General features: G+C 50.7%; 2 protein-coding genes across 2 annotated transcripts; one reads left to right on the top strand and one right to left on the bottom strand.

Moving 5' to 3' along the window:
• The first annotated feature begins 44,413 nt into the window (after window positions 1-44,413).
• On the top strand, window positions 44,414-45,625 carry LOC137817534 (uncharacterized). The gene has a single exon (XM_068620819.1). The coding sequence runs from the start codon at window positions 44,414-44,416 to the stop codon at window positions 45,623-45,625; it is 1,212 nt and encodes a 403-aa protein (XP_068476920.1).
• A 1,703-nt stretch (window positions 45,626-47,328) lies between these two features.
• Window positions 47,329-47,763, bottom strand: LOC137817533 (uncharacterized). Its single transcript, XM_068620818.1, has one exon. The coding sequence runs from the start codon at window positions 47,761-47,763 to the stop codon at window positions 47,329-47,331; it is 435 nt and encodes a 144-aa protein (XP_068476919.1).
• Window positions 47,764-71,354: the final 23,591 nt, after the last annotated feature.

Raw genomic sequence — 71,354 nt, 5'->3', positions numbered from 1 at the left:
CCAACTGAACTCTCAACTAGTGGGGGAGCTCGAGTCCACCAAAGAAGCGGCCCGCTGTTGGAGAGAAGAGCTTGAGGAGGTGGTGGGCAAACTGTCTGAAGCCAAGGGCCAACTGGAAGAAGCTGCCCTCCTCCCTTGCTGCCCTTACCACTGAGAGAAATGCTGCGGAGGCCTCAAAGCAAAAACTGGAGGCGGAGAAAGCTGATCTGATGAACGTGGGTGCTGATGCCCTTACTGACGGATTCGAGCTGGCACTCGAGCAATCCGATACGTTCTCCCAGACTTGGACCTCTCGCAATTCAGCATTTATCACGAAGTGGTAGATGGAAAGCTCACCCCTCCTGCCCCTTGATCTCTTTCTTTCTTGTAAATTTTTACATCTGCACAACTTTTCTTGTACTCAGAATTTGTATAAGACTTGGTTGTGAATATATACTCTCAATTTGTATAATCTTCTTCTCTTGTATTTTCTTGAGCTTCACCTTTCTTTATGCACACGACTAACTGTTAGCTAGCTTAGGTTCAGCGCGATCTTAAGCTTAGTCTTTCCCTTTGCACACGACTAAGTGTTAACCAGCTTAGGCCTAGCGCGATCTGCCTCCTTTGATCTTGGCCTTACTTGATCACGACTAGCTACTCCCTTAGCTTTGTGTTTAACAGTTCTTGTGCGCTGCTTTGCACCACTAACCAATCACTGACGATCATCAGTGATCGTTCTTTGGTCTTCACTTAGTGATCCTGCCTGTTGACCAAAACGTTGGAGCTTGCCTCGTCAAACTTGGATCGACGTGTGCACCATTTCAACCTCCGTCCTCCGCCAAGATCCACCTCAAGAACCTGCAAAAGAACAGAGCGGCGCCGCTGCGGCCGATCGCACTCCAACGCCCAAGTCAGTGGCCGAACCACCAAATACTAGGAACAACACTCAAGAACTCTCAAGGAGCCGTGCATGTTCTCTCTCACAGTATACTCTAGAAACTCGCAAGCGTAAAGAAGATAATCTGAACGCGCGTACCTCAAAGTTCGTTGGGAAACCCTTATATACCTGGCCACATTCTCTCTCCTGGCAGTTACAGACTGGACACGTGGCTCGCATCCAACCGTACACGTGCCATCATCCAGAGCCTCCTTGACTTGGGCGCTGCTTCTAACTCTCATTTGGCTAAGTTACTTATGCATGGTACTGCCCAGTGCTAGTTGTCCTGGAGTGCGATCTCTACTGGGATTGGCGAGTTAGGGTGCCTTCGTATACACCTTCCCTGTGGTCTCGCCGGCCGCCTTCTAATCTGTACCACCTTCATCTTCGGCGATGTGCTTGCTCCGGCGATCTCTAATCACTTGGTCGCCTAAGTTCATATCTGGCGACTTCGTCTTCAACTTGGTGATCGCCGGTATTGGTGTGATGGAGATCGGAGCACGCCAACTTGATAACTGGCGACTACACGAACCCCCGACCTCCTTCCCTTCTGCAGCCTGGCGTCCTCTCAACACGCCTATACAATAACTTGATGCCACGTCATCACTTCCGACTACCAGGGCGGTACACAAGCCCCCCAGTCTTAAGCGAAGACTTGTCCAGCGAAAGACTAAAGGAGTCACGTCAATACCGATCTACGTGGCGCTGGCGCAGAATTTCAAGCGGTTGTACTTTCTGCTTTTCTGACGCTCAACCAAACATTCCTCCCATCGCTCGACACGTGGCTTCATCAACGGTTACCTTCAATTGTCGTTTGCGCTTCCAAACCCATTTCGAAAAAACCTTTAAACCCATTTTCTTTCACTGTTCCATCACTTTCTTCGTATTCTCAGACGCTCCAACTCTCTTCTGCAAAAGCTCTCAACGTTCTTCAACCTCCTGAATCACCAACTTCCCTCATCACTTTCCCGATCATAAAAAGGTACTTCCTTTACTTCTTCTGCTGGTTTTTCCTGCATTTTAACCGATTCGCATCATCCTTTAACTACCTGGTGCATACGTTGTGGGTTGTTTTTTCTATTTGCCCTTCTTCGTAACTTAGGGCTTTGTCTTCGTTGCAACGAACCTTCGTTCGTTCATTTTCCACCCTTCTCTTGTGATCGAGTCAGCCTCTGCAAACCCTGATCACCTTTTCTTTTCTTCTTCCTTTGCAGCTTCCGTGATGACTCGCTCAAAGATCACCCCCAATCCTCCTCCTTCGTCACGAAACCCCTCTTCTCAAGCACACAACCCACCGCGAGCACGCGGTGCTTCATCTTCTCAGGCTGAGAGGCCTGCACCTTCCCGCCCCAACCTGGCCCAGGCTACTCCGCCTGTCACCGGAGGAGCCTCCGTCCCCTCGCCAGATTTCAAAAAACTATACCCATGGGCCAACTCAACCTTGCTGAAGGAAACCTCCTTGGTGAACTCTGCTGGGGCGGTTCTTCGACTGACGAAAGGGGATGAGCCTCACCAGTCGTTCCATAAGGAGCACGACGAAAAAATGACGGTGTTGCCTTGCCCCCCGACCTGCCAGTTTGCGCCGACGACAAGGGGAACAATGGTGTGCCGTTCTGCTTCGTCTACACCACCCTGTTCAAGAAGGTGAAACTTAGGTTTCCCTTTACCCGCTTTGAAAGGGAGCTTCTTACCGAGCTCAACATCGCCGCCGCCCAGCTTCATCCCAATGGCTGGGCGTTCGTATGGGCGTTCCAGATAATGTGCGACCACTTGGGGCTGCCAGCGTCAGTGGACGTCTTCCTCTTTCTTTTTGAAGCCAAGCACCAGGAGATCGCCTGTGGGTGAGCTTGAACGGGATTGCTGGGAGGTCGATCCTTTCTATCTTCCAGCAATCCTACAAAGACTGGAAGGGCAAATTCGTCCAGGTGCGCCCCAATGACAAGGACGCTTCTCTGCTTGACGGTTTCCCTTTGTATTGGGTAAACAAGGGGACAAAGAGTCCAAAGGCAGCTTCAGGAGGCCAAGGAGTCCTGATAGCATGGGTGCCTTGGACAGGGACCTATGCTTCTTCTGGAAGAGTGTGGCAGACGCCAACATCACCTTCCTCACCACCACACTCATCTGCTTCGAGTTCTTCGAGGACCAACTCGAAATTCGCATAGGTTAGAACTCACCTCAACGTCTAAGTCTCTATCTTGACATTTCCTTCGTTAACTGTTTCTGGGCGTCTTGTGCGTTGCGCGCAAGACTTTGGTTTTATTTTCTGCACCATTTATCTGCTTCTGCTGCATAATGCCTTATGTTTTTACCTTTTTCTCTGAATTAATCCATGCACCTTTGCATTATGCAGATCGCATGTTGGGCCAGGGCAAACTTGCTGAACTGAGGGCACTCGCCCGAGCCCATGGGTTGGCATCGGGTTCCCAAACCGTGCCAAACTCGGTGGTGGAGATCGCCGCCGCACAGGGCAGATCGCCACCAAAAGGCCCAACTCCCCCCGAGGTCCAACCCGCCAACCAACGCAAGAAGCTTATCCTCAGGAAGCCAAAGAGGAAAGCACCCCAAGTAGTCCAAGAAGAAGAAGAAGAAGATGACGAGGCGACGGAAGATGGCCTTGTTACCAAGAGGAAGAGGGTGGCGCCTTCTTCACCACCAGCTCCACCTCCACTCCCTACATCAACACCGCCATCCACACCAGCTCCGCCTCCCACATTGCCTCCTCCACCAGCTCCTGCCTCGCCAGTCCAAGCAATTCCATTGGCGTCTGCGCCCCTGTGGTTGAGGCCCCCGAGCCAAACTTCATAGAGAACCCCCGAGCGCCTCCACGCCTTATGTATCCGCTGGAGGGGGTCCTCCTTCAAACGCCTCAACCGCAAACGCTGCACCGGTCGGGGATGAAGGTGCTCATCACTCTCCAATTCTCATTACTGAATCCCCGACATCGCCGCCACGCCAAGAAGCACCCGCTGAGTAACCAACTTAAGAAGGTGGCGGCGAAAACCAGCAACAAGTCCACCCGGTGCCTCCACAAGCAAACCTCTCTCTTGAGGTCAAGAGGATGTGGGAGCCTTTCTCGGCCAAACTGAAGATGATGGCAGAGGACTTCCCCACAATCATCTCTAAAGTTGTGGAGAGCTCTACAAGGAAGCTCCAGGATGACCTCTTCGCACTCCGAACTGAAAACAGCACTGATCCGATCGGTCATCGGTAGTCGATGACGTCAGCATCAGAGAACCACGTGGACCACTCGAAGGGTGACACGTGGACCAGGTGGCAGAGAGGTCGGGGGGACGATCGCCAAGAGAGGTGATCGGTGGTCAGTAACCAAGTTACCACCGAAAGATCAGGCGGCAGAGAGTTCGGGGGATAGATCACCCAGAATGGTGATCGGTGGTCAGTAGCCAAGTGGCCACCAGCAGACCAGTTCCCAGACTCGCGCCTGGAGGCAGAGCGCGATAAGCGAATAAACACTGATCAGTCATCGGGTGTATTGTCATCGGGGTCTCGTGTTACACGCAGTTAAACTGGGACTGAGATTCCCAGCGAGAGCGTTACGCATGGACCTCGCATGAGCACACCTCAGGGAATCATGCACGAGAGTGGCCTGAGGGAACTAGCAAGCCAGTCGGTGATTGGTGATTCCCTCAACCCATTACGTGCGTGGCATCGTGAAGGGTAAGTCGCCTACGCAGAGAGCAACGTTTGGTGAGTATGCCTAGACCAGCCACACCCGACGTTCTCCTAAGAGTATGCGATTTACCCAGATAAGAGAAACATCCTGAGTTACTCCGCAAGGGCGTAACTTAGGCACACAAAGAGAGGCGCTAGAGCCCTTCCAGTAAGTGACACGTGTGTGGTTAGATGTGAGTTGCAGGCCTCCACGTGTCGTCATCTGAGAGGGGTGCGGTCCAGACAAAAGAGCACTCCGTACCACTGAAGGTACAGACAGGCGCAGCCAAGCGCAGAGACGCGCAGACATGCACAGACTCTCACGCTCCCCACTACTGATTCTGAAGGTACGCTTTCTCTGAAAAGCATAACAGGGTTCTGACACATGCCAGAATAGCATAACAGAATCCTGTTATGCCTAGAAGCAGGGAAAGAGAGATAAAAGGGAGAATCAGGGTGAGAGTGAAGGGAGGAGAGACGAAAAAACAGAGAGCAAGAGTTTTTCACACACATTACTAGTTTCCTAGTCTTTGGTGGTTCTGTGGACTAACTTGATCGTCGGAGTGCAAACGGCCGCTAGAGGCGCCGTCTGTGTGTTTTGCAGGTCACGTTCGGAGAAGCAAGAGAAGGTTCTGAGGGTGATTCTGCAGAAGACGCAGCCGCGTAGACAGGGCAGAGAGTGCTACGGAGCAATTCCTCCACGTTCGAGTTGCCGGCAGGATCATTTGGCGCCCACCGTGGGGCACGAGTGAATCGTTGTCCCATATATACCACAGTTTTAAAGCTTACCAGAGTTTTATCAGTTTCCTTGATAGAGAAAGATGCCTAGACACAAACAGGCATCGCCTGCGCCATCCGCTGACGAAGGAGCTGTGACAATGGCGCAGGTCCTGGAAATGGTGCGCACGTTGCAGGATAACGCCGCAGCGTCAAAGGTTGAACAAGAGAGGATGCAGACGGAGTTAGCTGCGTCGCAAAGCAGGAACGACGAGCTGAATCGCGTCAATGAGGAGTTGAGAAGGACGCTGCAAGCGCAAAGGGAACACGTGGTTGACGAAAGGGTGTCTAGGATGCCCTCACCTCCAAGAGCGTTCCCCATGCCATTCTCCCCTGAGATCATGGGAACCATGGTGCCTCCCAACCTGGTGGGGGTCAAGGCATCGTTCAAGGGGGTAGAAGACCCGGATGCGCATCTGACGGCGTTCCACACCCAGATGATGTTGTCTGGGGGTTCAGACGCTGTCTACTGCAAAATGTTTATGAGTACGCTCAGCGGAATCGCCATGGAGTGGTTCGTAAGCCTACCAGAAGGACACATCACGTCTTTCTCTCAGTTCTCAAAGCTCTTCACTGAGCAGTACATCGTCAACAAGGCACCTGCAGTGATGTCCTACGATCTGTTCGACGTGCGCCAGTACCAGGGGGAGTCGCTGAAGGACTACCTCAATCGCTTTGGAGCACAAGTGGTTAGACTGCCCAGCAAAGATGAAGATATGTTGGTGCACGCGTTTAAGAAGGGAGTGCTGCCTGGCCCTTTCAGCGAGTCTCTCATCAGGAGCCATCCCAGCACCTTTGCAGAGATTCGACGACGTGCGGTGGCGCACATAGTGGCGGAAACAGAGGTTTCTGAGAAAAGGGGAAGTGCTGCACCACCCAGACCGCGTGGAGGGCAAGGAAAGCCACAGCAAGCAAGGGTGCATGAGGCCAAGGAGGGGAAGAAGGTGCGGGAAAAACCTCGTCCCTATGCACCAGGCAAAGACCAGAGCAGGGGGTGTGCAAGGGAGAATAACGCACCCCCGAGATACAACTTCATGGTGGGATTGGCAGATCTCATCGCCCTTCCTGCCGTAGCAGAAAGACTACGAGTACCAGAGAAGATAGATAAGGTACTTGGAAGGAAGAAGAATGAATGGTGTGAGTTTCATCAGGCCTTTGGCCATACGCTTCATTCCTGTTTGGCGCTGGGACACCAACTGGCAGAGTTGGTGAAGTCTGGTTTTCTAGCAGATTATCTGCGTGAGCCGCAGGGTAATCGCGCGTCAGGATCCCAGACTGGAGAACAACAGCATGAAGTCCCTGTGCATGGGGAAGTGCAGACGATCGCGGGAGGCTTCTCTGGTGGGGGATGCACAGTGTTCCGTCCGGTTGACCTGGACGTCTTCGTGCGTGGCCTCAATCGTCAGCTAAGATCTCCTTCCCACTAGTTGCCTGCAAATTCCTGCAAAAAAGAGGACAAAGAGGCGCCCTAGCGGCCGTTTGCACTCCGACGCTCAAGTCAGCCAGCAAGAAACACCAAAAAACTGTCCACCCACGTATCTGAGCACCGCGTGTGGCACTCTGAAGGGTGGTAAAAGAACTGTGTATATGTGTGTGTGTTGTCTCCTTCAGGCGAAAATATTCTCCAGTCACTTGTACGTAATCCTAAAGCACGGGCAAGCAACCAGAGAGTCTCTCGTAAATTTGCCAAAGGTTCCAACCCTTTTTCCGACATTCTCCGCGCTATTTAAACTGCCCCCAGCATTTAAAGCGCCTTAAAGCGCTTTTAAACTCAAACGTAACGCGCTCATTAAAGCGCTTAATTATGAAACGTAGCGCATTTAAGACGTTGAAACGCTTGGGAGCCATAATAGTACCTGAATGCCAAAAAGGGAAACTGTATTGAATATCTTTAATTACCTGGCACCTGACTAGAGAGCGTTTCTATTCCGGCATTGCTGTCATATACGTGGAGGGCCTCACGACGCCTTGACCCCATCTGGGGGCGTTTCTGCCCATCTGGGGACGTTTCTACGTGTGCGTCCTCCTGCTTGGGAGTGCTACTGCGCTAGGGGTGGCTTTTTGGGTGCCAACTCATGCCCCCAAGTATCTAGCCACTTACTCTGAGAGCGTATCTGCCTTCCTCTCACACCCTGCACCCGGTTATCCTGGGCGTGACCTTCCTCTTGGGTCGTATCTGTCCCGAAGGCGTCTCTGGGGCGGCAGGGGTACTTCGCGAGTCAGGCTGCCCTTCACTGGTACTATTACTATGGCCTTGGAGCCACCTTTTCCTTCTCTTTATCACTTTCCTGAGATATCGGGACCTGAGGCTTTCCCACGACGTCGCTCCCTCCATGGTCTTTCCTACCCATGGGTATCGGGGAACCACACCGTGATTGCCTTGCTTTTACACTGTTTAATCTGGCGACGCCCTCACCCGGGCGACGCCTTCACCTAGGCGACGCCTTCACCTAGGCGACGCCTTCCTCTAGGCGACGCCTTCGCTTAGGCGACGCCTTGCCTTAGCGACGTCTTGTCCTGCCTTGGCGACGCTTCCTCTTGGCGTCTCTACATCTGGGCGACACCTCGAGCTGACTTTGACTTTCCAGTTGTTGACTTTGACCTTGACTTAGTCAACGCCCTGATACGGGACGGTACACACAACTTCACAAAGAAGGAGATACACTCGATCGGTGATGGCGGTAGATGCAGTGAATGAGAGTCATTACCCTGAAGTGGACATTATCTTCAGGAAAGCTGACCTACGGGACGTTGTCCCGCACGACAACGACCCTGTGGTCATTTCTCTCATCACGGCAGGAAGACGAGTGCATAGAGTACTCGTAGATCAAGGAAGCTCGGCGGATGTCATGTTCTGGCCAACATTCAACAAGCTACAGTTGTCCCCTGATCAGTTAAGACCGTACACCGGTTGTCTCTACGGTTTTGCAGGAGATCAGGTAGAGGTGCGGGGATACATTGAGCTGAGGACAACGTTCACTAACGGAACGACAGCCCGCACTGAAAAGATAAAGTACCTGGTGGTGAACGCCCCTTCTGCGTACAATGTCTTGTTGGGGAGGTCAACACTCAATAGACTGGGCGCGATACTGTCGACAAGGCATATGAAGTTGAAGCTGCCGTCGATGGAGGGGACCGTGATAACCATCAAGTCGGATCAGGCTGAGGCAAGACGCTGTTATGAGAACAGTTTGAAGCAGAAGAGAAGTGTGTGCCACGTCACCACAAAACCACCACCAGGCGTGCGCGAAGAGCGATCGATGGTCAGGGAGACACAGAACGCTCAGAGGATGGAGGATGCTGCGGTGGGGGACTCCCAGGTAGCCCAAGTCGAAGAAGAAGAGGAAGGCGCGATCACTCCTCGCGAGTCAGGGATCGCGAGGGCGGTCATCGCCAGTGAGAGAAGGCCCCACCCAGCTGAAGGTTGGGTCGAAGTGGACGTCGGGGGAAGAAAGTTCAAGTTAGGAGGATCCCTCGCTGAAGAAGAGCGAAGGCTGATCATGGGTGTGATTGAGAAGCACATGAATACCTTCGCATGGTCAGCATCCGACATGCCAGGAATCGACCCCGATTTCCTCTGCCATCGTCTGTCGATGGACCCCATGGTTCGACCTGTGCGACAGAGGCGAAGGAAATTCAACGAGGAAAAGAGAAAGGTGATCCACGACGAAGCGCAGAAGCTCCTTGCCGCAGGGCACATCAGAGAAATCCAGTACCCCGAGTGGCTAGCGAATGTGGTGCTGGTTCAAAAGGCAAGCGGCAAGTGGAGAATGTGCGTGGACTTCACTGACCTCAACAAGGCGTGCCCCAAGGATTCTTACCCCTTACCCAGTATAGATGCTCTAGTTGATAGCGCCTCGGGGGGAAAGCTACTCAGCTTCTTGGACACTTTCTCGGGGTATAACCAGATCCGGATGCACCCAGTGGATGAATGCAAGACTGCGTTTATGACGGAACGGTCTTGCTATTGCTACAAGGTCATGCCATTTGGGTTAAAGAATGCGGGGGCTACCTACCAGCGGCTCATGGATAGGGTGCTCTCGCCCATGCTGGGAAGGAACGTGCACGCCTATGTAGATGACATGGTGGTTACGTCCCAAGAGAAGAAGCATCATGCAGCTGATCTGGAAGAGCTATTCACCACCATTGCCAAGTACAGGCTGAAGCTCAACCCTGAGAAATGCATTTTTGGTGTAGAGGCTGGGAAGTTCTTGGGCTTCCTCTTGACAGAGTGGGGAATCGAAGCTAATCCGGAGAAGTGTGCGGCGATCGTGGCAATGAGGAGCCCAACGACGGTGAAGGAGGTGCAGCAGCTCACCGGTCGCTTGGCAGCTCTGTCTCGGTTTATGTCCGCTGGAGGGGAGAAAGGTCACCCATACTTCTAGTGTCTCAAACGCAATAGCAGATTTCTCTGGACACAGGAGTGCGAGGAGGCCTTCATCAAGTTAAAGGGGTACCTGGCGAGCCCACCAGTCTTGCGAAAACCCCAGGTAGGCATCCCTCTTCGTCTATATTTTGCTGTGACGGAGAGAGCAGTCAGCTCGGTCCTGGTGCAAGAGCAGAACCAGGCCCAGAGGCCTGTTTACTTCGTGAGTAAAGTGCTGCAAGGCCCTGAAACGAGGTACCAAGCCCTCGAGAAGGCTGCTCTGGCGGTGGTGTTTTCAGCCAGAAGACTCAGGCATTACTTCCACAGCTTCACAGTGGTGGTAATGACTGATCTGCCTATCCAGAACGTATTGAAGAAACCTGATGTAGCAGGCAGGATGGTCAAATGGGCAGTAGAATTGTCAGAATTTGATATTCAGTACGAGCCCCGAGGACCGATCAAGGGGCAGGTGTTCGCGGACTTTGTAGTCGAGCTATCATCAATCGCGACACCTGCAGAAGGGCTAGATTTCCGATGGGTGTTATCGGTGGATGGCTCCTCTAATCAGCAGGGAAGCGGCGCTGGAGTCATCCTGGAAGGACCAAATGGGGTACTGATCGAGAAGTCCCTCCCCTTTGCCTTCAAAGCTAGCAACAATCAGGCGGAGTATGAGGCCCTGATCGCAGGAATGTTGCTAGCAAGAGAAATGGGAGCAAGAAATCTGCTGGCCAAGAGCGATTCGTTACTGGTCACCGGGCAGGTTACGGGGGAGTTCCAAGCAAAGGATCCCCAGATGGCAGCCTACCTGGAGTATGTGCAGCTCCTGAAGACGTCCTTCGCCGAGTTTGAGTTAGTGCACGTGCCAAGAGAGCAAAATGCCCGAGCAGACCTGCTTGCTAAGCTGGCCAGCTCAGGCAAGGGGGGGAAGCAGAGGACCGTCATTCAGGAGACCCTGAAGGTGCCGCGCCCGTTCGTATCAGACAACCAGGTGCTCCATGTATGCAAGTCAATGGAGCGTCTAACGATCGGTCATCGGTCGTTGACCCAAGAAACGCTAAGAGCACCGAGGGTGAGATCGCGACCCTCAAAGACCGAGGAGTTGATGGAGGTCCATGCGGAGAAGGAACCCGACACCTGGATGACGCCATACCAGCTATACTTAGAAGATGGTGTACTCCCGCTCGATCTGGCAGAGGCAAAAAGAATAAAGAAGGGTTCAAGTAAGTTTACTCTTATAGATGGAAGCCTATTTAGATTTGGATTCTCTCACCCTGTGCAGATCTGTGTACACGGCGAGCAATGCACCAGGCTCATGTCAGAGCTGCACGAGGGGGTGTGCGGAAGCCACGTAGGTGGTCGCGCTTTGGCAAGTAGAGTACTCCGCGCAGGGTACTACTGGCCAAAGCTGAAGGAAGATTGCATAAAGTTTGCTCAGCGATGCAAACAGTGTCAACTGCATGCAGACTGGCACAAGGCACCCCCTGAGGAGTTGAGGTCCATCCATAGCCCGTGGCCATTCCATACATGGGGGATTGACATCTTAGGACCCTTTCCCCTGGCGACAAGGTAGATGAAGTTCCTCATCGTGGCCATCGAGTATTTCACCAAGTGGGTGGAGGCAGAGCCAGTCGCACACATCACCGCACAGAAAGTTGAACACTTCGTCTGGAAGAACATTGTCTGCCGCTTCGGAATACCCAAGAGGCTGGTTTCCGACAATGGCACCCAGTTCACAAGTCATCAGCCGAGGAAGATGTGTGAAGAGTTAAAGATACAACAGGTCTTCGCATCAGTGGAGCACCCACAACCCAATGGGCAGGTGGAGTCAGCAAACCGAGTGCTGCTCAGGGGGCTGAAGCGAAGACTAGACAAGGCCAAAGGAGGCTGGGCAGAGGAGGTCCCCAGAATTGTATGGTCTTATCACACCACCCCACAGTCCAGCACCCATGGGACACCCTTCAGCCTTGTCTATGGGACAGACGCCATGATTCCTGTGGAGATACAGGAGAGCTCCCCCAGATTCTTGAACTTCGTTGCTGAAGAGTCCAATGAAGAGCGTAAGGTGAATCTGGATCTGCTAGACGAAGTGCGAGAAGAGGCCAGAGTCAGTGCTGAAGCTGTGAAGAGAAGAGTAGAGCGGAGGCACAACTCTAAAGTGAGGCCCAGGCGCTTCCAGGAAGGTGATTTGGTGATGAGAAAGGCGCATCAGAATGACATGCAGAACAAGTTATCCCCAAAGTGGACAGGCCCGTACAGAGTGGTGGAGACATTGGAGAACGGAGCCTATCGCCTAGAGACTTTGGAAGGAGGAGCAATCCCTAGAACGTGGAACGCCACCCATTTAAAATTTTATTTCAGTTAAAGTTGTACAGTAATGGCGTTCTCGCGCTAAAAGACACATGCTTTGTATGTGGTGGAAACAGTTGAACAGACAAGGGGGCACTCTTTTCCCTAAGGAGGGTTTTTAAAGAGGCCACCCAGTTAAAGAAAAATTTCCAGCATATCAAGTGTGCTCAAGTATTAAAGTTAAAATCCTCCTTGCCCCAGGTGCAAGTGCAGGTGATTGGTTAGGTCCTACTTGCCCTAGGCGCAAGTACTGGCACCGATCTAAGTCTTCCTCACCCCAGGTGTGAGCGCAAGCAGTTAGAGGTTTGAAAAGCCAGGGGTGCTAGTAAGACCAAGGGAGGGAAAGGAAAGGTTTTGACAAAACGTCCTTACCCACTTGGCATACACCAATATTGGCCCAGTAAGACTCTTAGTCCGAAACCCTTCTCACCCCAGGAGTGAGGCAAGGAATGAACGACTCAACCCGCCAAAGGGTGATGACCTTGGGGAAAGTAAGAGGGGTTAGCGAGAAACACTTTTCTTTCCCCAAGACGAGGCATCACCTTGAGCGATCGATGTCAAAGTCCTTTATGCACTTAGCGCTAGAGCGACAGGGAAAGCTAAGTAAAGACTAAAGAACGATCACTGATGAGTCGTCAGTAATTGGCTAGGGGTGCGAAGCAGCGCACGAGGACTGTTAAACACCAAGCTGAGGGAATAGCTAGTTGTGATCAAGTAGAAGCAAAAGAATAAGAGAAGCAGATCGCGCTAAGCCTAAGCTGGTTAACACTTAGTCGTGCGCAAAGTGAAAGACGAAGCTCAAGATCGCGCTAAGCCTAAGTTGGTTAACACTTAGTCGTGTGCGAAAGGAAAGGTAAAGCCCAAGATCGCGCTGAACCTAAGCTAGCTAGTCGCGCACATAAAGATAAGTGAAGTTCAAAGAGAATGCAAAAGAAGAAACTTACGCAAGAAAGAAGCATTGGGATATTACATTCATAGCCAAGTCTTATACAGTTCAAAAGTGCAAAGAAAAACTGTGCAGAAGCTAAATTTACAGAGAAAAAAAGGGCTTAAGGGGCAGGGGGGATGAGCTTTCCATCCACCACTTCATGGTAGATGCTGAACTGAGAGAGGTCCAGGTCGGGGAGAACGCATTTGATTTGCTCGAGTGCTAGCTCGAATCCGTCTGTAAGGGCATCAACACCCACGTTCATCAAATCAGCCTTCTCCACCTCCAGTTCTTGCTTTGAAGCCTCCGCAGCATCTCTCTCAGTAGTGACGGCAGCAAGGGAGGAGGCAGCTTCAGACAGTTTGCCCGCCACCTCCTCAAGTCTTTTCTCCCCAGCAGCAGCTGCTTCTTTGGCGGACTCGAGCTCCCCCAATAGCTGAGTGTTCTGTTGGCGCAGGGAGGAAGTCTCGGCCTTAAGCTCCACCACCTCGCAGTCCAAAGAGCTCACCATCTGCCCCATCAAGATCTCCGTCTTGATGGTCTCTTGGACCTGCGCTAGGTATTCCCTTCTAGCCTTCTCCACCATGCCTCGCATCAGTTCAACGGACCCTTGAGCGGCTTCGAAGTCACTTCGGTGACTCCTTGTCGTGCTCAAGCTCCTTCACCCTCTTATCCAGGGCTATTTGTTTGCGATGTTGGGTGGAGAATTCCAGAGAGAGCACCACCTGCCTTGCCAGGTGCATGTCAACCTCGTCACCATTCCACTCGACGAGCTCCCGGTTACTTATGAGCTGTCGAACTAGGGTGATGAACCTGCTGAAATTCTCGTGGGTGGCCCCAGAAGCGCTTGGGCGCGAGCTAGACCCACCACGTTCAGCAGTGGCGGTAGGAATTGGCAGCAGTGGTGGTGGTGCACCCCCAGTTTGGGCAGAAGCACCCCCAGCAGGATGAGCGGATGGACCAGGTGATTGGCCTGCTGGGGGGGAAGATGGCAGCTTGGAAGCTGGAGGCAACTGCTGGCCTGGAGAAGGAGGGTTGATGGGCTCTGTGGCAGTTTGAGCGCAGGGAGGAGGGGACCCTTCCTCTACTTCCACCACCTCAATCTCTCCAGGCTGGAGAGATGAGGCCCCTCAACTGCTGATCTTTTCCTCTGGCGGTGTACAAGAGGAGAGCCTGAGCTCTCCTCTTCAGTCGAAGCGGCAGCAGCAGCAGCAGTTGAAGTGGAAGCCTTCACCAGCCTTTTCCTTTTCTTCCCTTGCTCGGGGCCTCCAGCTGGCGCGACCGAGAGTGGGGGGGCTGCAATGGGCTCAGTTGTAGAGGAAGAGGAGCCAGTGCCCTTGGCTCCCCTACGTTTGGCAAGCTCTAGTAAAGCTAGCTTCCTGTCCTTCCCCGACATTGAGTCTGCATACATGGAAAAAGGAAGAGTTAGATGACCAAGATATGCAAGCAAGTTAAAAAACACCTAAAAGCATGCATGGATAGGTGTAGGTATCCTAAGAGGGAAATGAAGAGCTACCTATATACTTCTTTAAGGCCACCACATCGAACTCGTCTTTGATGAGACGAGCAGAATTGTACTTGGCCCCCAAGAGCAGCCCGCACAGCTCGCGCTCATAAGGGGCCATGGCTTCGAGGTCCCTGGATTTCTTGAACTCAACTCCAGGAACCCAGTAGAGGGGGTACCCCTCAAGCAGACTTGGACTTTGAGGGGTAGCAGATATCACGTAGAATCTGCCCTTCCAATCTTTGAAGGATTGCTGGTACAGGCCCAGGAGCACCCGCCCAGCAACCCCGTTCAGGCTGACCCAGGACCTGTCCCCAGGGTTCTTCGCTTCGAAGAAATAGAGGAACACGTCCACGGAGGCGTTGTGCCCGAAATAGTTGCAGAGGATTTGAAACGCCCGGATGAAGGCCCAGGCATTTGGATGGAGTTGGCAGGGCGCGACGTTTAACTCCATCATTACCTTTTTTTCGAAGAAAGTGAAAGGGAGGCGCAGCTTTAGTCTTTTGAAAATGGCGGAGTAGATGAAGACGAAGGGCACCCCATTGGTGGCCCTGTCATCCGCGCAGATAGGCATTCCTCGAGGAGGAATGCGGATCTGGATGTTGAAGTCATTCTCCCTGTCGATGGAGCAGGAAGGCGCGTCGGGGTTGCGACTTAGCAGGGACGTGAGATGACCCTTAGGCAGCAGGGTGGAGGTTTCAGCGAGCAATGCCAGGGGAGCCCATTCGTAGACCCTGGCATTGTCGTGGTAGGAGGTAGCCACAGGCGGTGGTGGGGCTGGCGCACTCGCGGAAGGTTGTGCACCAGAGGAAGAGGCGATGATGCGCGTAGTTTGTTTCAAGCGAGCCATCGTGAGATAGCTGCAAATGGAGGAAAAACGAAAAAGTCAGAATGAATGGGAGAAGAAGGAATGATGAATGTTTCGGTGAAAACAGAAAGGGGAAAGGAGAAGGAGATGCCCAGATGAAAAGAAGAAGAAGAAGAAGCAGAAGCCAGGGTAAGAGCACGAAAAACCCTAGCGCGGGTTCGAGAGAGGGAAATAGAGAAGATGAATGCATGATAACCAGAATGATAAATGCAATCGGTAAAGATGACCAAAAAGGGGTCAGGGAGAAGAAAAACCATACCTTTGGATGATCGCAAGAGTTTGGGAAGCAGAGAATTTGAAGAAAGATGGGTGCGCAGAGGAGAAGTTCGCAGAGAGTCTGGGAGTCGAATGAAGAAGATGGAGGAACAGTGAAAGAGCGCGCCAATTTGAATAAGAGAAGCACTAGCGACGCACAGCGCTGGCCGTTGATGGGGCCACGTGTCGCGAGATTAAGAAAAGAAGTCCAAACGTTAAAGAAGCAGCACGTGAGGTGGCACGTGAGGCGGCCCCACTTGCCACGTGGACTGAGGGCACGATCACTTAGTCTCTTCGCTGAGAACGAGTTCTCGACTCGAGACTGGGGGGCTTGTGATCCGATCGGTCATCGGTAGTCGATGACGTCAGCATCAGAGAACCACGTGGACCACTCGAAGGGTGACACGTGGACCAGGTGGCAGAGAGGTCGGGGGGACGATCGCCAAGAGAGGTGATCGGTGGTCAGTAACCAAGTTACCACCGAAAGATCAGGCGGCAGAGAGGTCGGGGGATAGATCACCCAGAATGGTGATCGGTGGTCAGTAGCCAAGTGGCCACCAGCAGACCAGTTCCCAGACTCGCGCCTGGAGGCAGAACGCGATAAGCGAATAAACACTGATCAGTCATCGGGTGTATTGTCATCGGGGTCTCGTGTTACACGCAGTTAAACTGGGACTGAGATTCCCAGCGAGAGCGTTACGCATGGACCTCGCATGAGCACACCTCAGGGAATCATGCACGAGAGTGGCCTGAGGGAACTAGTAAGCCAGTCGGTGATTGGTGATTCCCTCAACCCATTACGTGCGTGGCATCGTGAAGGGTAAGTCGCCTACACAGAGAGCAACGTTTGGTGAGTATGCCTAGACCATCCACACCCGACGTTCTCCTAAGAGTATGCGATTTACCCAGATAAGAGAAACATCCTGAGTTACTCCGCAAGGGCGTAACTTAGGCACACAAAGAGAGGCGCTAGAGCCCTTCCAGTAAGTGACACGTGTGTGGTTAGATGTGAGTTGCAGGCCTCCACGTGTCGTCATCTGAGAGGGGTGCGGTCCAGACAAAAGAGCACTCCGTACCACTGAAGGTACAGACAGGCGCAGCCAAGCGCAGAGACGCGCAGACATGCACAGACTCTCACGCTCCCCACTGCTGATTCTGAAGGTACGCTTTCTCTGAAAAGCATAACAGGGTTCTGACACATGCCAGAAAAGCATAACAGAATCCTGTTATGCCCAGAAGCAGGGAAAGAGAGATAAAAGGGAGAATCAGGGTGAGAGTGAAGGGAGGAGAGACGAAAAAAACAGAGAGCAAGAGTTTTTCACACACATTACTAGTTTCCTAGTCTTTGGTGGTTCTGTGGACTAACTTGATCGTCGGAGTGCAAATGGCCGCTAGAGGCGCCGTCTGTGTGTTTTGCAGGTCACGTTCGGAGAAGCAAGAGAAGGTTCTGAGGGTGATTCTGCAGAAGACGCAGCCGCGTAGACAGGGCAGAGAGTGCTACGGAGCGATTCCTCCACTTTAACTTTAACTGATGCCTCCGATCGCCGAAAGACAATGAGGACTTTAACTTTAACTGATGCCTCCGATCGCCGAAAGACGATGAGGACTTAGAAACTTTTTTAGCATGCAATATATCTTTATCTTGCCTTAAATCACATATAAGTGACAAGGTCTTTCTTCAAAACTTTTGGAAAACAACAAGCATGCAATCTAAACACCTTAAACTTCGAAAACTCTTCTTTATTGGGTGGCCTCATTAAAAACCCTCCTTAGGGAAAAAAGAGTGCCCCCTTCAAACTGTTTTAACAGAGACATTGTAGTATAACTTCGCGTTTGTCTTACTTACAACGTTCTTAACTGTAATATAACTTGAGGTGTGTGGCGTTCCAGGTGCGAGGAATCGCCCCTCCTTCCAATGTCTCTAAGCGGTAGGCGCCGTTCCCGAGCGCCTCGGTTATTCTGAACGGTCCCGTCCACTTAGGCGACAGCTTATTCTCCATCTCGTACTGGTGGGCTTTCCTCATCACCAGGTCGCCTTCTCTGAATTGTCTTGGCATCACCTTCGAGTTATATCTTCGTTCAATCCTTCTCTTCACCGCCTCAGCTTTCAATCTCGCCTCTTCCCTGACCTCATCCAGTAGATCCAGGTTCAACCTTCTCTCTTCATTCGAGTCTTCCTCCACGAAGTTCTGGAATCTCGGCGAGCTCTCCTGGATCTCCACTGGAATCATTGCGTCGCACCCATAGACCAAGCTGAATGGGGTCTCATGGGTTCCTGACTGCTCGGTGGTGTGGTATGCCCAAACTATACGGGGTACCTCCTCAGCCCAGCTTCCCTTGGCTTTCTCTAGCCTTCTCTTCAACCCTCTCAGCAACACCCGATTGGCTGACTCTACTTGGCCATTCGTCTGAGGGTGCTCGACGGATGCAAACACTTGCTGAATTCCCACCTCTTCGCACAGCTTCTTCAACAGGTGACTTGCAAACTGAGTCCCATTGTCCGACACCAGGCGCTTGGGCACACCAAACCGGCACACAATGTTCTTCCACACAAAACCCTCAACCTTGTGTGCGGTGATCTGGGCCACTGGTTCTGCTTCGATCCACTTGGTGAAATACTCAATCGCCACCACCAAGTACTTCATCTGCCTGATCGCCAGCGGGAATGGTCCCAGGATGTCGATTCCCCATGTGTGAAACGGCCAAGGGCTGTAAATCGACTTCAACTCCTCAGGAGGCGCCTTGTGCCAATCGGCGTGCTGTTGGCATTGTCTGCAACAGTGCGCATACCTCTTGCAATCTTCTCTCATCGTTGGCCAGTAGTAGCCTGCACGGAGAGTCCTTGCGGCCAGAGCTCGACCCCCGACGTGGCTTCCGCATATCCCTTCATGGAGCTCTGCCATAATTCTCGTGCATTTCTCGCCATGATCACATTCCAGGAGTGGGTGAGTGAACCCAAACCTGTACAGATCGCCATCAATCATTGTGTACTTGCTAGAATTCTTCTTTTTCTTCCTAGCCTCTGTCGGATCCAGCGGGAGAAGGCCATCTGCTAGGCACCGCTTATACTGTGTTACCCAGGTGTCTGGCTCATGCGTAGCGCAGACCTGCGTCATGTTTACCCTCTCCCCCCGACATGCTCTTATTCTCGGCGATCTCAAGGTCTCTTGAGTCAGGGACCTATGACTTCTCGCCGCTCTCTCCGTCGACTTGCTTATCTGAAGAACCAGGTGGTCTGCTACAAATGCTCTCGGCGTCTTCAGAGTTTCTTGAATCACCGTCCTCTGCCTACCCCCCTTGCCTGAACTGGCGAGCTTAGCTAGCAAGTCAGCTCGGGCATTCTGCTCCCTGGGCACATGCACCACTTCAAAGGAGGCAAAGGAACTCTTCAATTCCTGTACATACTCCAGGTAAGCCGCCATTTGTGGATCCTTAGCCTGGAACTCGCCTGTTACTTGCCCCGTGACCAGCAGCGAGTCACTCTTAGCCATCAGCACCCTAGCTCCCATCTCCTTAGCCAGCAAGATACCGGCAATCAGCGCCTCGTATTCTGCTTGATTATTGCTGGCCTTGAAGGCAAACCTCAAGGACTGTTCGATCAGCACACCGTTGGGTCCCTCCAAGATGACTCCAGCACCGCTACCCTGCTGGTTCGACGATCCATCCACTGAGAGTACCCATCGGAAGTCATCCCCTTCAACTCGTGTCGCTTCAGACGAGAGCTCGACCACGAAGTCTGCGAAGATCTGTCCTTGATCGGGCCTCGGGGCTCATACTTAATATCAAACTCTGACAGCTCCACTGCCCACTTCACCATCCTTCCCGCAACATCGGGCTTCTTCAAGACCTTCTGGATGGGCAAGTCGGTCATCACCAGTATCGTGAAGCTATGGAAATAGTGGCGCAACCTCCTCGCCGAAAATACCACAGCCAGCGCAGCCTTCTCCAGGGCCTGATATCTTACCTCCGGGCCCTGCAACACCTTACTAACAAAATAAATAGGCTTTTGAGCCTGATCTTGGTCCTGGGCGAGCACCGCACTTACCGCCCTCTCAGTTACAGCAAAATACAACCTGAGAGGGGTTCCCATCAGCGGTTTGCACAAAACCGGCGGGCTCGCCAGATACTCCTTCAGCTTTACGAAGGCTTCCTCACACTCCTTCGTCCAGGCAAACTTGTTATTCCGCCTTAAGCACTGAAAGTATGGATGACCCTTCTCTCCGCTACCCGACACGAAGCGAGATAGGGCGGCCATCCGACCTGTAAGCTGCCGTACTTCCTTCACAGTGGCTGGGCTCCTCATCGCCAAGATGGCGGCACATTTATCAGGGTTGGCTTCTATTCCTCTCTCAGTTAAGAGGAAACCCAAGAACTTCCCAGCCTCCACGCCAAAGATGCATTTCTCTGGATTCAGCTTCAACCTGAACTTGGCGATCGTCGTGAACAATTCCTCCAAGTCTGCAACATGCTTGCTTTTCTCTGGCGAGGTCACGACCATGTCCTCTACGTAAGCTTGCACATTCCTTCCCAACATCGGTGCAAGTACTCGATCCATCAACCTCTGGTATCACCTTGTAGTAGTAGCACGATCTCTCGGTCATGAAGGCAGTCTTCTCTTCATCCATGGGATGCATCTTGATCTGGTTATACCCCGAGAAGGCATCCAGAAAGCTCAGCAACTTACACCCTGCAGCACTGTCCACCAGGGCGTCTATGCTTGGTAAAGGATACGAGTCCTTTGGGCAAGCCTTATTCAAATCGGTGAAATCGACGCACATGCGCCATTTCCCGTTGCTCTTCTTTACCAGTACGACATTGGCCAGCCAGTCAGGGTACTGCACCTCCCTGATATGGCCTGCAGCAAGGAGTTTCTGCGTTTCGTCCCTGATCGCCTGCCTCCTCTCTTCATTGAACTTCCTTCTCTTCTTTCGCACTGGCCTCACCAAGTTGTCCATCGCCAAATGATGACACAAGAAGTCGGGATCGATCCCGGGCATGTCCGAGGCGGACCATGCAAATGCATCCAGATGCCGTTCTATCACCTTGGCGATCTGGTCCTGGAGCTCAACCTCCAGGGATCTTCCCAGCTTGAAGATCTTTCCCCCGATCTCTCTCTCGAGCCACTGCTCGACGGGTTTTGGCCTGGTTTCTCTGGCGATCACCGCCCTGGCGATTCCCAGCTCCCTCGCTTCCTCAGGGCGATTCCTTGCCTCCTCTTCTTCCAGACCAGCGTTCCCCTCCTTCAGCTCAGCATCCACCATCTCCACGTCTCTTCCGGCGGTCTCTTCTATCACCGTCGATCTGGGCTTCACGCCAGGAGGCGGGGTGGTTGTCACATAACTCACAGAGCTTTTGTTTTTCAGGCTATTCTCATAGCACTTCTTTGCTTCTTTCTGGTCGGATTTGATGGTGATCACCACCCCCTCCATAGACGGCAACTTCACCTTCATGTGCCGGGTTGATGGTATGGCGCCTATTCTGTTGAGCGTGGGCCTTCCCAACAGAATGTTGTATGCTGAAGGAGCGTTTACAACGAGGTATTTGATTTTCTCCGTTCTCGAACCCGCCTCGTCTGTAAACGTAGTCCTCAACTCTATGTACCCCCTGACCTCTACCTGGTCACCAGCAAAACCATACAAACACCCTCCATAGGGCCTCAACTGGTCAAGGGGCAACTCCAGCTGCGTGAAAGTCAGCCAGAACATCACGTCTGCCGAGCTTCCTTGGTCCACCAGAACCCTGTGAACCTTTCTTCCTGCTGTGATCAACGAGATGACTATGGGATCGTTGTCATGAGGCACAACGTCCCGAAGATCCTGCTTGGTGAACGTAATGTCCACATCCGGCGAGTGGTCTTCAAACATATCCACCATCATCACAGACCTGGCATACCTCTTCCTTTGTGATGCGGTGCATCCACCACTTGAGAAACCTCCTGCAATGGTGTGGATTTCCCCGTGTGTAGGCATCTCGTGCTGCTGAGCCTCAGCACCTGCAGGCTGGGAGCTCGACGCGCCCCCGTCCTCCTATCCAACAAATAGTCATTTAGGAACCCGCTCTTAACCAGATCGTCGAGCTGGTATCCTAAAGCCAAACACGAATCCACGGTGTGGCCAAAGCCCTGGTGAAACTCACACCAGGCGTCTGGCTTTGGTCCCAGCACCTTGTCGCCCACCTTCTCAGGCGCCTTCAGCCTAGCGGATATATTGGGAATGGCGATCAGGTCCGCCAATCTCATGACAAACTTGTGCTTAGGCGGGCGATTGTATTCCCGGCATGCTAGTTGCGAGCGTCCTTGGCCCCTGCCCTTCAGCATACAAAGGCACCCATGTGCTTTTCGATCACACCAACGATCAGCTTTCGCTCTTCTTCAACGAGGGATCCCCCCAATTTGAACTTTTTCCCCCTGATGTCCACTTCGACCCATCCTTCAGCTGGGTGGGGCCTTCTCTCGCTGGCGATGACCGCCCTCGCGATCCCTGACTCGCGAGGAGCGATCGCGCCTTCCTCTTCTTCTTCAACTTGGGCTACCTGGGAGCCCCCCACCGCAGCGTTCTCCATCCTCTGAGCGCCCTGTGTCTCCCTAACCACCGATCGCTCTTCGCGCACACCTGGTGGTGGTGTCGTGGTGACGTGACATACACTTCTCTTCTGCTTCAGGCTGTTCTCATAACAGCGTCTAGCCTCAGCCTGATCCGACTTAATGGTTATTACGGTCCCCTCCATCGACGGCAGCTTCAACTTCATGTGCCTCGTCGATGGTATTGCGCCCAACCTATTGAGTGTTGGCCTCCCCAACAAGATGTTGTACGCAGAAGGGGCATTCACCACCAAGTACTTTATCCTTTCGGTGCGGGCTGTCGTCCCATCAGTGAACGTTGTCCTCAGCTCAATGTATCCCCGCACTTCTACCTGATCTCCTGCAAAGCCGTAAAGACACCCGGTATACGGCTTCAGTTGATCAGGGGACAACTGCAACTTGTTAAACGTCGGCCAGAACATGACGTCTGCCGAGCTTCCTTGATCTACGAGCACTCGGTGCACTCGTCTTCCAGCCGTGATGAGGGAGATGACCACAGGGTCGTTGTCGTGCGGGACAACGTCCCGTAGATCAGCTTTCCTGAAGACAATATCTACTTCAGGGTAATGGCTCTCATTTACTGCGTCTACCGCCATAACCGACCGGGTGTACCTCCTTCTCTGTGACGCTGTGCATCCCCCACCAGAGAAGCCTCCCGCGATTGTTTGCACTTCCCCGTGCACAGGGACTTCATCCTGCTGTTCTCCAGCTTGAGATCCCGATGCGCGATCACCCTGCGGCTCACGCAGGTAATCTGCTAGGAACCCAGACTTCACCAACTCTGCCAGTTGGTGTCCCAACGCCAAACAGGAGTGAAGTGTGTGGCCAAAGGCCTGGTGAAACTCACACCACTCATTCTTCTTTCTACCAAGTACCTTATCAGTCTTCTCCGGTACGCGTAGTCTTGCTGCTACAGCAGGAAGGGCGATGAGATCCGCCAATCCCACCATGAAATTGTATCTTGGGGGTGCGTTATTCTCCCTTGCACGCCCCCTGCTCTGATCTTTGCCTGGTGCATAGGGACGAGGTTTTTCCCGCACCTTTTTCCCCTCCTTGGCCTCATGCACCCTTGCTTGCTGCGGTTTCCCTTGCCCTCCACGCGGTCTTGGTGGTGCAGCACTTCCTCTTTTCTCAGAAACCTCTGTTTCTGCCACTATGTGCGCCACCGCGCGTCGTCGGATCTCTGCAAAGGTGCTGGGATGGCTCCTGATGAGAGACTCGCTGAAGGGGCCAGGCAACACTCCCTTCTTAAACGCGTGCACCAGCATATCTTCATCTTTGTTGGGCAGTCTAACCACTTGTGCTCCAAAGCGGTTGAGGTAGTCCTTCAGCGACTCGCCTTGGTACTGACGCACGTCGAACAAATCGTATGACACCACTGCAGGTGCTTTGTTGACAATGTATTGCTCAGTGAAGAGCTTTGAAAACTGAGAGAAAGACGTGATATGCCCTTCTGGTAAGCTCACGAACCACTCCATGGCGATTCCGCTTAGCGTGCTCATGAACATTTTGCAGTACACAGCGTCTGAGCCCCCAGACAACATCATCTGGGTGTGGAACGCCGTCAGATGCGCCTCCGGGTCTTCTACCCCCTTGAACGACGCCTTCACCCCCACCAGGTTGGGAGGCACCATGGTTCCCATGATTTCAGGGGAGAATGGCATGGGGAACGCTCTTGGAGGTGACGGCTGCCTAGACATCCTTTCGTCAACCACGTGTTCCCTCTGCGCCTGCAACGTCCTCCTCAACTCTTCATTGACGCGATTCAGCTCGTCGTTCCTGCTTTGTGACGCGGCCAACTCCGTCTGCATCCTTTCTTGTTCAGCTTTTGACGCTGCGGCGTTATCCTGCAGCGTGCGCACCAGCTCTAGGACCTACGCCATTGTCACAACTCCTTCGTCAGCAGATGGCGCAGGTGATGGTTGTCTGTTTCTTGGCATCTTTCCCTAGCAAAGAACTTGGTAAAACCTTGGTAAGCTTCAAAAACTGTGGTGTATATGGGACCACGATTCACTCGGGCCCCACGGTGGGTGCCAAATGATCCTGCCGGCAACTCGAACGTGGAGGAATCGCTTCGTAGCTCTCTCTGTCCCGTCTACGCGACTGCGTTCTCTGCAAAATCACCCTCAGAACCTTCTCTTGAATCTCCAAACGTGACCTGCAAAACACACAGACGGCGCCTCTAGCGGCCGTTTGCACTCCAACGATCAAGTTAGACCACAGAACCACCAAATGAGAAAAACTAGTAGTGTGTGTGAAAAACTCTTGCTCTCTATTTTTCGTATCCCCTCCCCTCAATCTCTCCCTGATTCTATTTTATGTCCCCCTCTGTATCTGGGCCTAACAGAATTCTGTTATGCTTTCTGGCATGTGTCAGAACCCTGTTATGCTTTTCTGCGACATCGTACCTCTAGAATCAGTAGAGTGAGAGCGTGAGAGTCTGTGCGTGTCTGCGCGTCTCTGCGCTTGGCTGCGCCTGTCTGTACCCTTAGTGGTACGGAGTGCACTTTTATCTGGTCTGCACCCCTCTCAGATGATGACACGTGGAGGCCTGCAACTCACACCTAACCACACACGTGTCACTTACTGGAAGGGCTCTAGCGCTTCTCTTTATGTGCCTAAGTTACGCCCTTGCGGAGTAACTTAGGATATTTCTCCCATCTGGGTAAATCGCATACTCTTAGGAGGACGCCAGGTGTGGCTGGTCTAGGCACACTCACCAAACGTTGCTCTCTGCGTAAACGGCTTACCCTTCACGGTGTCACGCACGTAATGGGTTGAGCGAATCACCAATCACTGACTGGTTTACTAGTTCCCTCAGGCCACTCTCGTGCATGATTCCCTGAGATGTGCTCATGCGAGGTCCATGTGTAACGCTCTCGCTGGGAACCTCAGTCCCAGTTTAACTGCGTGTAACATGAGACCCCGATGACTGATCAGTGCTCTATTGCTTCTCTCGTATGGGAACTGGTTTGTTGGTGGCCACTCGGTTACTGACCACAGATCACCGTTCTGGGTGATCTGTCCCCTGACCTCTCTGCCGCCTGATCTGTCGGTAGTCACTTGGTTACGGACCCCCCGATCACCACTCTTGGCGATCGTCTCCCTGATCTCTCTGTCACCACGTGTCACCCTGCGAGTGGTCCACGTGGTCCTCTGCTGCTGACATCATCGACTACCGATGACCGATCAGATCAAAAAGAAATAGAAGAAAGGCAGGTATAAAAGGGTTGAGATAGTCTATGATAACTCAAAGCAGTATAATGTGGAGAGGGATTACGAGTAGAACGTATACCTTTACGGATAGCAATAGGAAGATCAGGTTCAATAGTCGTAGGTTCAACTAGGAGCCGGAGGGGGATGAGGTGTTGGCACCGGAATAGAGTCTGCTGATGGACGATGAGATGTTTGACGACGAATATACACCTGAAGAGTTGGTGGCGGTGGTGAATTGTTAGGTGCACTAGGCACAACAAGAGGAATATTAACTTGATTAGATGAAGAAATTGAAGGAGAAAGACAAGACTTAAAGTAAAGGGAAGATTCACTGAAGGTGACATCTGCTGAAATAAAATAACAGTTTAAAGACGGTGAGAAACATTTATATCCTTTTTGTGATCTAGTGAATCCTAAAAAGACACATTTGTGTGACTTAGGAGATAATTTATCAAGACCAGGACTAAAATTATGAACAAAACATGTGGACCCAAAAACTTTGGAAGGTAAAGAGTGGAGAGGGTCATGTGGAAATAAAAGAGAATGAGGAATTTTGTTATCTAAAACTGAAGATGGCATGCGATTAATGAGATAACATGCACTAAGAACAACATCACCCCAAAAACGCTGAGGAACATCACCATGGAGTAAAATAGTACGAGTTGTTTCAACAACATGTGTATTCTTGCGCTCAGCTACCCCATTTTGTTGAGATGTATAAGCACATGACGTTTGATGAAGAATACCATGAGAAGCCATAAAATTTTTAAAAGAATGAGAAAGATACTCACGTCCATTATCACTGCGCAATATTTGGATGGAAATTCCAAATTGATTTTTAATTTCATTGTAAAATATTTGAAATATAGAAAACAACTCAGAACGATTTTTCATTAAAAAAACCCAAGTACATCTTGAATAATCATCAACAAAAGTAACAAAATACTGAAATCCTAAATTAGACTTAATACGACTTGGTCCCCAAATGTCAGAGTGAACTAAGGCAAAAGGAGATGAAGAACGTTGTGCGACACTACTAGGAAAAGAACTACGGATGTGCTTCCCTAACTGACACGACTCACACGATAAAGTAGACACATTAGACAAACTTGGAACAAGCTGCTGCATCTTGGCAAGACTAGGATGACCCAACCGAGCATGAATGAGAGATGGAGAATCCATAATTGCCCCAACATGTGCAAAGATCTGTAGTTGATCAAGTCCATGAGACTCACATCCGGTGCCAATCATCCGTCCCGAGCTCCGGTCCTGTAAAGTAACAAAATCTTTGGTAAAAGAAATAACACAATCAAGGGAACAAGTGAGACGACTAATGGATAATAAGTTAAATGGAGACCCAGGGACATAAAGAACATTATCAATAGATAAAGAAGAAAAATGATTAATAGTACCAACACCATGTGATGGTACCCTATATCCATTGGCCATGGTAACCGAAGGTAAATATCCCGTAGTAGATAGGGAAGAGAAAAAAGATTTATTACCAATAATGTGATCAGTGGCACCTGAATCTAGAACCCAAGGGCCATGGAAAGTGGAGTGAGTGAGGCCAACAAAAGATGTACCTGAATGTGCAACAGAAGCCGTGGAACTAAGGTTTTGACGATCCTCATACCCTTTAAGAAATTCATTGAAAATAGCAGGGTGGCCTGGGGTATCAATTGAAGTATGGTCCATGGTAGAAGGTTGCACAGGGGCAATTTGAGCAACCGCAACAGATCTAGGAGGACGACCATGTAAGGCATAACATCTGTCAATTTTGTGGCCAAGTTTGCCACAATGGTCACACTCGTGACGCCCTTTGCCCGGCTTGTGAGGGCGAGTACGATCATTATGCTGAGAGACTAAAGCAGAAGAGTCATCAACATGAGACGTTATATCAGTGGTGTGTTTACCTGGCACGCGCAAAAGGGTAGAACAAGTGGAAGTAAAATTGGGCACAATAGGAGATCCCAAAATTTGATTACGAACGTGAGAATAATCATCAGGAAGGCCATGTAAACCCTATAACATGAAGAACTTGGATCTTTGTTCTAGTTCTTGAGAAGGAGTAGAGGCAGGAGGTAATAACTCATTAAAATCATGATGAAGAGCATGAAGTTTACCGAGATATTCTGCCATTGTACCATCAAGACGTTTGGGAGCAACAATTGTGAGAAGATTTTGACACACACCATAAAGACGCTGAGTATCATTGGTGTATAATAATTTTGCTTGTTCCCAAACTTCTGAACATGTCTCATAGGTACGAAAAATTTGTTTTAAAGATGAGTGAATGGTCTATTTGATAACAATGCATAATTGAGCATCAATTTTCAACCAATGGAAAACCTCATTTTCAGCAAGAGTAGGATGAGTAAGATGATCAACATAACCTTGACTCTTCAGCCATAATTTAATATCTAATGCCCAAGTGTCATAATTGGTTCCATCCAATTTGTCAATGGAAAGATGAACATTGACATAATTAGTATAAATAGATGAATTCGGCATAATGACTACGGAAGAAGCCACAGTGGTAGCGGCAGCGGAAGAAGCCATAGTGGCAGTGGCAGCAGAAAAAGCCATAGTGGTAGCGGAAGCGAAAGAAGCCATAAAAGATAAGGACAAATTCAGTCACCGGTTAATTGGTGGCAGCAACAAAGATGAAGGCTCCGGCAGCGTCTCCAGGGAGGCTCCGACGAGATTCCGGCGACGGCTCTGGCGTCGACTCCGACGAGATTCCGGCGAGATTCCGACGACGGCTCCGGCGAGATTTCGATGGCGGCTCCGGCGAGATTCTGGCGACAACTCCTGCGAGGGTCCGGCAGCTGCTCCGACGAGGTAATGGTAGCAGTGGCTGGAAAATTCCAGTGAATAGTGGGTTCACCAATAAAAATTGAACCCTAAACCCTAAACCCTAACCTTATGCTCTAGATACCATATAAAGGAAAAGAAAGAATAGGGTAAATCCCCTTGTGTATATTGAACACATAGGGTTATGTTTATATAGGAAAAGAAACATATGGGCTAAGCCCATTACATAAATATGAGATATCTAACAATATCTATAATATATCATAATATCAAATAATATCTAATTATATATAATAATATCTAATAATATCTAACAAAGTTTAAGATGGAGGATTCAAACCAGTTAAGACTCCAATTGAAATAGGAATTAAGCTTACGAAGGAAGGTGATGGGACAACTGTAGATGGAACATACTTTAAGCAGATTGTTGGGAGCCTTAAATATCTCACGTGTACTAGACCCGACATATGTTATGTTGTGGGATTGGTCAGTCGATACATGGAGTCACCTCGACAAGTTCATTTACAAACTATAAAGAGATTTATGCGCTACATCAAAGGTACTACAACTTTTGGTCTATTTTACTCTTCATCGAAGAAGATTGAGATCGTCAGATACTCAGACAGTGGTTGGGGTGGAGATTCAAACGAGAGGAAGAGCAAAAGTGGTCATTGTTTTATGATCGAAAATACTGTTTGCTTGTGGTCATCAAAGAAACAGTCAATTGTTGCATTATCTACTTGTGAAGCTGAGTATGTAGTAGCAGCAAGTGCTTGTCAATCAATTTGGCTTAGCAATATCATGACTCAAATTGGTTTTATTCTATATGTTCCAATCAAGATCTATGTTGACAATGTCAATCTTGCAAGGAATCTGGTTTTTCATTAAAGAAGAAAACACATTGATATTCAATATCACTTTCTGCGAGACCAAGTTGGGAAGAACATTATCAAATTGGAATACTGTAGATCAGAAGATCAGATTGCAGATAGTCTCACTAAGCCATTGAAGATCGATGCTTTCATCAAGTTAAGAGATCTGTTGGGCCTGAAGGTTGTTCTAAATCAGATTAAGAGAGGATGTTGGTCATTAATTCAGATTTTATTAGCCTTAAATGTTGGTTATTAATTCAGATTTTATTACTCTTAAATTATTTACCGTTATTATTGCATTAATGATCAGTTTACAGGGTTGTTAGTATTCCTATTTTATAGCTTCCAGTAATTGTAATTGATCCTGCCTGTTGACCAAAACGCTGGAGCCCTGCCTCGTCAAACTTGGATTGACTTCTGCGCCGTGTTAGCCTCCGTCCTTCACCGCGATCCACCTCCAGAACCTGCAAAAGACGAAACGGCGCCGCTGCGGCCGATCACGCTCCGACGCCCAAGTCAGTGACTGAACCACCAATTACTTCAGAGAAAAACTCAAGAACTCTAAGGAACCGTGAGAAGTTCTCTCTCAGCGTACTCTCGTTCTCGCAGTTGTAAAGAAGTAATCTAAACGCGTGCGTACCTCAGAAGTTCGTTAGAAACTCTTATATACCTGGGCACTTTCTCTCTCCTGGCAGTTACACATCTGGACACGTGGCTCGCATCCAGCTGTACACGTGCCATCATCTGGAGCATCCTTGACTTGGGCGCTACTTCTTATTCTTCAGGTTTTTTGGCTAAGTTACTTATGCATGATATACTCAGTGCATAGATGCCTTGGAGCGTGATCTCTTCTAGATGGCGAGTTCGGGTGCCTTCGTACACACCTTCCCTGTGGTCTCGCCGGCCGCCTTCATGATCTGCCCTACCTGCTTCACCGTATATGTTCAAGTAAGCTGTCTCCCGACCTCATCCTCTGGCCAGCTAGGAAATGACTATCTGCCTTCATCTTCGGCGATGTCCTTGTTTCGGCGATCTCTAATTACTTGGTCGCCTGGGTTCACATCTGGCGACTTCATCTTCAACCCGGTGACCGCCGGTTTAGGCATGCTGGAGATCGGAGCACGCCAACTTAACAACTGGCGACTACACGAACCCCTCGACTTCCTTCCCTTCTGCCAACCAGGTGTCCCATCCAACACGCCTATATAATAGCTCGATGCCACGTCATCACTTCCGACTACTAGGGCGGTACACAAGCCCCCCAGTCTTAAGCGAAGACTTGTCCAGCGAAAAGACTAAAGAAGTCACGTCACTACCGATCTACGTGGCGCTGGCGCAGAATTCCAAACGTTCGTACTTTCTGCTTTCCTGACGCTCCACCAAACATTCTTCCAATCGCTCGACACGTGGCTTCATCGACGGTCATCTTTAGTTGTCGTTTACGCTTCCAAAAATCATTTGAAAAACCCTTAAACCCATTTCGCTTCTACTGTTCCATCACCTCTTTGCCTTCTCAAACGCTCTGAGTTTCTTCTGCAAAAACCCACGACGCTCTTCAACCTTCTGAATCCTCAACCTCCTTCAGCGTTCTTCTGATCATCGAAAGGTACTCCCTTTACTTCTTCTGTTGAGTTTTCCTGCATTTTAACCGATTCGCATCATCCATTAACTGCCTGGTGCATACGCTGTGGGTTGTTTCTTCTGCTTCTCCCTTCTCGTAATTTAGGGCTTCGTCTCCATTACAACGAACTTTCGTTTGTTCGTTTTTCATCCTTCTTTCACAATCGAGTCAGCCTCTGCAACCTTCGCTCACCTTTCCCTTTCTTTTTCCTTTGCAGTTTCCGCGATGGCTTGTTCAAATATCACCCCAAATCCTCCTCCCTCGTCACGAAACCCTCCATCTCAAGCTCATAACCCACCACGAGCACCTGGTGCTTCCTCCTCCCAGGCTGAGAGGCCTGCAACCTCTCACCCCAACCTTGCTCAGGCAACTCCTCCCATCGCCGGAGGTGCCTCCATTCCTTCCCCAGACTACAAGAAGCTATACCCATGGGCCACCTCGACTTTGCTGAAGGAGACTTCTTCAGTAAACTCTGCCGGGGCAGTGCTTCGATTGAAGAAAGGGGACGAGCCCCACCTGTCGTTCCACAAGGAGCACGATGATAAACTAACCGTGCTGCCTTGTCCCCCCGATGTGCCGGTCTGCACAGATGACAAAGGGAACAACAGCGAGGTGTTCTGCTTTGTGTACACCACCTTATTCAAGAAGGTGAAACTCAGGTTTCCCCTCACTCGTTTCGAGCGGGAACTACTAACCGAGCTCGACATCGCCGCCGCCCAGCTCCATGCCAACAGCTGGGCATTCGTGCGGGCGTTCCAAATTGTGTGCGCACATCTGGGACTACCAGCCTCAGTCGACGTGTTCCTTTTCCTGTTCGAGGCCAAGAACCCTGGAGATCGCCTTTGGGTGAGCCTGAACAAAATTGCTGGGAGGTCGATCCTCTCTATCTTCCAGCAATCTTACAAGGACTGGAAAGGCAAATTCGTCCAAGTGCGCCAGAACGATCGGGACACTTTGCTGCTCGACGGCTTTCCCTTGTACTGGGTAAACAAGGGAACTAAAGACTCCAAAAGAAGCTTTAGAAAGCCAAGAAGCCCCGACAACATGGGTGATTTGGATAAGGACTTGTGCCTTTTCTGGAAAAGCGTGGCAGACGCTAACATCACCTTCCTCACCACTGCGCTCATCTCCTTCGAGTTCTTCGAAGACCAACTCGAGGCTCGTATAGGTTAGTGCCTATTTCAACGCTTAAGTCTTTGCCCTGTGCTGCACCTCTGTTAACTGTTGCTGGGCGTCTTGTCTGTTGTGCACAAGACTTGGTTTTTATTTTCTGCATCACTTGTTTGCCTCATTTGCATATCTACCCATGTATTTATCTTTCTCTTTGGGCTGACCTGTATACCTTTGTATTATGTAGATCTCATGTTGGGCAAAGGAAAACTGGCTGAATTGAGGGCGCTCGCCCGAGCCCATGGGTTGGCGTCGGGCTCCCAGACTGTGCCCAACTTAGTGGTGGAGATCGCCACTACCCAGGGCAGATCGCCCCCTAAAGGCCCAGCTCCTTCAGAGGCCCTGCCCGCCCCACAACGTAAAAAACTCATCCTTAGGAAGCCAAAGAGGAAAACCCCTCAGGTGGTCCATGAGGATGAAGAAGAAGACGATGAGGCGACTGAGGACGGTCTCATCACAAAAAGAAGAAGGGTGGCGCCTTCCTCACTACCTGCTCCACCTCCTCTTCCAACATCAACACCGTCCTCACCACCAGCTCCCACTCCAACACTGCCTTCTCCGCCAGCTGCAACACCGCCGGTTCAAGCAGTTCCCTTGGCGGCTGCACTCCCCGTGATTGAGGCTACTGAGCCTAACTTCATGGAGAACCCCCCAAGCGCCTCCACGCCATTTGTATCTGCTGGAGAGGGTCCTCCTTCAACAGCCTCAACTGCGGAAGCTGCACCAGGCGGGGATGAAGGGGCTCACAACTCACCCATCATCATCACCGAGTCCCCCTCGTCACCACCACGCCAAGAAGCTCCAACTCACCAACCAATTCAAGAAGGTGGAGGCGAGAACCAGCAACAGGCTCCCCAGTGCTTCCACGAGCAAACCTTTCCCTTGAGGTTAAAAGGGTGTGGGAACCCTTCTCAGCAAAACTCAAGATGATGGCAGAGGATTTCCCCTCTATCATATCAAAAGCTGTGGAGAGTTCCAGCAAGAAACTCCAGGATGACATCTCTGTGCTCCAAGAGGAGAATCGCCTAATAAGGATCGAGGCGGAGAAGTTGTCCTGCAACCTTATGCTGGCGGAGATCGATCATTCGCGAGTGGAGGAAGCTATGAGCACCGAGCTGCGGGTGGCGCGCAAGGAGGCCACCGATCTACGCCATAGGGTGCACCTCTTAGCTCAAGAGAAGATTGAGCTGGAGAGCAAGTTGGTCCCCTACCGTCTCAAGGTGGCTGGCCTGGAGGCGTCGATTAAAGCAGATGCGGCCAAGGTAGAAAACCTTGAGAAGAGGTTCGTAGATCGGGAGGTCCTCTTGGGGAAAACTGAAAAAGAGAGAGATGACACCATGGCTAAGCTCGCCGAGGCCAAAAAGGAAAACGAAGGGAGCGCCGCAGAGCTGGCCCAAGCGCAGGCGGAGAACAGGAGGGTTACTAAAGACCTTCTTCAAGCTCGGGAGAGGGCTGAAGAACTAAAACAGCAGAACGAGGGGCTCAAGAAGCAGATTGAAGAACTCGAGCTGAGCTCTGCCCAAATCCTCGCTGTCGGGTTTGACGCCGCCCTGGAGCAGTTCGCCTGCCAATACTCTGATCTGGAACTCTCCATGGTGTCTCTAAACAACGAAGTGGTGGATGGGAAGATCGTTCCTTCTGAAGACTAGCTGATTCCCTCCATTCACTTATTCATTTGTTTTCTCTTGCGCAAACTTCTTGTAATAACTTTCCTCTTTGTATATGTATTTTGAACTGATACCACTTTATTATAAAGTTTTTCTGCTTCTTCTTACAACTTCTCTGTTTGCCTTATCTCCCCTTGTACAATTCACTTCAAACGAAATTAACTTGGCAATTCTGCGGGCGCAACTTGTTTACTTGCTGCTTAAACTATCAACTTTCGAATAACAGCATTCTAATAACTCGTAAACTTTTAAAAGCAGCGAACTTCGTCGTAAAACTACCCACTAAATAGCAAGTTTCACTTCAACTGACGGCTTAAGGCATAGCTTACCTCATCTGCTCCATCAAATGGGCCTTTGCTCGTGCCACCGCCCGAATCTGATCGCCAAAGGGTCTTGGCGATGTAGGCTTCCTCTGGCCCTCACAACTGGGCCATTGTTCCCTCATCTGGGGGTAGAGGCGCCTTTCGGATCCTTCTCTACCTCCCTGAGCTTCAGAACAAAGAACCGGGTGGCTGGGCGTTCTCTTCGAACCTACCTTAGCCACCCTCTGAACTTCTTCCACCCTTTACACCATACCTGAACTCGTTCAAGACGAGAAGGATTTTATCTTGCCTGAACTCGCTCATCGGCGAGAAGGTCTTTAACTCGCCTGAACTCACTCATCGGCGAGAAGGTCTTTAACTCGCCTGAACTCGCTCATCGGCGAGAAGGTCTTTAACTCGTGCCTCCACATTGCCCCAGGGGCTACATCTTCTCTCCCCCGAAAGCACTGAGGACTTTTTACTGGTGCCTCCACATTGCCCCAGAGGCTACATCTTCTCTCCTCTGGAAGCACTGAGGACTTTTACTCTTTCTCGCCTGCACTCGCTCGACGGCGAGGAGGTCTTTATCTCGCCTCAGGACGCGCGAGGGCGTTAAGGTCTTTTAACTGGTGCCTCCGATCGCCGAAAGACGATGAGGACTTTAAACTTCAACTAATGCCGCCAATCGCCGAAAGACGATGGGGACTTAGAAACTTTTTAGAAAGCATGCGACATAACTTCAACTCGCCTTAAATCACATATAAGTGACAAGGTCTTTCTTCAAAACTTTCGGAAAACAACAAGCATGCAATCTAAAATACTTTAAACTTTGAAAACTCTTCTTTATTGGGGGACCTCATTAAAAACCCTCCTTAGGGAAAAAAGAGTGCCCCCTTCAAACTGTTTTAACAGAAACATTGCAAAGCTCTTCGTGTTTGTTTTTACTTACAAAGTTCTTAACTGTAATATAACTTGAGGTGCGTGGCGTTCCAAGTGCGAGGAATCGCCCCTCCTTCCAACGTTTCTAAGGGGTAGGCGCCGTTCCCGAGCGCCTCGGTTATCCTGAACGGTCCCGTCCACTTAGGCGACAGCTTGTTCTCCATCTCGTACTGGTGGGCCTTCCTCATCACCAGGTCGCCTTCTCTAAACTGTCTTGGCATCACCTTCGAGTTATACCTTCGTTCAATCCTTCTTTTCACTGCCTCAGCCTTCACTCTTGCCCCCTCCCTAACCTCATCCAGCAAATCCAGATTCAACCTTCTTTCCTCATTCGAGTCTTCCGCTACAAAGTTCTGGAATCTCGACGAGCTCTCTTGGATTTCCACTGGAATCATTGCGTCGCATCCATAGACCAGGCTGAATGGGGTCTCATGGGTTCCTGACTGCTCGGTGGTGTGGTACGCCCAGACTATACGGGGTACCTCCTCAGCCCAACTTCCTTTGGCTTTCTCTAGCCTTCTCTTCAAACCTCTTAGCAACACCCGATTGGCTGACTCTACTTGGCGATTCGTCTGAGGGTGCTCGACAGATGCAAATACTTGTTGAATTCCCACCCCTTCGCACAGCTTCTTTAACAGGTGACTTGCAAACTAAGTCCCGTTGTCTGACACCAGGCGCTTGGGCACACCAAACCGGCACACGATGTTCTTCCATACGAAGCTCTCGATCTTGTGCGCGGTGATCTGAGCCACTGGTTCTGCTTCGATCCACATGGTGAAATATTCAATCGCCACCACCAAGTACTTCATCTGCCTGATCGCAAGCGGGAATGGTCCCAGGATGTCGATCCCCCATGTATGAAACGGCCAAGGGCTGTAAATCGACTTCAACTACTCGGGAGGCGCCTTGTGCCAATCGGCGTGCTGCTGACATTGCTTGCAGCACTGCGCATACTTCTTGCAGTCTTTTCTCATTTTTGGCCAGTAGTAACCTGCACGGAGAGTCCTTGCGGCCAGAGCTCGACCCCCGACGTGGCTTCCACATACCCCTTCATGGAGCTCTGCCATAATTCTCGTACATTTCTCTCCGTGCACATATTCCAGGAGTGGGTGAGTGAACCCAAACCTGTACAACTCGCCATCAATCATCGTGAACTTGCTGGAGTTCTTCTTTATCTTCCTGGCCTCCGTCGGATCCAGCGGGAGAAGGCCATCCGCCAGGCATCGCTTGTACTCTGTTACCCAGGTGTCTGGGTCATGGGTAGCGCAGACCTGTGCCACGTTCACCTTCTCTCCCCGACAAGCCCATATTCTTGGCGATCTCAAGGTCTCCTGGGTCAAAGACCTGTGACTCCTCGCCGCTTTCTCCGTCGATCTGCTTATTTGAAGAACCAGGTGGTCTGCCACAAATGCTCTGGGTGTCTTCAGAGTTTCTTGGATCACCGTCCTCTGCCTACCCCCCTTGCCTGAACTGGCGAGCTTAGCTAGCAAGTCAGCTCGGGCATTCTGCTCTCTGGGCACATGCACTACTTCAAAGGAGGCAAAGGAACTCTTCAACTCCTGTACAAACTCCAGGTAAGCCGCCATTTGTGGATCCTTGGCCTGGAACTCGCCTGTAACTTGTCCTGTGACCAACAGCGAATCACTCTTAGCCATTAACACCCTAGCTCCCATCTCCTTGGCCAGCAAGATACCGGCGATCAGCGCCTCATATTCTGCTTGATTGTTGCTGGCTTTGAAGGCAAACCTTAGAGACTGTTCAATCAGCACTCCGTTGGGCCCTTCCAAGATGACTCCAGCACCGCTACCCTGCTGGTTCGATGATCCGTCCACTGAAAGCACCCAACGGAAGTCATCCCCTTCAACTGGCGTTGCTTCTGACGAGAGCTCGACCACGAAATCTGCGAAAATCTGCCCCTTAATCGGACCTCGGGGCTCGTACTTAATATCGAACTCCGACAGCTCCACCGCCCACTTCACCATCCTCCCAGCGACGTCGGGCTTCTTCAAGACCTTCTGGATGGGCAAGTCGGTCATCACCAGTATTGTGAAGCTGTGGAAATAGTGGCGTAACCTTCTCGCCGAAAAAACCACTGCCAGTGCCGCTTTCTCCAAGGCCTGATATCTTACTTCGGGGCCTTGCAGGACCTTGCTGACAAAATAAATAGGCTTTTGAGCCTGATCTTGGTCTTGGGCGAGCACCGCACTCACCGCCCTCTCAGTCACAGCGAAATACAACCTGAGAGGGGTCCCCATCAGCGGTTTGCACAAAACCGGCAGGCTCGCCAGGTACTCTTTAAGCTTGACGAAGGCTTCTTCACACTCCTTCGTCCAGGCAAATTTGTTATTCCGCCTTAAACACTGAAAATACGGATGGCCCTTCTCTCCGCTGGCCGACACGAAACGAGACAGGGCGGCCATCCGACCTGTAAGCTGTTGCACTTCCTTCACGGTAGCCGGGCTCCTCATCGCCAAGATGGCAGCACACTTATCAGGATTGGCTTCTATTTCTCTCTCAGTTAAGAGGAACCCCAAGAACTTCCCAGCCTCCACGCCAAAGATGCACTTCTCGGGATTCAGCTTTAACCTAAACTTGGCGATCGTAGTAAACAATTCCTCCAAGTCCGCAACGTGCTTGCTCTTCTCTGGCGAGGTCACGACCATGTCATCTACGTAGGCTTGCACATTCCTTCCCAGCATTGGTGCAAGTACCCGATCCTTCAACCTTTGGTACGTGGCCCCCGCGTTCTTCAGCCCAAATGGCATCACCTTGTAGCAGTAGCACGATCTCTCGGTTATGAAGGCGGTCTTCTCTTCATCCCTGGGATGCATCTTTATCTGGTTGTACCCCGAGAAGGCATCCAGGAAGCTCAACAACTTACACCTCGCAACATTGTTGACCAGGGCATCTATACTTGGCAAAGGATATGAGTCCTTTGGGCAGGCCTTGTTCAGATCAGTGAAGTCGACGCACATGCGCCACTTCCCATTGCTCTTCTTTACCAGCACGACGTTGGCCAGCCACTCAGGGTACTGCACCTCCCTGATATGGCCTGCAGCGAGGAGCTTCTGGGTTTCGTCTCTAATCGCCTGCCTCCTCTCCTCGTTGAACTTCCTTCTCCTCAGGGTTTAGGGTCTGACCTGGTTGTCCATCGCCAAACTATGGCACAAGAAGTCGGGATCGATCCTGGGCATGTCCGAAGCGGACCACGCGAACGCATCCAGATGCCGCTCTATCTCCTTGGCGATCTGGTCCTAGAGCTCAGCCTCCAGAGATCTTCCCAGCTTGAAGATCTTTCCCCCGATTTCCCTTTCGAGCCACTGCTCGACGGGTTTTGGTCTGGTTTCTCTGGCGATCTTCGCCCTGGCGATTCCCAGCTCCCTCGCTTCCTCAGGGCGATTCCTCGCCTCTTCTTCCCGCTCGGCGTTCTCCTCCCCCGACTCAGCTTCCACCATCACCACGTCGCTTCCGGCGGTCTCTTCTATTACCGTCGGCCTGGGCTTCACACCGGGAGGCGGGGTGGTTGTCACATAACTCACGGACCTCTTGTTCTTCAGGCTATTCTCATAGCACTTCTTTGCTTCTTTCTGGTCGGATTTGATGGTGATCACCACCCCCTCCATAAATGGCAGCTTCACCTTCATGTGCCGGGTCGAAGGTATAGCGCCTATTCTGTTGAGCGTGGGTCTTCCCAACAGAATGTTGTATGCTGAAGGAGCGTTCACGACAAGGTACTTGATTTTCTCTGTTCTCGAGCCCGCCTCATCCGTAAACGTAGTCCTCAACTCAATGTACCCCCTGACCTCCACCTGGTCGCCAGTGAAACCATACAAACACCCTCCATAGGGCCTCAGCTGGTCAAGGGGTAGCTCCAACTGCGTGAAAGTCGGCCAGAACATCACGTCTGCCGAGCTTCCTTGGTCCACCAGAACCCTGTGGACCTTCCTTCCTGCCGTGATCAGCGAGATGACTATGGGGTCGTGGTCATGAGGGACAACGTCCCGAAGATCTTGCTTTGTGAACGTAATGTCCACATCCGGCGAGTGGTCCTCGAACATGTCCACCGTCATCACAGACCTCGCATACTTCTTCCTCTGTGATGCGGTGCATCCACCACCCGAGAAACCTCCTGCAATGGTGTGGATTTCTCCGTGGGTAGGCATCTCGTGCTGCTGAGCCTCACCACCTGCTGGCTGGGAGCTCGACGCGCCCCCTGTCCTTCTATCCAGCAAGTAATCATTCAGGAACCCGCTCTTGACCAGGTCGTCGAGCTGGTACCCTAAAGCCAAACACGAGTCCACGGTGTGGCCAAAGACCTGGTGGAATTCGCACCAGGCGTCCGGCTTCGGTCCCAACACCTTGTCGCCCACCTTCTCGGGCGCCTTCAGCCTAGCTGATATATTGGGAATGGCGATCAGGTCCGCCAACCCCATGACAAACTTATGCTTCGGCGGGCGATTGTACTCCCGACGTGCCGGCTGAGGGCGCCCCGGGCCCCTGCCCTTGTTCTTCCTTGGATCATAAGGATGGCGGGTCCTCTGATCCCTCCTGGCCGCCGCCGTCTCCAGCACCCTCTGTGGCTGGATCCTAGTCTGGGCACGTGGCCTAGCGGGGGCCACACTTCCCCTTTTCTTGGCGACCTCACTTTCATCGGCAATGTGGGCCACCGCAAGTCGCCTAACCTCAGCAAACGTGGCGGGGTGAACCCTAATCAACGCCTCACAGAAGGGTCCCGGCAGCACGCCCTTCTTGAATGCATAGACCAGCATCTCTTCGTCCTTGGCCGGCGAGCGGACCATCTGCGCCCCAAAACGATTCAAGTAGTCCCTGAGGGACTCTCCCTGGTACTTCCTTATGTCGAACAGATCATAAGACACCCTAGGCGGCGCCTTGTTCACTATGTACTGCTCAACGAAGATCTTCGAAAACTGTTGGAAGTTGGTTATGTGGCCCGTAGGCAGGCTCACAAACCATTCCAGTGCTGTTCCCTGGAGTGTGCTTACGAACATCTTGCAATACACAGCATCCGATCCTCCTGACAGCATCATCTGCGTGTGGAACGTGGTGAGATGTGCCTCAGGATCCTCCACGCCGGTAAAAACAGCCTTCACGGGTACCACACTCGCAGGGATTGGTGTGTCTGTAATCGCCTGAGCGAAAGGCATAGGGAAAACGCGAGGCGGCGTTGACGGCGCGACCTCTTCAGCGACTGGACGCCCTCGCTGCTCCTGAAGAGCTTGACGCAATTCCTCAGTCACTCTGCTAAGCTCTTCATTCCTGGCCTGAGAGGCGACCAGGTCCTCGTGCATTCTCGCCTGCACTATGCGCGAGGCTTCCACATTCGCCTGCAGCGAACGCATGATTTCCACCATCTGCGCCATAGTCATGGCGCCTTCAGCAGCAACGGGCGCAACTGGACTTGAACGGTTTCCACCATCTTTCTCATGAAAACTTGACAGATCACAAAGAGCGACGAACAACACCTTAGACGAACAACAACTTGACAAATCCAAACGAGCGGCGAAACTTAGATTTTCACCGATTAAAATTCGCGTAAGCAGCGAAAAACCTCACCTCACCGAACAAGAACTCAAACGAACGGTGGAAAACGCGAAACTACCGAACAAAACTTAGATGAACAGCGGAAAATGGTTGCACCAGCACACAACCACACAGAAACCGCAGAAACTTCCAAGAACTCACGTTGTGGATGGGAACAGGTTTTACACGGCCCCACGGTGGGCGCCTGATGATCCTGCCTGTTGACCAAAACGCTGGAGCCCTGCCTCGTCAAACTTGGATCGACTTCTGCGCCGTGTTAGCCTCCGTCCCTCACCGCGATCCACCTCCAGAACCTGCAAAAGACGAAACGGCGCCGCTGCGGCCGATCACGCTCTGACGCCCAAGTCAGTGACTGAACCACCAATTACTTAAGAGAAAAACTCAAGAACTCTAAGGAACCGTGACAAGTTCTCTCTCAGCGTACTCTCGTTCTCGCAGTTGTAAAGAAGTAATCTGAACGCGTGCGTACCTCAGAAGTTCGTTAGAAACTCTTATATACCTGGCCACTTTCTCTCTCCTGGCAGTTACACATCTGGACACGTGGCTCGCATCCAGCTATACACGTGCCATCATCTGGAGCATCCTTGACTTGGGCGCTACTTCTTACTCTTCAGGTTTTTTTGGCTAAGTTACTTATGCATGATATACTCAGTGCATAGATGCCTTGGAGCGTGATCTCTTCTGGATGGCGAGTTCGGGTGCCTTCGTACACACCTTCCCTGTGGTCTCGCCGGCCGCCTTCATGATCTGCCCTACCTGCTTCACCGTATATGTTCAAGTAAGCTGTCTCCCGACCTCATCCTCTGGCCAGCTGGGAAATGACTATCTGCCTTCATCTTCGGCGATGTCCTTGTTTCGGCGATCTCTAATTACTTGGTCGCCTGGGTTCACATATGGCGACTTCATCTTCAACCCGGTGACCGCCGGTTTAGGCATGCTGGAGATCGGAGCACGCCAACTTAACAACTGGCGACTACACGAACCCCTCGACTTCCTTCCCTTCTGCCAACCAGGTGTCCCATCCAACACGGCTATATAATAGCTCGATGCCACGTCATCACTTCCGACTACCAGGGCGGTACAGTAATTTTATTATATATATTATTGAAGTAAATCAAAATGAATGTATCAGTTCAACAGTTTTGCAATTACGTTCAATCAGTTTCTACAACCATTTGCCTTCCGTTATTTCCTTCAATTAGTTCCTACACTATAGAGGTGTATTAGTAAATTCAAAATGATTTATCTTAATGATATATGTTTTCAAATTGGTTTAAAATACTTTTAATTGCTTTTTAACGATATGTAATTTCAACATATTAAAATAATTTTTTAACCAGTTGAAATGTTCCTAAATCTTTATAGAAAGCTTGTTCACACTGAATTTAAGTGATTTCAATATATTAAAATACATTTTAACTTATTAAGTTAGTTAAATGAATTATTAAATTTATTTTCAACTTGTTGATTAGACCATATTTTCTTATCTGATTTCATTGTGGTTGTTCTCGCTGGTTGACCAGGGACGTCTCGGTGCGTGGCTTATCCTCGCGAGCTAGGACACCTTCGTTCTGCTCCGTCTGTGAGTACCTGAAAAGAAGTGGACAAAGGGGCGCCCTCGCGGCCGTTTGCACTCCGACGATCAAGTCAGCAAGCGAGAAACATCAAAGGTGACACACCTCCGTATCGAAACACCGTGAATGGATGCTCTGAAGGTGGTCAAATAACTGAGTAACTAATGCTTTTTCCCTAATTGCCTTTGCGTACAGTGGGTTCGCGAGCAAACAACTAGAGTGTGTGTGTAAAATGGATCAAAACAACTCCCTTCTCTCAAACGTCTAAAGCCCCTTTTAAACGTCTAAAGCATTTAAAGCGTCTTAAAGCGCATTTAAAGTGTATTAAAATGTTCAACGCGTTTAAAACGTTCAAAGCATTTAAAGCGTTTAAAGTGCTTTAAAGCGCTCGAAACGTAGGCTAAATTAAAGCATACCTTAGCAAACTTTCAGGAAAACATTGATGTTTCAGTGCTTACTGCCACGTGTTCTTCTGACTTGATCGCTACTCTACGTGGAGGGCCCTACAACGCCGTGACCCAACTTAGGGTTAATCCATCGTGCAAGCCCTCCTTTCTCGAAGTGCATTTGGTTCAACGGGGTGACTTTCTGGGTGCCAACTCATGCGCCCCAACCCCTAGTCACTCGCCCTGGGAGTGTATCTACCTTCCTCTCGTACCACACACATGGTTCGCCCCTGGGCGTGGCCCTCTCATGGGTCGTATCTGTCCCAGGGGTCTCCCAGAGGTGGCGTGGGTACTTCACAAGTCAGGTTACTCCTCACTGGTACTGGGAATATGGCCTTGAAGCCACCTCTCTCTTCTCTTTATTACTGTTCTGAGGTACTGAGACCTATCATGGTGTCACCCCCTCCACGGTCTTTCCTACCCGTGGGTATCGGGGGGTGACACCATCGATGTCTTATCCTGGCGACGCCTTAACCTGGCGACGCCTCACCTTGGCGACGCCTACCCCTGGCGACGCCCACGCCTGGCGACGCCTTAAGCGGTCAACCTGTTGACTTTCTTCCCTTGGGCCCCCTCGAGGGGTCCCACCATACGTTGACTTTGACTTTGGTCAACACCCGGGGACGGGACGGTACACAAGCCCCCCAGTCTTGAGCTGACACTTGTTTCAGCAAAAAGACTAAGGCCTCGCCCTATCATCCACGTGTCATTCTTGCTGACGTGACATTCCCTTGAGCAGCTGACGTGACCTTTTCTGAGCGTCTGACGCGACATTCTTTGCGCTGAATTTGTGACGCTTTAAGTTGCGCGCTAATGTCTCGACACGTGGCACGATCCTACGGCTGGGGATGTGCGTCGTTAGCGCTTCTCAAGTTAAAGTTATAACTTTTCGAAAACGCGCGCTCAAGGCACTGTTCCATCATTTCTCATACTCTCTGCACTGTTCATCTTCCCTGCGATCTTTGCGACTCTTGCGCTCTTCCTCTTCACGAAAGCTCACATTTTTTCAGCCTCTAACCACAAAAGGTATGGTTTTTCTATTCCGAACTTTCTAAGCCTTTGCTTTTTCCTTCCTTCTTCAGATTTTTCATCAATCCTATGGCACATACGAAAACAACCGCCAATCCACCACCCCAAGAACCAACTATAAGGCCCTTTACCCCTGGGCTCCCGACGAGCTGCTCGCTGAGTGCTCTAGTCTCACCATCATGAAGGCTTGGAAAGACCATATCGAAGGGTCAAGGGTTTATCAGCATCGTGCCATCGCCAGGAGACACGATGAAGATATAGCTGTGCTTCCCTGTGTTCCAAGTGAGCCCATCTGTGGGGATGAGAGGGCCAACAATGGAGTCCCCTTCTTTTATATCTACCAAACCGTGTTCAAGCGCATCGGGATGCGCTTGCCCTTCTCGGCGTTCGAACGAGAATTGTAAACAAAGATCAACATCGCCCCAGCCCAGCTACACCCCAACAGCTGGGCTTCCGTCAAGGCGTTTGATATCTTGTGTGGGTACCTTGTCAGCCACTCTCCGTCGACATCTTCCTCCATTTCTTTGAAGTGAAGAAACAAGGGAAGAGCTTGTGGGTGAGCTTGAGCAGTATTGTCGGGAGGGTTATCTCTCCCTTTTCCAGCAATCATACAAAGGCTGGAAAGGGAAATTCTTCAAGGTGTGCTGCTCCGATTATGACCATGCGGCCTTGGACGGCTTTCCCTTATACTGGGTGGAGGAGGTCAAGCTGACGAAGCCCAAATCCTTGGACGAGCTACCCTCGACTGATCGGGAGGTTTGCCAGATCCTGGCTAGTGTGGGGACTTTTGACACCTCCATACTCATAAGCCGCGAGTATGATGTAGAAGCTCTTGCTAGATATATAAGTATGAGAGCCACCCTTATAACTTCCTACTTACTGCCTTTGCTTGTTCTTACTTTGTGTATGACTTATCTACCCTTCTTTGTATAGTAACTTAACTTGTGCCTAACCCCTACTGCATTTATCTTCTTGGTGCAGATTCAAAGATGGATAAGCAACGGAGATTGAGGCTCACCCAAATCCTGAAGTCTAAAGGCGAGGCTTCGGCGAAAGGGGTTGGGGATTCCATACCTCCCACCTTTGAGACCACTCCAACCTCTCCAACCCTTTGCCCTCAACACCCACCTCCATCGGCATCTCCTCCGGCTCTTTCTCCTCCAAACTCGCCTCCTCCCATTGCAGCCATGCCTCTCGCGCTGGCTGAAACTCCTATTGAACCAGCCCCCCTCGACAAAGGCAAAAGGGTGGTGGTGGTACCTTCTGATGATGAGGGAGACTCCGCTGAAGGGCAAGTCTTCAAAAGGAGAAGGACGTCCCGGGCGGCACCTCAGGTCGCTACCTCCACCACATCTTCCTCCCACGGGGCTGATTCACTTAGGGAGAACCCTCCAAGCGCTAGCTCCCCCCCTCACCAGATGACCTTGGAGGGTGGGCTTGGAACTGAACCCATCTCAGCTCCACCATCTGCTCCAGAACTTCCTCTTCCAATGCAAGACTCACTGAGGGGTTACCTGGAGAGGATGTCCCCGCACGGCCAAGCAGAAAGGCCCAAGAAGGAAGGCGTGTTCTATTATATGGGCGCCTTCATGGCCTGCGCCAATACCTGGCGCGAGCAAGCGAAGGCCAAAGCCATCGAAGCCTCCGCCCTTCAAGCGCTAGAGAAAGAGGTCGCCTCTCTGAAAGAGGAGAAGGAGAGGTTGGCACGCCACTGGGAACGTCAAAAGGAGGCCTACAAGGTCTTCTTGAAGGTGGCCCAAAAGTCCAAGGAGGAGGCCAACAAGCGACTACACGAGGTGGGGCAGGCGCATGCTGAACTCCTTAGCCAAGTTGTGCCCCTCCGAGTGAAGGTTGCAGATCTGGAGGACGCGGCAAAGGCTTCTGAGGCACAACAGAAGATACTTGAAGCCCACTGCGTTGAGCGAGAGCAAAAGCTCGGGAAGACTGAGGGGGAGCTGGCTGCGAAGGTCGAAGCTTTCAACCTTCTCCAAGCTGAGGTTAACAAGCTTCAGGTGGAGAAGGAGTTTCTGGATAAGCAGCTAGCTACCAAGGACTCCAGGATTGAAGAGTTGGAGAAGTCCAACAAAGAACTGCTCGAGGACATGGCTAACACATTTGAGGAGGGATTCAAAGAGGCTCTGCCCCAAGCCACGTGCGAAAACCCAGAGATCAATACCTCAAACTGCGATCCTGGCCACTAGATCGTCGAGGGGAAGGTGGTGCCTCTCTACCTTGGGGAATGAACTGCTCTTGATTAATCTTCTTTTTGTAAATTTGTATTTTCCAACCTTTTACAATACTTTGAACTTCATCTGTAATTTTGACACTTAATCTCATTTATTTACATGCCATTTGGGATGTTACCTTCAAGTTCTTGTGCGATCTCAACTTTTCTTGCACCTTTATATGCTTATGTTTTCTTTACTATATCGAATGTGTTACCCTCGATACATCTCTTCATCGCTTTTGGCTTTAACTCTTTAGGTAGCACGTGACCTTCTTCTTTATTCTTCCCTTCTTAGTCACAATGCATACCCTTCTCCTGATCTTTCATTTAGAACTTCACTTGGCCTTCATTTCTACGAGGAATGTTCCTCATGAAGGCGTCGCCTGCCTCGTCATTGCCCAAAGGCAAGGGAGGATTTAACTTCGAGTATATTTCGTGTCTGATGACTCGTGTTCTTATGCTTATTCTTCTTGCTCTTAGAATTTCTCTTGCCTTCTGAACTTAGAAAAGTTTTCAACTTGACCTTTACTTACTTGTCTTGAGCCCCCAGGTGCTTACTGCGAGAGCCATTGCTAGTTTTATCATCACTTAAGATGAAAAAAAATGGGTCTCATCTCTTTTCTGGCCTCGCCATCACTCAAGGGCGAGGGAAAACTTGATCTCTTCTATGGCCTCAACATCGCTCGAGGGCGAGGAGGACTTATCTTATCTGTACTGGGTGTCCACACTCGAGAAGAGACCTGCTGAACGAGAGGTCGTATCGTCCTCAGCGTGTCTAAACATTTGGTGCCCACGCCCGTGGAAAGGCCTATTACAGCAGCGCCGTATCGTCCACGGGGTGTCGAAACACCAAGGCAACTTAGCCCTTATCTCTGCGCGCTTGGTGCCCACGCCTAAGGAGAGACCCACCCGGGGGTAGTGCCGTTTCGTCCCCAGGGTGTCTGAAAACACCAAGGCGATCAGTGTTCTTGGTGCCCACGCCCTGGGAGAGGCGTGTTGGAAACATCTCTGTATCGTCCCTGGTGTGTCTAAACACGAAGATGACCAAGGATTTTGGTGATTACGCCCAAGGAGAAGGTTTCCCGAAGGATGGCGCTTCTCCTCAGCTGCGTGTATCTGCACCAAGTGACCTGGTTCTCCACTGCTCCGAAACTTCTTACTGTCGAATGCCCACGCTCGAAGGAAACTTCCCTCGCCACTTCCTTGCGAGGTGTCTAAACATCAGACACTGGGCCAGCTATTCCTACCTGAGGAGGGGGCGTGCCGAAGGAATCCCTTAACCCCTACTCAGGGACTAGACACCCAGATTTTAACTCTTTGTTGTACGTACCTTGCTAATGGGTTGATCTCTGCACACGAGTATGTGTTCCCTTTACTTGCTTTGAATTTAACGCCTGCTCCCTCATCTGGCGATGCCTACACCTGGCGACGCCTCATCTTGACGATGCTATATCTTGGCGACGCCTCATCCTTGCGACGCCTCATCTTGGCGACGCCTGCCTCAGGCGATGCCTTGAGTCTTTGTCTTTTGTTTCTTAATCTTTACTCTTATACTGTGTGAGAGGGAAAAATTGAGACAGTTTTCTTGAACTTCCTTTTTTTACTTGGGTGACCTCATTAAAAAACCCCCGAGAGGGAAAAAGAGTGCCCCCTTTACAATTGTGTGTTTCATAACTTTCAACTGAAATAAAATTTTAAATTGGCCGCATTCCAGTTGTGTGGAATAGGTCCTCCTTCTAGAGTCTCTAGATTGTACAAACCATTTCCCTTGGCTTCGGTTTTTCTGAAGGGTCCGGTCCACTTGGGAGACAACTTGTTCTCCAACTCGTAAGGATGAGCCTTCCTCATGACCAAGTCGCCAACTTGGAACTGTCGCGGCTTTACCTTAGAGCTATACTGATGCTCCACCCTCCTCTTCACGGCTTCAGCCTTTATCCTCGCTTCCTCTCTGGCCTCGTCCAACAGGTCTAGATTCACCTTTCTTTCTTCGTTGGATTCTTCTACCACAAAGCTTAGGAAACGTGGGGAGCTCTCATGGATCTCTACTGGGATCATGGCATCTGACCCGTATACTAGGCTGAAAGGCGTCTCCATGGTGGAAGATTGAGGCATGGTGTGGTAAGCCCACACTATTCTTGGTACTTCTTCTGCCCACGCCCCTTTAGCCTTCTCAAGCCTTCGCTTCAATCCCTTCAGCAAAACTCTATTTGCTGACTCTACCTGTCCATTCGTCTGGGGGTGTTCAACTGATGCGAACACCTTGATATGATTCCTATAGCACAATATGAATGATTCTTGACATTCTTAGGAATCATCTTGAGTTGTATATGAGATAGGCACTTTAAAATAGAATTGGATCAAGGTTCTATGATCAAGAACTCACCAAGACTAGTACCAAAACCCAAACTCATATGGAAGTTCCATGTATTGTCAAATTGCACCGATCAAAATGGAAGAAAAGGCAAAGGCACCGAACAAAATGTATAAAAACTTAATTGCACCGAACAAATAAGCTAGAAAATGAAAAAGAAGCAAAGATGAATTGGCAGAAATCGAAAGACCGAAGCAAAACAACAAGAATATTATGAAACCGAACTAAAAATCAAAGGAAAAAAGCTAACACATGAACATAAAAAGAGAAGGAAGGAAGGAGAAGAGAAAGCTCATGAAGATGGAGGAATGGTTGGATGATCACGCCACTTAGAGGATGGTGACTCCAAGATGAGTGTGCAAGCCGCCACTTGAGGTAACCATAGAACTCTCAAGATAAGACTAAGTGAGGAAGGCACAAAGCTCTCCAATTCTCTCAAAAATTGAGTATAGTTTCTCTAATCAAAATTCAGATCTGAAAAATAAAAAGGCAACACCTTAATTTATAGCCTAGAGGTGCTGAAATGCAAAGCTAATTAAATTCAAAATTCCCCCCAAATACAAATGAAAGTGGCGCCAATCTAAGTCATGAGGAAGGTGTGACTTCCTCTCTCACTTTGGCACCTCCCTATTACTCCTACACCACTCTACTAAACGCACACCCCCCTAAGACTCCTAACTAAATACTAAAAGATGCTTTAACAAAAGAGGTTTCTAATGTTTCCCTCTAAGCACCTTCAAACAAAGAAATTACAAAAAGAGAAAATAAACGTCCATTAGCTCCATGAGCGTCCTCCATTTGAGCCTCAACCTCTTCTTGCTCTTGATGATTGGCCTCCATGTCCACTTGAGCTTGATCTCCATCATACTCCCCGAGTTGGAGAGAATTCGACCACGAATTCTGGAGACCTACAAAAAAAGGAGTTAGATCACCGATATTAAAAGTATGACTACCTAAGAATGTATCAGGCATATCTAACTCATAAGCATTGTCATTAATCCTCTTTAGGACTTGGAAAGGTCCATCTCCACGAGGCATTAGTTTGGACTTCCTTTGAGTAGGAAAACGATCCTTCCTCAAATGAAGCCAAACCCAATCACCCTCCTCAAACAACAATGCTTTTCTCCTTTTATTGGCAAGTTCAGCATACTTGCCAACCTTCTTCTCAATTCTCTTCTTGATGTCTTTATGCAAAGTTTTCACAAAAGAAGCCTTTTCATCCCCATCTTTGCACAAGACATCTCTAAGAATGGGAATAGGAAGAAGATCAAGAGGTGTTAAGGGGTTAAACCCATAGACAACCTCAAAAGGAGAATGTGAGGTGGTAGAATTTACTACACGGTTATATGCAAACTCAACATGGGGTAGTAAATTCTCCCACACTCTAGGATTCCCCGAAATGAAACATCTCAATAGTTGTCCCAAAGTTCTATTCACCACCTCGGTTTGACCATCAGTTTGTGGGTGGCAAGTGGTAGAAAATAAAAGTTTAGTTCCAAGCTTGCCCCACAAGGTCTTCCAAAAGTGACTTAAGAACTTGGGATCTCTATCGGACACTATAGATCGAGGGATCCCATGCAAGCGAACCACTTCTTGAAAGAAGAGGTTTGCAATATGACATGCATCATCCACTTTGTGGCAAGGAATAAAGTGAGCCATCTTTGAAAAACGATCCACTACCACAAAAATGGAGTCCTTTCCCTTCGATATCTTGGGTAATCCTAAGATGAAATCCATAGATATGTCAACCCAAGGCATTGAAGGGATAGGAAGAGGAGTATATAAACCACGGGGATGCATCTTAGATTTAGCTTTGCGGCAAGCTATGCATTTATCACACAAACTATGAACATGTTTATGCATATGAGGCCAAAAGAAATGTTCATGCAACACATCCAAAGTTTTAGCAACCCCAAAGTGACCCATTAAACCCCCCTCATGAGGTTCTCTAACAAGAGATAATCTAATAGAGCTTTGAGGGACACAAAGACGTTTTCCTTTAAAAAGAAAGCCATCTTGTATAAAAAAATCTTTGTGTCCTCCCTTAAGACACTCTTGATAGATGAAAGAAAAACAAAGGTCATCATGATAAAGTTCCTTAATGTGATCAAAGACAAGATATTGAGAACTTAAAAGATTTAGCAAATTGCATCCGCCACAATGTTTACTTTGCCTTGCTTATGTTTGATCACATAAGGAAATTGCTCAATGAATTCCACCCACTTAGCATGCCTCTTGTTAAGCTTGTTTTGGCTTTTCAAATACTTAAGAGATTTATGATCACTATGTATCACAAACTCTTTAGGAAAAAGATAGTGTTGCCAAGTAAACAAAGCCCTAACAAGTGCATATAATTCTTTATCATAAGTGGAATAATTGAGATGACTTCCCTTCAATTTCTCACTAAAATAAGCTATTGGGTGGCCCTCTTGAAGGAGAACAGCCCCAATGCCTATACTAGAAGCATCACACTCAATCTCAAATGTTTTAGTGAAATTAGGAAGGGCTAAGATGGGAGCTGTACCGCCCTGGTGGTCGGGTGCGATGACGTGGTATCCTGCTACGTATAGGCGTGGTGACAAGGCGCCAGGTTGACAGTTGGGAAGGAAGTCGGGAGGCACGTGTAGTCGCCGATAGTTAGGTTGGCGTGTTCCAATCTCCAGCTTACCAGAACAGGCGATCGCCAGGTTGGGGATGAAGTCGCCAGATGCAGACTCGGGCGACCAGGCAGTCGGAGATCGCCAGAACAAGCACATCGCCGAAGATGAAGGAGAAGCAGATTATGAAGGCGGCCGGCGAGACCACAGGGAAGGTGTATGAAGGCCCTACCTCGCCAGTTTCAGTAGAGATCGCACTCCTGAGTTAGCTATGCACTGGGCAGTACCATGCATAGGTAACTTAGCCAAAATGAGAGAAGAAGCAGCGCCAAGTCAGGGAGCCTCAGATGATGGCACGTGTACAGTTGGATGCGAGCCACGTGTCCAAGTCTGTAACTGCCAGGAGAGAGAAAACCACCAGGTATATAAGAGTTCCTAACAGATTTTCTAAGGTACGCAAGTTCAGTTCATACACTTTACGCTTGCGAGTGACAGAGCTGTTTGTGAGAGAGATTTGCACGGTTCCAGTTCTTAGTATTTGGTGATACCGTCACTGACTTGAGCGTCGGAGTGCGATCGGCCGCAGCGGCGCCGTATCGTTTCTTTGCAGGTTCTTGAGATAGATCCAGAGGAGGAACGGAGGTGAGAAGCGGCGCGCACGTCGATCCTTTGACGAGGCATTCTCCAGCGCTCCGGTCAACAGGCAGGATCATCAGGCGCCCACCGTGGGGCCGTGTAAAACGTGCTCCCATCCACAGCGTGAGTTCGTGGAGGTTTTCGAGGTTTTCTGCGCGGTTGTGTGCTGGTGCAACCGTCGTTCTTGGTTTCTTTGAGTTTCGTTCGGTGAAGTTTGTGTTTTAAACCGTTCGCTTGGCTTTTCGATCGGTGGATTCGAGTTCTTTCGTTTGGTTGTTTGGTTCGCGGGGAAACGGTGGTTTTTGGTGAAGCTGCGATTTTCTTCGAAGGTTTGCGGTGTTCTTGAAGTTCTTGCGCAGTTTCTTGAATCTTCTCCGATCGATCGCTGATTCGTTCGTGGTTGAAGTGTTATTTGATGTATTTCTGTGGTTCGCTGAAGTTAATGAGAAAGATGAGAAGCAATCGTTCCAGCCCCGTGGCTCCCGTCGCAGCTGAAGGCGACGCCGCCATGACCATGGCGCAGATGGCAGAAATGATGCGCTCATTGCAGGCCACTGTAGAAGCCTCGCGCGTCGAGCAGGCAAGGATACATGAAGACCTGGTCGCCTCTCGCGCCAGGAACGAGGAGCTCAGCAAGGTAGCTGAGGAGCTACGTCGAGCTCTCCAAGAGCAGCAGGTTCGTTCTTCCGCTAAAGAGGTGGCACCGTCGACGCCGCCTCGTGTTTTCCCAATGCCTTTCATTTAGGCGATTACCGACACGCCAATTCCCACGAGCGTGGTCCCGGTTAAAGCTGTTTTTACTGGCGTGGAGGATCCAGAGGCTCATCTGACCACGTTCCACACACAGATGATGCTGTCAGGAGGGTCGGACGCCGTCTATTGTAAGATGTTCGTGAGCACGCTCCAGGGAACGGCGATGGAGTGGTTTGTGAGCCTGCCTAATGGCCACATAACTAATTTTCAACAATTCTCGAAGATCTTTGTCGAGCAGTATATTGTGAACAAGGCACCGCCCAGAGTGTCCTATGATCTGTTTGATATAAGGCAGTACCATGGGGAGTCCCTCAGAGACTACCTCAATCGCTTCGGAGCACAGATGGTCAGATCGCCGGCCAAGGATGAAGAAATGCTGGTTTATGCCTTCAAGAAGGGCGTGCAGCCAGGGCCATTCTGCGAAGCCTTGATCAGGGCTCATCCAGCGACGTTTGCTGAAGTCAGGCGACTTGCGGTGGCCCACATCGCCGACGAGAGTGAGGTCGCCGAGAAGAGGGGCAACGTGGCTCCCGCCAGGCCACGCGCCCAGACCAGGATCCAGCCACAGAGGGTGCTGGAAACGGCAGCGGCGGCCAGAAAGGACCAAAGGACTCGCTATCCTTACGATAGGAGAAATAAGGGAAGAAGCCAAGCGCGCCAACCGCCAGCACGCCAACAACCAGCACGCCGGGAATACAATCGCCCGCCTAAGCACAAATTCGTCATGGGACTAGCGGACCTGATTGCTATCCCTAACATATCTGCTAGATTGAAGGCGCCCGAGAAGGTGGGCGACAAGGTGCTAGGGTCGAAGCCGGACGTCTGGTGCGAGTTTCACCAGTGCTTTGGCCACAACCTGGACTCGTGTTTGTCTTTAGGGTACCAGCTCGATGATCTGGTTAAGAGCGGGTTCCTAAACGACTATCTGCTGGACAGAAGAACCGGAGGAGCGTCGAGTTCCCAGCCGGCAGGTGGAGAAGCCCAGCAACACGAGATGCCTATCCATGGGGAGATCCACACCATTGCAGGGGGTTTCTCAGGTGGGGGATGCACCGCATCGCAGAGGAAAAAGTACGCGCGATCGGTGATGTCAGTGGACATGTTTGAAGATCACTCGCCCGAAGTGGACATTACGTTCACCAAGCAGGATCTTCGGGACGTTGTGCCTCATGACAACGATCCCATTGTTATTTCGTTGATCACGGCGGGGAGGAAGGTTCACCGAGTTCTGGTGGACCAAGGAAGTTCGGCAGACATGATGTTCTGGCCGACTTTCACGCAGCTAGAATTGCCCCTTGACCAGCTAAGGCCCTATGGAGGGTGCTTGTATGGGTTCGCTGGCGACCAGGTGGAAGTCAGGGGGTACATTGAGCTGAGAACCACGTTTACCGATGAGGCTGGGTCGAGGACGGAGAAAATCAAGTACCTCATCGTAAACGCCCCTTCAGCATATAACATCCTGCTGGGAAGGCCCACTCTTAACAGGAAAGGCGCAATTCCATCGACTCGGCACATGAAGGTGAAGCTGCCGTCCATGGAAGGGGTGGTAATCACGATAAAGTCTGATCAGAAGGAAGCGAAAAAGTGCTATGAAAACAGCCTGAAAAATAAAAGATCAGTGAGTTATGTTACAACCACCCCACCTCCCGGTGTGAAGCCCAGACCGCCGATAATGGAGGAGGCCGCCGGAAGGGACGTAGAGATGGTAGATGCTGAGCTGGGGGAGAGGAATGCTGGCCTGGAGGAAGAAGAGGCGCGGAATCGCCCGGAGGAAGCAAGGGAGCTCGGAATCGCCAAGGCGGTGATCGCCAGAGAATCAAGGCCCAAGCCCGTCGAGCAGTGGCTCGAGAAGGAGATCGGGGGGAAAGTTTTCAAGCTCGGAAGATCTCTGGAGGTCGATCTCCAGGACCAGATCGCCAAGGTGATTGAACGGCATCTGGACGCGTTTGCCTGGTCCGCTTCGGACATGCCCGGGATCGATCCCGACTTCTTGTGCCATCATCTGGCGATGGACAGCATGGTGAGACCGGTGCGGCAAAGAAGGAGGAAATTTAATGAAGAGAGGAGGCAGGCGATCAAGGATGAGACCCAGAAACTCCTCGCTGCAGGCCACATCAGGGAAGTCCAGTACCCTGAGTGGTTGGCAAATGTCGTGCTGGTGAAGAAGAGCAACGGGAAATGGCGCATGTGCGTCGATTTCACCGATCTGAATAAGGCTTGCCCAAAGGATTCGTATCCTTTACCAAGCATTGATGCCCTGGTTGATAGTGCTGCAGGGTGCAAGCTGCTGAGTTTCCTGGATGCCTTCTCGGGCTATAATCAGATCAAGATGCATCCCATGGATGAAGAAAAAACAGCCTTCATGACGGAGAGGTCGTGCTACTGCTATAAGGTGATGCCGTTTGGGCTGAAGAATGCGGGGGCCACGTACCAGAGGCTGATGGACCGAGTACTTGCACCAATGCTGGGAAGGAACGTGCAAGCTTACGTCATGACATGGTCGTGACCTCGCAGGAGAAAAGCAAGCACGTTGCAGACTTGGAAGAATTGTTCACGACGATCGCCAAGTTCAAGTTGAAGCTCAACCCGGAGAAATGCATTTTCGGCGTGGAGGCTGGAAAATTTTTGGGTTTTCTCTTGACTGAAAGAGGAATAGAAGCCAATCCGGACAAGTGTGCCGCCATCTTGGCGATGAGAAGCCCGGCTACAGTGAAAGAGGTCCAGCAGCTGACAGGTCGGATGGCAGCCCTATCCCGCTTCGTGTCAGCAAGCGGAGAAAAGGGACATCCCTATTTCCAGTGTCTGCGGCGCAATAACAAGTTCGCTTGGACGAAAGAGTGCGAGGAAGCTTTCGTCAAGCTGAAGGAATATTTGGCGAGCCCGCCGGTTCTGTGCAAACCACTGGCGGGAATCCCTCTCAGATTGTATTTTGCTGTGACTGAGAGGGCGGTGAGTGCGGTGCTCGCCCAGGACCAAGATCAGGCTCAGAAGCCTATCTATTTTGTGAGCAAGGTGTTGCAGGGCCCAGAAATGAGATATCAGGCCCTGGAGAAGGCGGCGCTGGCTGTGGTGTTTTCGGCGAGGAGGTTGCGCCACTACTTCCACAGCTTCACAATACTGGTGATGACTGACCTGCCCATCCAGAAGGTCTTGAAGAAGCCTGACGTTGCAGGAAGAATGGTGAAGTGGGCAGTGGAGTTGTCAGAGTTTGACATTAAATATGAGCCTCGAGGCCCGATCAAAGGGCAAATCTTTGCAGATTTTGTAGTCGAGCTCTCTTCAGAGGCGACGCGGGTTGAAGGAGACGATTTCCGTTGGGTACTCTCGGTGGATGGATCGTCAAACCAGCAGGGTAGCGGTGCTGGAGTCATATTGGAAGGACCCAACGGCGTGCTGATCGAACAATCGTTGAGATTCGCCTTCAAAGCCAGCAACAATCAAGCAGAGTATGAGGCGCTGATCGCCGGGATTCTGCTGGCTAAGGAAATGGGAGCCAGAGTGCTGATGGCTAAGAGTGACTCGCTGCTAGTCACAGGGCAAGTAACAGGCGAGTTCCAGGCTAAAGATCCACAAATGGCGGCTTACTTGGCGTATGTGCAGGAATTGAAGAGTTCCTTTGCCTCTTTTGAAGTGGTGCATGTGCCCCGAGAACAGAATGCCCGAGCTGACTTGCTTGCTAAGCTCGCCAGCTCAGGCAAGGGGGGTAGGCAGAGGACAGTGATTCAAGAAACTTTGAAGACGCCGAGGGCATTTGTAGCAGATCACCTGGTCCTTCAGATAAGCAGGTCGACGGAGAGAGCATCGAGAAGCCATAAGTCTTTGACGCAAGAAACTCTGAGATCGCCGAGAATTAGAGCATGTCGAGGAGAGAAAGTGGACGTGATGCAGGTCTGTGCCACCCATGAGCCAGACACTTGGATAACACAGTACAAGCGGTGCCTGGCGGATGGTCTCCTCCCGCTAGATCCAACAGAAGCTAGGAAGGTAAAGAAAAATTCCAGCAAGTATACATTGATTGATGGCGATCTGTACAGGTTTGGATTCACTCACCCACTCCTGGAATGTATACACGGCGAGAAGTGCACGAGAATTATGGCAGAGCTCCACGAAGGAATATGTGGAAGTCACGTCGGGGGTCGAGCTCTGGCCGCAAGGACTCTCCGTGCAGGCTACTATTGGCCATCCATGAGAGAAGATTGCAAGAAGTATGCCCAGTGCTGCAAACAATGCCAGCAGCACGCCGATTGGCACAAGGCACCTCCCGAGGAGTTGAAGTCGATCTATAGCCCTTGGCCGTTTCATACTTGGGGAATCGACATCCTGGGACCTTTTCCACTGGCGATCAGGCAGATGAAGTACTTGGTGGTGGCGATTGAGTATTTCACCAAATGGATTGAAGCAGAACCAGTGGCCCAGATCACCGCGCACAAGATCGAAGGCTTTGTATGGAAGAACATTGTGTGCCGGTTTGGAGTGCCTAAGCGCCTGGTATCGGATAATGGGACTCAGTTTGCAAGCCACCTGTTGAAGAAGCTTTGTGAAGGGGTTGGAATACAGCAAGTGTTTGCATCCGTCGAGCACCCTCAAACTAATGGCCAGGTGGAATCAGCTAATCGGGTGTTGCTGAGAGGTTTGAAGAGAAGGCTCGAGAAAGCCAAGGGAAGTTGGGTTGAGGAGGTGCCCCGTATAGTCTGGGCGTACCACACCACCGAGCAGTCCGGGACCCATGAGACCCCGTTTAGCTTGGTCTATGGGTGTGACGCCATGATTCCAGTGGAGATCCAGGAAAGCTCGCCGAGATTCCAGAACTTCGTAGAGGAAGACTCGAATGAAGAGAGAAGGCTGAACCTGGACCTGCTGGATGAGGTCAGGCAGGAAGCAAGGCTGAAGGCTGAGGCGGTGAAAAGAAGGGTCGAGCGAAGGTACAATTCTAAGGTGATGCCGAGGCAGTTTAGAGAAGGCGATCTGGTGATGAGGAAGGCCCACCAGTACGAGATGGAGAATAAACTATCACCCAAGTGGATTGGACCGTTCAGAATAACCGAGGCACTCGGGAACGGAGCCTACCGCTTAGAGACGCTGGAAGGAGGGGCGATCCCTCGTACCTGGAACGCCACACACCTGAAGTTGTACTATAGCTAAGAGCTTTGTAAGTAAAGACAAACACAAATGTTATATTGCAATGTTTCTGTTAAAACAGTTTCAAGGGGGCACTCTTTTTTCCCTAAGGAGGGTTTTTAATGAGGCCACCCAATAAAAGAAGAGTTTTCGAAGTATAAGGTGTTTTCAGATTGCATATGTGTTATTTCCAAAAGTTTCGAAGAAAGACCTTGTCATTCGTACATGATTTAAGGCACGAAAAGATATGTCGCGTGTTTTCTAAAGTTTTAAAGTTCTCATCGTTTTTCGGCGATTAGAGGCACCAGCTAAGTTTTTAAAGTCCTCATCGTTTTTCGGCGATTAGAGGTATCAATTAAGTTTTTAAAGTCCTCATCGTTTTTCGGCGATTAGAGGCACCAGTTAAGTTTTTAAGTCCTCATCGTTTATCGGCGATCGGAGGCACCAGATGAAAGACCTCCTCGCCGTCGAGCGAGTGCAGGCAAGAAAGGTCCTCAGTGCATCCAGGGGGGAGGAGATGTACGCCCTGGGCAAGTTGAGGCACCGGATAAAGTCCTTATCGCCGTTGTGCGAACTAAGGCCCATCAAAGACCTCCTCGCCGTCGAGCGAGTGCAGGCGTGAGAAAGAAAAGGTCCTCAGTGCATCCAGGGGGGAGGAGATGTACACCCTGGGCAAGTTGAGGCACCAGACAAAGTCCTTCTCGCCGTCGAGCGAGTTAAGGCCGTTTAAAGTCCTTCTCGCCGATGAGCGAGTTCAGGCGAGTAAAAGTCCTTCTCGCCGATGAGCGAGTTCAGGCGAGTTAAAAGACCTTCTCGCTTGTGTGCGAGTATAGGCAAGATAAAATCCTTCTCGTCTTGAACGAGTTCAGGTATGGCGAAGAGGGTGGAAGAAGCTTGAAAGGTGGCTAAGGTAGGTTCGAAGAGAACGCCTAGCCAGCCAGTCTCTAGCTCTGAAGTTCAGGGAGGTAAAGGAAGATCCCAAAGAGCATTTCTGCCTCAGATAAGGAAATGACTGCCAAAGCATGAGGCTGGAAAAAGCTGGTGTTACCAAGAGGTTTTGGCGATCGGGAAAAGTTCAAGCGACGGTGAGAAGGTTGAAAGCCTTGTTTGATAAAGCAGGTCAAGTGGGACGTTGTTTGAACCGATAATTGGGTCACAGTTCGTTGCTTGGACACTTTTCTTATGATCAGGTTAGTGCCTCAAGGGTACAAGTTGCTTAAAGCGATCATTGCTTAAGTTTGAATCGGCTCGAAGCAGTTACGCCAAAGGTCATGTTTGCAAAATCGCTAAGTTAAACGCAGCAGAGTTAAACATACAAAGAAGGTAAAAGCGCTCAAAAGAAGTCGGAAGAATATCCAAGTTTCGCTATTGAAATGAGTAACTGTTCAAAACACGTGTGCAAGAGTTTTTACAAGGTGAATACAGGTGAATTTATAAAGAAGCAGATGGGGTGGAATTGGTTGAGCCTTCGGCGGGAACGACCTTTCCATCTACTACTTCATTGTTTAATGACACCATGCTGAGGTCGAGATCAGGGAATAGGCATGCGAATTGCTCCCGAGCGGCTTCGAATCCAGCAGTCAGAATCTGGGCAGAATTTAGCTTAAGTTCTTCAAATTGTCCTTGAAGCTCTTCAACTTGTTTCTTGAGCTCCTCGTTCTGCTGTCCCAGCTCTTCGGCTTGTTTCTTGAGCTCCTTGTTCTGCTGCTCCTGCTCTTCAATCTGTTTTTGGAGTTGTTTGTTGGTCTCTTGAGCATGGAGAAGGTCGTCAGTAACCTTCTTGGATTCTGTTCGAGCTTGGGTCAACTCGGCAGCCATCTTCTCTTTTTCCTTGTTCGCCTCGGTGAGATCAGCCATGGCGTCATCCCTTGCTTTTTCTACTTGCCCAAGCAGCTTCTCGCGGTCGATTGACCTTTGCTCCAGTTTTTGTACCTTATCGGCATTAGCTTGAATGTGAGCCTCCAGGTCGCTCGCCTTGGTGCGCAGAGGCACGATTCTGCTTTCAAGTTCAACTTTTTCTTGGGCAAGTTCATGGACTTTGCGGCGAAGGTCAGCAGCTTCCTTGCGCGCAAGCCTAAGCTCGGTGCTGAGGGCATCCTCTACTCGGGAATGTTCCATTTCCGCGAGCGTCAGGCTGAATGCCACCTTCTCTACCTCAACCTTCATTGTGCTGTTTTCGGTCTTGAGGTGGTAGACATCGTCTTGAAGCCGCCTGGTGGAGCTCTCCACAGCCCTCGTTATGATCGATGGGATATCCTCTGCTATGGTTTTGAGTTTGGCGGTCAGAGGTTCCCACATCCTTGTAACCTCGAGGGGAAGGTTCGCGGCTTGGAGAGGCGCCAGGGGGGCTTGTTGAGGGTTCTCGTCGCCACCTTCCTTAGCAACATTTTCAGTGGTTGTTTCCTGGCGTGGCGACGCAATCGGGGACTCGGTGATTAGGATTGGAGAGGTGTGAGCGACCTCATCCCCGATTGGAACGATTCCTGCAGCTGAAGTGTTGGAAGGAGGGCCCCCTCCTGCTGATATATGTGGTGTGGAGGCGCTCGGGGGGTCCTCCAAGAAATTTGGCTCTGGGGCCTCAGTTGCAGGTGGCGCAGTGGCCAATGGAACTGCTTGGACTGGTGGTGAAGGGGCTTGTGGTGCTGGTGATGAGGGAGGAGGAGCGGGTGTTGATGGTGGTGTTGAAGCTGGAAGAGGGGGCGGGGCAGGTGGAGAAGATGGTGCCACCCTCTTCCTTTTCGTGACAAGGCCATCCTCTGTGACCTCGTCGTCCTCTTCCTCATCCTCTTGGACAACTTGGGGGGCTTTCCGCTTTGGCCTCTTAAGGACCAGTTTCTTTCGTTGGGTGGGCGCCTTAGGCGGTGATCGCCCCTGGATGATGGCCTTCTCGACCGCCGAGTTGGGAACCGTCTGGGAGCCGGTCGCCAACCCGTGGTGTCTGCATGGAATGAAAGTGCATAAGTTAGCTCAAAGGAGAAAGGGGTAAGTGTACAAGACAATGAGACAGCAAAAGCAGGCATATGCAGAAAAGATAGAACCAAAGTCTTGTGTGTGTCGCACAAGACGCCCAGAAACAATATCAGAAGCAATGTCAAGACAAAGATGTAGCGTCCTAACCTATTTGGAATTCCAACTGGTCCTCAAAGAACTCGAAGGAGATCAGGGTGGGGGTCAAGAATGTTATATGGGCATCTGCCACCCTCTTCCAGAAGAGACAAAGGTCTCTGTCCAAAGCTCCCATGCTATCAGGACTTCTGGGCCTCCTGAAGCAGCTCTTGGACTCCTTTTTCCCCTTGTCCACCCAGTACAAGGGGAAACCGTCGAGAAGGGAAGTGTCTTTGTCATTTGCGCGAACCTGAATGAACTTCCCCTTCCAATCCTTGTACGACTGCTGGAAGATGGTGAAAATGCACCTCCCAGCAATGGCGTTCAGGCTGACCCACAGGCGATCTCCTGGGTGCTTGGCCTCGAACAAGAATAAAAACACGTCCACTGACGCGGGCAACCCCAGGTGGGCGCACGTTATCTCGAAAGCTCGGACAAACGCCCAGCTGTTGGGGTGAAGCTGGGCGGCAGCGATATTGAGCTCGGTTAAGAGTTCCCTCTCAAATCGAGTGAGAGGGAACCTGAGTTTGACCTTCTTGAAGAAAGTGGTGTAGACGAAGCAGAAGGGCCCGTCGGCGCTCACTTTATCATCGGCGCACACTGGCAGAGTGGCGGGGCAAGGCAGCACCATCATTCTCTCATCGTGCTCCTTGTGGAACGATTGGTGGGCCTCGTCCCCATTGGTCAATCGCAGAACCGCTCCTGCGGTGTTCACCGACGACGTTTCCTTTATGAGGGTTGAGTTAGCCCATGGGTATAACGTCTTGAAGTCTGGCAGGGGGATGGGGGCTCCTCCAGCGTTTGGTGGAGTCGCCTGGGCCAGAGCGGTTTGAGAAGACGCAGGCCTCACAGCCTGCGAAGAGGGAGCACCACGAACTTGCGTAGAGTCGTGTGCTTGTGAAGGAGGGTTTCGCGCTGATGGAGGGGGGTTCGGGGTGATCTTCGTGCGAGTCATGATAGCAACTGCAAACGAAGGAGGAAGAAAAAATAATCAGGAGGGTTACAAAGGCTGACTCGATCGTGAAAGGAAGGTGAAAGACGAACGAATGTGAGTTCGTTGCGACGATCGACAAAGCCCTAAGTCACGCAGAAGGAGAAATGGAAAAACAGCCCACAGCGTATGCACCAGACAGTTACAGGATGATGCAAAACGGTGAAAATGCAAGAAAACCCAGCAGATGAAGGAAAGTAGTTACCTTTCGATGATCGGGAGAATGTTAAAGGGAGGTGGTGATCTAGAGCGTCGAGGAACGTCGAGAGCTTTCGCAGAAGGAAATAGGAGCGTATGCAAGTGTGAAGAAAGTGATGGAACAGTAGGAGCGTAAGGGGTTTAAGGGTTTTCGAAACGGTTTTGGGAAGCGCTAACGGCAGATGAAGATAGCCGTTGATGAGAGCCACGTGTCGAACGATGCGCGAAGGGTTTGGTGGAGCGTCAGAGCAGCAGAAAGTACTATCGCTTGGAATCCTGCGCCCATGCCACGTAGACCGATGTTAACGAAGGCTTTTTCAGTCTTTTCGCTAGACAAGTCTTCACTTAAGACTGGGGGGCTTGTGTACCGCCCTGGTGGTCGGGTGCGATGACGTGGTATCCTGCTACGGTATAGGCGTGGTGACAAGGCGCCAGGTTGACAGTTGGGAAGGAAGTCGGGAGGCACGTGTAGTCGCCGATAGTTAGGTTGGCGTGTTCCGATCTCCAGCTTACCAGAACAGGCGATCGCCAGGTTGGGGATGAAGTCGCCAGATGCAGACTCGGGCGACCAGGCAGTCGGAGATCGTCAGAACAAGCACATCGCCGAAGATGAAGGAGAGCAGATTATGAAGGCGGCCGGCGAGACCACAGGGAAGGTGTATGAAGGCCCTACCTCGCCAGTTTCAGTAGAGATCGCACTCCTGAGTTAGCTATGCACTGGGCAGTACCATGCATAGGTAACTTAGCCAAAATGAGAGAAGAAGCAGCGCCAAGTCAGGGAGCCTCAGATGATGGCACGTGTACAGTTGGATGCGAGCCACGTGTCCAAGTCTGTAACTGCCAGGAGAGAGAAAACCACCAGGTATATAAGAGTTCCTAAAGATTTTCTAAGGTACGCACGTTCAGTTCATACACTTTACGCTTGCGAGTGACAGAGCTGTTTGTGAGAGAGATTTGCACGGTTCCAGTTCTTAGTATTTGGTGATACCGTCACTGACTTGAGCGTCGGAGTGCGATCGGCCGCAGCGGCGCCGTATCGTTTCTTTGCAGGTTCTTGAGATAGATCCAGAGGAGGAACGGAGGTGAGAAGCGGCGCGCACGTCGATCCTTTGACGAGGCATTCTCCAGCGCTCCGGTCAACAGGCAGGATCAGGAGCATTAGTCAATTTTTCTTTCAAAGTTTCAAAAGCTTTTTGTTGTGCTTCTCCCCATTGAAAAACCACATCCTTTTTCACTATATCATTGAGAGGTGCGGCAATGGTACCAAAGTTTGGTACAAATCTTCTATAGAAAGAAGCAAGTCCATGGAAACTTCGGACTTCATTCAAAGATTTCGGTGTAAACCAATTTTGAATGGCCATCACCTTTGTTTTGTCCACATGGACCCCTTTGCTACTCACAACAAACCCTAGGAATTCTATATGATCAAGAGCAAACATACATTTAGCAAGATTAACATACAAATGTTCCTTCCTAAGGGTTTCTAAAACTTGCCTAACATGCAACCTATGGTCATTCAAAGATAAGCTATAAATGAGAATATCATCAAAGTAAACAACAACAAACTTACCAATGAAAGGTCTAAGAACATGATGCATGAGGCACATGAAGGTACTTGGTGCATTAGTTAAACCAAAGGGCATAACTAACCACTCATATAAACCAAAGTTGGTCTTAAAAGTCGTCTTCCATTCATCACCCGGTTTGATACTGTACCGTCCCGTCCCGGGCGTTGACCAAAGTCAAAGTCAACGTCGGCCAAGGTCAACATATGGTGGGACCACACGAAGGGCCCCAAAGAAAGGAAATCAACAGAGTGACTACATAAGGCGTCGCCAAGACAAGGCGTCGCCGAGAAAGGGCGTCGCCTAAACAAGGCGTCGCCAAGAAAGGGCGTCGCCTAAACAAGGCGTCGCCAAGATAAGGCATCGCCAAGCAAGCCACCAGCAGGGTTACTCCCCGACACCCATGGGTAGGAAAGACCATGGAGGGAGTGACGCCACAGAGGCTTCGGGCCTGCCTAGTGCAGAAACGATAATAAAGAAAAGAGAAAGGTGGCTTCTTCAAGGCCATAGTACTAGCGCTAGTAGAAAGCAACCTGACTCGTCAAGTGCCCATGCCACCCCAGGGAGACCCTTGAGATAGATACGACTCATGAGAGGGTCATGCCCAGGGGTAACTAGGTGCAGGGTGCGAGAGGAAGGTAGATACGCTTTCAGAGCGAGTGACTAGAGGTTGGGGGGCATGAGTTGGCACCCAAAAAGTCACCCCTTGCGCCAGATGCACTCCCCGGAATGAGGACTCACGCGAGGAAATACCCCTAAGCTGGGTCACAGTGTTGTGAGGCCCTCCACGTATAATAACGGCCAAGTCAGGAGGACACGCGGCAGGGAGAACAGAAACATCAATGATTTCCAAAGGGTTTGTCCGGTATGAGGTAATTAAAGCTATTTAAAGTTTACGTTTCGAGCGTTTTAAGGTACTTTAAATGCTTTAAGTGGTTTAAACGTCTTAAAGGCGTTGAACGTTTCATAACCTTAAATGCGTTTTTAAGACGTTTTAAATGCGAGAGACGTTTAAAGGGAACCTGGGACGTTGGAAACGGGGATCGAACTTCTGGCGAATTTTCCCGAAAACACACTCTAGCTGCTTGCTCGAGCTCTTATGCTACGCACAAGGGACTAGAGAAGGATCGTTGGCCAAAACCAAAAACAGCACACAATACACAGTTCCTTTTACCACCTTTAGAGTGCCATCCACGGTGCTCCGATACAGAGGTGTAGAGTTTTGGTGTTTCTTGTTAGCTGACTTGAGCGTCGGAGTGCAAACGGCCGCTAGGGCGCCCATTTGTCCACTTCTTTGCAGGTGCTCACAGATTACCAGAAGGAAGGTGTCCCTAGCTGACGGGCAAGGTCGCGCACAAAGACGTACCCAGGTCAACCGGCAAGAACATTTGGCGCCCACCGTGGGGCCGATTTAAAACATCAGTCCCATCACAAGTTTAGTTCGACAGTTTTATTCAGTCCTTCACTTGGCTCTATTCGACGTTCTGCGTTGAAGCATTAGGGCCACGAGACAAGGTTCAGTGCGAGCTACGGGTGAGGAAATGACCATGCAACAAGTCATGGACATGGTACAGGGGCTGCAGGAGGAAATGGCAGAATCAAGGGCAGAGCAGGAACGCATGCAAGCGGATCTTGCGGCCTCTCAGGCGAGAAATAAAGAACTCCATCGCACAAACGAGGAATTGCGCCGCGGTTTACGCAACAACCAAGGGCAACGCGACCCAGATGAGACCGAGCGTCTCACCCCCCCAAGGGAGTTTTCCACGCCATTCTCACAGGAGATTCTAGAGGCGTTGGTTCCCAACACGTTCGCGGGGCCCAAGGTGATCTTCACAGGGATGGAGGATCCTGAAGCGCATCTCACTGCGTTCCACACGCAGATGATGCTGGTAGGCAAGCTCTTCATGAGCATCTTGACAGAAATGGCCATGGACTGGTTCATCAGCCTTCCTAGTGGCCATATCACTTCTTTCCCGCAGCTGCCAAAGTTATTCAGGGAGCAGTACTTGGCGAACAGGGCCCCACCGCCCGTTTCGTATGACCTGTTTGATGTAAAACAGTATCAAGCTGAGACCTTGAAGGAGTACATCAACCGTTTTGGGCCTCAAGTAGTGAAGGTTGGCACTACCGAAGAACCTATGATCGTATACGCGTTCAGGAAGGGCGTATGTCCTGGCCCTTTTTGCGAATCAATCATTCGCAATCGCCCCAGGACTTTCGCTGAAATAAGGCGTCGCGCGGTAGAGCATATCGCCTCTGAAGGAGAGGTGTGCGAGAAGTGCACGAGCGTCGTACCCACACGCCCGAGAGCGCAGACGCGGGCCCAACCCGTTAGGGTCAACGAGACCACGACGGGAAGAAGGAATCAGGAAGGGAAACACCCTTACGAGGTGAGAAAACCCCAACCCAGGCGACAAGCGGGAGGAAATCGTCCGGCGAAAGAAAGGGCCAGACCCGTGAGGTACGACTTCGTGGTGGAGTTGAAGGACCTGATCGCTGTGCCTAATATAGCTGAAAGATTGAGGTGACCAGCGAAGACTGACAAGGTGCTAGGGCCTCGCAAGGACTCTTGGTGTGAGTTCCACGAAGCTTTTGGTAAGAAGTGGGTTCTTGAAGGATTATATCTCTAAGCCCGCCACGACCGCGGCCCTGCTAGCACCAGTGGAAGAACAAGCGCATGAGATGCCCGTCCTTGGCGAAGTTCACACCATTGCTGGTGGTTTTTCTGGAGGAGGACCCACTACTTCCCAACGGAGGAAATATGCGAGGGGAGTAAATTCAATTGAAGAAAGAATCTCAGGTGACCCGTGGGAGTCAGACCTCGTGTTCACGAGGACGAACCTACGAGATGTTGTGCCACACGACAATGACCCCATGGTCATTTCGGTTGTCACGGCCGGGAGAAAGGTGCACAGGGTTCTAGTCGACCAGGGAAGTTCTGCAGATGTTATGTTCTGGTCGACATTCACAAGCTACGGTTGTCTCCCGACCTTTTGAGACCCTACACCGAGTGCTTATATGGGTTTGCTGACAACCAGGTGGAAGTACGTGGCTACTTGGAATTGAGGACGACATTCACAGATGGAACGGCCTCACGTACCGAAAGCATTCGGTACTTAGTTGTAAACGCCAACTCAGCTTACAACATCCTATTGGGCCGACCGGCGTTCAATAGGCTGAACGCAGTAGCCTCCACGCGCCACATGAAGATGAAGTTGCCGGATCTCAGTGGCAAGGTGATCGTCATCAAGTCAGATCAAGAAGAAGCACGAAAATGCTATGAAAACAGCTTGAAAACAAAGACAGGTGTGTTCATGGTGTTCGAACGCCCACCGAGTTCAAACACAGCGATGAAAGTAGAACCTTTGAATGAGGCGACGCCTACGGAGTCAACGCCAGGCGAGGCCGCTCCCGCAGGGGCGACGCCTAGAGCAGACACGCGCATAGAGGAGAGGCATGACGAAGCTTTTCCCGTAGAAGGGGCATCGCCTAGAGAGCACTGTAAGGCAACACCCACAAAAGAGGATAGCAGAGATCAACCAGCGACTAATGTGGTGGAGATACAGATCGGCGGCAAGACGTTCAAACTGGGGCGTTTGTTGAGCCAAGTAGAACGGGACGAAGTGGCAGAGGTGATGTGACGCCACTTAGATGCTTTTGCGTGGCCCGCCTTAGACATGCTAAGCATCGACCCTGACTTTCTATGCCACCATCTTAGCATGGACATCACGGTTCGCCCCGTGCGACAGAGGAGGAGAAAGTTTAACAAGGAAAGGCGCCTCGTGGTGAAGGAAGAGACACAGAAGTTGTTAAGTGCTGGACACATCCGGGAAATACAATACCTCGAGTGGCTGGCCAACGTCGTTCTAGTGAAAAAAGCGAATGGGAAGTGGAGGATGTGTGTAGACTTCACAGACTTGAACAAGGCGAGCCCCAAGGATTCATACCCACTATCCAGCATTGTCGCCCTGGTGGATAGTGCCTCGGGTTGCGAGATGTTGAGCTTCTTGGACGCTTTTTCAGGCTACAATCAGATCAAGATGCACCCGAGGGACGAGGGTAAAACAACATTCATGATGGAGACATGTAGCTACTGTTACAAGGTGATGCCGTTTGGGTTAAAGAATGCAGGCGCCACCTACCAGAGGTTAATGGACAAAGTCCTGGCGCCTATGTTAGGAAGGAATGTACAAGCCTACGTGGATGACATGGTGGTAGCTTCGCACGATAGAAGGCGACATACAGCCGACCTGGAAGAGTTGTTCGCCACCATCTCAAAATATCGCCTCAAGCTGAACCCTAAGAAGTGTGTCTTTGGGGTTGAGGCAGGAAAATTTTTAGGCTTCATGCTTACAAAAAGAGGAATTGAGGCAAACCCTGATAAGTGCGCAGCCATCATTGCTATGAGGAGCCCAACATCAGTGAAGGAGGTGCAACAGCTGACAGGGCGGATGGCAGCGTTATCAAGGTTCGTTTCCGCAGGAGGAGAGAAAGGACACCACTATTTCCAGTGCCTCAAAAGAAATAGTCGCTTCGCGTGGACCGACGAGTGTGAAGCAGCTTTCGTCAAGTTAAAAGAGTACTTGGCGACGTCGCCCGTCCTGTGCAAACCAGTGGCAGGCGTGCCCCTTCGACTATACTTTGCGGTAACGGAGCGGGCCATCAGCTCTGTGCTAGCCCAGGAGCGGAACCAAGTACAGAGGCCCATCTATTTTGTGAGTAAGGCCTTACAAGGCCCAGAGACAAGGTATCAGTCGCTGGAAAAGGCAGCATTGGCCGTGGTATTCTCGGCCAGGAGGCTCCGCCACTATTTTCACAGTTTTACAATAGTCGTGATGATGAACCTCCCCATACAGAAGGTACTGCAAAAACCTGACGTCGCTGGAAGGATGGTTCGCTGGGCGGTGGAGCTGTCAGAGTTTGACATCCAGTACGAGCCCAAAGGATCTATCAAAGGACAGGTATATGCGGATTTTGTTGCAGAGCTCTCACCCGGAGGCGAACAAGAGGTGGAGTCGGGATCGCAATGGTTGCTCTCGGTCGATGGCTCCTCCAATCAGCAAGGAAGTGGAGCAGGGATAGTCTTGGAGGGACCTAATGGTGTGCTGATCGAGCAAGCTTTGCGTTTCGCTTTTAAAGCAAGCAACAACCAAGATGAGTACGAAGCACTGATCGCAGGGATGCTCCTGGTCAAGGAGATGGGTGCGCGGAACCTCTTGGTGAAGAGTGATTCACAGCTGATCACAGGGAAAGTCTTAGGAGAATTTCAAGCTAAGGACCCACAAATGGCGGCGTATTTAAGGTACGTCCAGTTGCTGAAGGGAGCATTTAGCGCCCTTGAGCTAGTACATGTCCCGAGAGAGCAGAATGCCAGAGCTGACCTGCTTGCCAAGCTTGCCAGCTTAAGCAAGGGGGGCAGATAGAGGACAGTAATCCAAGAGACGCTCAAAGCTCCGCGAAAGTTCATGGAAGATAACAGGGTGGACGTTCTCCATATTTGTACAGCGAGAGGGATACCAAGGAGTCATCGTTCTTTGACTCAAGATACAATTAAGACGCCCTGCATCAGCACATACACGGACGCAACCGAGGAAGGAAAGCATACGCAGATATATGCTTTAGCCGAAGGAGACACTTGGATGACGCCATACAGACGATACCTGGCAGATGGGATTCTCCCAGCGGAACCAGACGAGGGCAAGAAGATTAAGAGGAACACCGCAAGATATACCCTGGTAGACGGGGTATTGTTCAGACACGGGTTTACACACCCTATCCTGACGTGCGTAAGCGGCGACGAGTGCACCAGGATAATGGCGGAACTCCACGAAGGTATCTGTGGGAGCCACGTGGGAGGAAGGTCTTTAGCTTCTAAAGTGGTACGCGCAGGTTTCTACTAGCCAACTGTGAAAGAGGATTGCGTGCGGCACGCCCAGCGTTGCAAGCAGTGTCAGAGGCACGCTGATTGGCACAAGGCGCCGCCAGAGGAGCTGAGATCCATATATAGTCCATCGCCTTTTCATACGTGGGGAATCGACATCCTAGGCCCGTTCCCCCTGGCGATAAGGCAGATGAAGTACCTAATCGTCGCCATTGAATACTTCACCAAGTGGATAGAGGCGGAGCCCGTGGCCCAGATCACTGCACACAAGGTGCAACACTTTGTCTGGAAGAACATCGTGTGTCGCTTCGGCGTACCTAGGTGGCTGGTATCCGACAATGGCACCCAGTTTGCAAGCCAACAGCTGAGAAACCTATGCGCAAAGGTAGGCATCAAGCAGGTGTTCGCATCAGTCGAACACCCCTAGACAAATGGGCAAGTAGAGTCAGCGAATAGAGTTTTGCTGAGAAGGCTGAAGAGAAGACTAGAGAAAGCTAAAGGGGCGTGGGCAGAAGAAGTGCCAAGGATTGTATGGGCATACCACACCACGCCCCAATCTTCCACCATGGAGACGCCTTTCAGTCTAGTATATGGGTCAGACGCGATGATCCCAGTCGAGATTCACGAGAGCTCGCCACGTTACTAGAATTTTGTGGCTGAAGAATCCAACGAAGAGAGGCGAGTGAATCTGGACTTATTGGACGAAGCCAGGGAAGAAGCAAGAATAAAGGCTGAGGCAGTGAAGAGAAGAGTGGAGCGACAGTATAGCTCCAAGGTGAAGCCCCGGCAATTCCAACTTAGTTATGAGGAAAGCTCACCCATATGAGCTAGAGAACAAATGGTCTCCCAAATGGACCGGACCCTTCAGAATCACCGAAGCCAAGGGGAATGGTTCATACAATCTAGAGACTTTGGAAGGAGGTCCCATTCCGCGCAGTTGGAATGCGGCCAATTTGAAATTTTATTTCAGTTGAGTTATGTTAGTGGAGAGTAATGTAATACGATTTGTAAAGGGGACACTCTTTTTCCCTCTCGGGGGTTTTTTAATGAGGTCACCCAAGTAAAAAAAGAAGTTCGAGAAAACTTTGTCTCAGTTTTTCTCTTCTCGCTCGAAGTGTAAGACCAAAGGTTAAGGAGATAAAAGACAAAGACTCAAAGCAGCGTCAAGCGTCGCCAAGATAAGGCATCACCAAGACGAGGCGCCGCCAAGGTTAGGCGTCGCAAAGATCAGGCGTCGCCAAGAAGGGGCGTCGCCAAAGGAAACGCCGCCAAGGTGGGGCGTCGCTAGAATGTAGGCATCGCCAAATGGGAAGACGACATCGAAATTCGAAGCAAGTAGTAAGAGCGCATGCATGCGCCTAGAGGTCAAGATAACAGGTATGTCCAACACGAGGCAAAATCCGGGAGCTTAGTCCCTGGGCAGGGGTTAAAGGATTCCTTCGGGACGCCCCCTCCTCAGGTTTGAATAGCTAGCCCCAGTATCAGATGTTCGATAAGGTGAAATCCGGGAGTCTTAGTCCTTGAGCAGGGGTTGAGGGATTCCTTCGGGACGCCCCCTCCTCAAGTATGAATAACTAGCCCCGGTGTTGGACGGGAGCCTTAGCCTTGGTGTTTTTAGACACCTTGAGGACGATACGGCGCTGCTGTAATAGGCCTCTCTTCAGGCGTGGGCACCAAGCACCAAAGAGATAAGGGACCAGTCGCCTTGGTGTTTGAGACACTCCATGGACGATACGGCGCTGTTATACCGGCCTCTCCATGGGCGTGGGCACCAAAGAGCGACTTTGTCCCTAGTGTTAGACATGCTAAGGGCACCCAGAGCAGGCCTCCTCTTAAGCGTGGACACTCAGTACAGGTAAAATAAACCCTCCTAAAAACAATGGAGGGGAGTGTCGGAGGTAACGCACGCAGCATGGCAGAGGAAGCAGAAGTAGACGCAAATACGCAAAAATAAAATTGGCAGCGCTTAGACGAAGCCAAAGTATAGATCAAGAGTTAGGGTTACAGATAAAGTTCGTGATAACTGCAGATTAGACAAAGGGCAATCATGTACACGCCCTATATTCATATGAAAAGCGAAATCAGGCCACCTTTCAGTGGCCTCCGGAGTCTCAATGGGATGATGACGAAGCCCCGTTCTCGGACCTCAACGCCTGGGCTAGCTGCGACCTTTGTTGTCGATTTATCTTCGAACCTGCACCAAAGGAGACAAGCATGGTGAAGGCACCACAAGATAAGTCAAGCAAAAATCCAGTAAAGATGAAGAGTGGGAGGTTTCAAGGTAATCTCTCGTACATATATATTTCTCCAAGGCCTCAGCGTTGTACTCTAGACTTATCAAGGCGGCAGCGTCAAAACCCCCCGCCCCAGGCAAGATCCGACAAGCTTCTTGGTCGTTCGAAGGCAACCTCTTAAGAGGCCTGGACTTCAATGCCCTTGTCTCCCTTACCCAGTACAGTGGAAAGCCGGCCAAGGCGGAAGGCACGAG

This window comes from Phaseolus vulgaris, unplaced genomic scaffold (genome assembly GCF_000499845.2).
Source record: "Phaseolus vulgaris cultivar G19833 unplaced genomic scaffold, P. vulgaris v2.0 scaffold_111, whole genome shotgun sequence".
NCBI classification, from domain to species: domain Eukaryota; kingdom Viridiplantae; phylum Streptophyta; class Magnoliopsida; order Fabales; family Fabaceae; genus Phaseolus; species Phaseolus vulgaris.
The sequence above is the reverse complement of the archived record's forward strand: the minus strand, read 5'-3'. Positions and strand labels throughout refer to the sequence as shown.

What these genes read in the sequence shown, in the direction of transcription:
- LOC137817534 (XM_068620819.1), top strand. Translation starts at nt 44,414, where the DNA reads ATGGATAAGCAACGGAGATTGAGGCTCACCCAAATCCTGAAGTCTAAA.
- LOC137817533 (XM_068620818.1), bottom strand. Translation starts at nt 47,763, where the DNA reads ATGCCTCAATCTTCCACCATGGAGACGCCTTTCAGCCTAGTATACGGG.